At 40.6% G+C, this 72,089-nt stretch overlaps 1 long non-coding RNA gene across 1 annotated transcript; it reads left to right on the top strand.

The window, feature by feature from the left end:
* The first annotated feature begins 20,640 nt into the window (after positions 1-20,640).
* On the top strand, positions 20,641-50,623 carry LOC117062934. The gene is made up of 3 exons (XR_004428633.1): positions 20,641-20,714; positions 22,227-22,332; positions 50,080-50,623. It is a non-coding gene; the product is annotated as an uncharacterized LOC117062934 (long non-coding RNA).
* Positions 50,624-72,089: the final 21,466 nt, after the last annotated feature.

Genomic DNA, 72,089 nt, shown 5'->3' with positions numbered 1-72,089 from the left:
TTGTTTCTTTGGAGCTAGCTTCTGGAAACACTGTCTGTTGGTCTACGCTGATTCACAAGCCCCTACAGGAGCAAAGTTGGACTCAGCTTCTGCTAATGAGCAGAGGAATTGCTTGCGAATACAATGCTGGGATTATAAGGTGCTGGCAGCCATGCCAGAATAATAAGGTCAGATGGAAAATCATAGTAGTAAATATCTTCAGTGAATATCCTGTCCCACTCCAGTGCCCTCCAAATACCGTAGCCCAGATCTACAGTTCATGTGGTGGGATTGCAGCCTCTCCTTCCCAGAGTCATCATTTCTGTCTGTGGGGAGAATAATGAGGGTCTTGGGTACTACTCCAAATTTTTCTCTGTGTAGCTATTCAGCAGGAGCCCATATTTGTTCCAGCTTGTGACCGAAATCCTTGTTTGCTTGTGTTTTTTTTCCTCTAGCAGTTTCATCTGTAATCTCAAAGACGAACATTGCAATTTGCTGTGCAAATCTCATCCACCTTTGGCTCAGCAATACCCTGCACTGGAAGAGGCCTAGAGGGCACCAGGCACTTGTTGGCTCACTATGTCTTTACATTACAGGATCATCCTCTTGACCATTTGCCTGTAGGCCTTGTAGAGCTATACCCACTTTTGACATGATTTTAAGGCTAAATTTCAGGGAGAAATTTCAGAAAGATTCCTATAATCTTTGAACTGCCATCTCTTCAAAGAGGTAGTTAATCTTTCAGTGGTATCTTGGCACATTCCTAGGACCAGAATTATCAGGACAGATCTGAGGCAGCAGACCCAGGGAAGAGGAAAATTCTCTGCTGGTCTTCCTCTTATGGGTGGGTGGGTTTGGTGGTCGTGGGCCAGATCTGAGTATGTTTATCAAAGGCAGTTGCTGGTGCAATTTAAACTGAATTCAGAAATTAGGATGGCAACGCTGCCCACCGTTAGTGAGTTTTCAGTGGATTGTCTAAATGCTATGGTAAGTTTGATGGTCCGACTATATTCAGGGCTACATATTACTCACATAATCCTGTTTATCTCACATATCCCAAATTTGCTTGAAACCAGGATTGAGTAGGTAGGTGAAGTTGTCAGAGGAGGGAATAAGTAAAATGTCTTCTGTCTAATGACCCAAAAACAAATTTGCAAGATGGTTCTGGTAGAAGGGATTTTTTGCTCTTGGAATTACTTGTAGTTAAATACACAAAGAGTATAGCCAGAAGGAAGGGGTTTGAAAAGATAAAATACATCTTTCCTTTTGAAATCTTTTTTTTCCCCAACGTATGTGACCTTAACCCAAACCCTAGTCTTTAATTCCATTTTGCTGAGATTTAAATAAAACAAACTAAAAATTGCAGGGAAGCCTGCCATAGTGTGTGTGTAGTTTTTTTTTTTTTTTTAAACTTTCCCCCTTTTTTCAGGAGATTTGGGTAAATGAATAAATGTACTTAAGAAAAAAATCAACTCAGCTGGCACAAATCACTAATACCATGGGCTAAAGATCACTATTTTTTTTACAAGCCTTGATAGTTATATAACTGTCTAGACAGCACTACACAGTAGAAATATCATTTAATGTGTATGATGCATAAGTAATTTAAAATTTTTTAGCAGCCACATTAAAAAAGGTGAAATTGACTTTAATATATTTAATTTACCCCAATTTATCCCAAATACTATCATTTCAACATGTGGTCAATGTGAAAAATCAATGAGATATTTTACACATTTTTTTTAACAGAATATCCCAATTTGGACTAGCCACATTTTAGTGGCCAATAGCCACTCGTGACTGGTGATCCCTGTATAGGACAGAATAAGTCTAGAGGACAGAGATCGTATCTGATTTACTCTGTTCCCTTCCCAGTTTAACAAACCAGTGCCTAAATAACTGATTATTATTTTTTAAAGGACTGATTTTTGATCACGAGCGTTTAGAGTACTAATGTCTCATTAGACATTCTGGGAATAGAGCTGGTCAACTAGAAAAAGGAAAAGTTGCTCCCCAGAGTTGCTGGAGACCCAGGCTTTTTGAATAGAAGAAGAAATGTCCCTAGAAGAAATGTCAGGCTGTGGGTTCCATGTTTTCTGGAAGCAAGTTACCCCCTTACAAACAGGCAGGTTCAAGGCATCCATTTTTTTTCTACCTGTAGGGGGAGCTCTTGGCCCTTCACTCTTAATAAATTCTAAGTCTGGTTCTCAGAGGCCGGCAGTTTGGAGTTCTTTCACCTGGGTCTGTGGAGAGTTTGTTTTTGGCTTCAAACCAGCAGTGCTTTCGCAATCTCCACACGTTACGGCTGCTGAAATGCGAGGACACCAGCCGGGTGGCGGCTTGAGTCTTGTGATTCCCAGGCAGTCCGGCGAAATGATAAACAAAAGTCTTTTGTGCAATATTAATAAGCTTTAAGCACTCCCCAGCCGAGCCCCTTGTCATCCAAGTAAGTCATGTGTATCAAAAGCCCTTATATGTGAAAGTTTGTTTTCATATCTGGCCAGCGTTGAATGGAGCCCCCTTTGCCATGTTGTAAAACAAACATTTGTTTATTTTGTGAACAGCGCTGGCAGTATGATACAGGAACTGGGGGCTGAATGGAGAGACCCCTTTCCAAGGAGGCGCCTTTGAAAACCTTTCTGCTGGACCATTCCAACTGTCAACTGATCTTGAGTTCTGTTTACATTAAGACAATAACAGTGTTTCCTAAATAAATAAGTTAGGGACACCCGTGGGCCTTAATGAAACCCCATAAATGGGATGGAGGGGTGGGAGTGGGGGAAAGAGTTTTTTGTGCTGTGCAGAAACAATGGCTAGTTCATCTTACAGTGTCCCCAAGGCTTGTGTTTTTAAGACAGAAGGGGGCCTTTGTGTTAATTACACTGATAAAAACTCCCCTGGCAGGGCTTCCCCTGGACCGATGGCATAAAAGATGTGACATTTCGCCCGTGTGAATGCCACACTGCCAAACAGACATTTTCTTAAGCAGAGAAGGCCAGCCCCCACCCCTCCTTCCCCACCAGTTGATCAGCTAACCTCTCCTGGTGTGTAGAGAAAATAAATACAAACTGTAAGACTAAACCATCTGCTGCTGGGGGTGTCTGGCTTCTTTCTTGGTTGTGTTAGAGCTTCCAGGAATCCATCCATTTTGGTTTCTGAACGGTCCAAGTTGTCTTCAGGTAGGATGGACATAGAGGCAGGTGGTTTGTTGTGGAGGAGGAGATGCTGGTCTGGGAGTTTGGGTTTCAGTGGGTTTTCCCGGGAAGCAGGAATTTCACCTTGTTTCTGGAAGTTACATTTCTAAGCAAAAGATGTATGCTAAGTGAAGACTGAAGGCTGAAGATGAGGAACCAGCAGTGCTCACTGCTTGTAAATTAGAAAATAATTTTCTAAATACTATGTTTCTAAAACTTTCACATATAAGGACTTTTGATACACATGACTTACTTGGATGACAAGGGACTCGGCTGGGGAGTGCTTAAAGCTTATTAAAATCTCTAAAATAGAGACTGTCATACAAATATTTTCAATTATAAGGATTTCTTATTTGTTCCACAGAAACATATTTCATATACATTTAATGTTAACATTCATATAATTGAGACAAATCTGCAGGCTATGATTACTTATGGCTTTTTGACACATAATAGCATTATAGTTTCCCAGAAGGATTTTCAAATAAAGTAGTTTACTTTTCAGACTATGACGGTTACCTCCTTTTTACAGTGGTTTCTTCTCTACTTTCACTCCCCTCTAGCTCTTCTTTTTTGTTGAGGACAGTCCTTTCCCCTTCATGGCCCCCCCCCCCAAATATCCCCACACAAATATTACCTGTTCCTTCTTATAAGGCTGATTCTGGGATATATTCATATGTTAAATGCAATTTGAGGTCACCATTATAAAGTTTGTGTAATATGTTGAATAAATTCCTAATTGTCATGGTCTAGATATGGGTAAGATACACTTAGTTTTAGAGTAATTTCTCATTTATATACTATGTCCTCATCCTCCAGTAGCTTGAAATTGTTAATGTGGTCAGTATATTTTCAGAAGTCTGCTCAGTTCAATGGTCAGAACTTCTCAATCTGTGAGAGTAATGGCCATATTTGACCACATGACTATGACCCCACTCTCCAGCCCATGTCTGATGGGACTGTGTGTGGACACTTGGAACAGACTGAGCCATGTGTTGTCATGGAGATAGAGAGAGGGAGAGAGGTGGGAGAATGGGGAGGTGGAGAAGAGGAAGAGAGAGGGGGGAGAGAGAGGAAAGGAGAGAAAGAGAAAGGGAGAGAAGGAGACAAAAGATGGAGAGAGAGAGAAAAGGAGAGGCAAGAAAGAGAAATGAGAGAGAATGAAAGGGAGAGACAGAGGGAAAGAGGGAAAGGGAGGGAGGGAAAGAGAGAATGCAGCAGAAAAATTGTTTCCTGGATTTCTAATTATTTTCCTGCCCATAGTTTCCGTTATTCAGTCATTTCTCAATTCTGGCTGCATATTTTTGGCTTTGAATTTGGAGAGACACCCCACCCTAAAAGAATTCTTGTAATAAATTTCTCTCCCCTCTTTCTTTCTCTCCTTTCTCCTTTCCCTCCTTCCCTCCCTCCTTCCCTCCCCTCCCCTCCCCTTCCCTCCTTCTCGGTCTCTCTCATCTCTCTCATCTCTCTCAGTCTCTCTCAGTCTCTCTGAGCCTCTCTCAGTCTCTCTCAGTCTCCCTCCCTCCCTCCCTCTCTCTTTCTTTCTTTCTCTCTCTCTGTCTCTTTCTTTCTTTCTTTCCTTCCTTCTTTCTTTCTTTCTTTCTTCCTTCCTTCCTTCCTTCTTCCTTCCTTCCTTCCTTCCTTCCTTCCTTCCTTCCTTCTTTCTGTATATGCTAACTTGGTTACTAATACAGCCTACAACAAATGGAACTGGGAATAGATATCCCTTGGTGATGTGCAAATCCGTGTAGCTTAATAATAAAGTAATGAATTTGGATGTTGACAAAAGTTTTAGCTGTTCTCTCCTGCTGACATGTGGGGCTGTCAGGTTGAAACATGGTATAATTCCATTTATGATTCTGAAGCAATGGAATCTCTGTGAAAAACATTTTTTCCCCTTTAAATTATTGACACTGTAAAAAGTAGCTTATTGCAGCTGCTCCAAGTGCTGGACAGTTTGGATGATCTGACACGATGCTTTAATCTAAGACCTTGGGTGACCATATCCATCAATTGACCCAAAGGGCAAAATGAATAGAACGGCTCCTCCTGCAGCTCCAGATAAATATGTGTGGTTAACGGGAGGCAGAGTGTAAAAATTTCAGGGCTCTTTGGTCTTCTTTGACAACATTAAAACAGAAATCCAAGAAAATCTTAAAAGGCCCCACACCTTCTCACCTGTGTCCTGGGACTTTCCCTCTTAAGGTAGCATGAATGCTGAAGAGCTGAGGCAAACTAGAATCTCCTCCCTAAAACGGATGCTCTCCAGAGGATGTTTGGAAAACCTGGCTGGACACCATGGGCTATTAGTGGTCTTTTATTTTTCCTTTCTTTGCTTCTATTTGTTTATTTGCTTTTAAATCAGGGAATAGAAAGGGGAACATTGGAAGGTGAGAGTGGAATGTCCTCCTTAAAATCAGAGGAAGGCTTTCGTATTGGGAAACAAATGGCACAGACTTCACTATTTGGAATAAATTGTAAATCGTGCCCCCCTCAGCCTACTGGGTGGTATTGTCCTACTAAAAGACCTGACTCTGAAAAAACATACTTTCTCCAATGCCTCTCGCTTGGGAGCTTTGAAGAGTCTGTTAATGTGGGGGGGTACTGACATTTTGGAAACTCCAGACTGTTTCTGCCAATGGAGTGATTGTGTGTGCGTGTGTGCGTTTAAATTACAAACGATTGGACTAGCCTTTATGACTGTGATTATACAATAAGGAGCAATGGGCAAAGCTATCAAATCATTTTCAATTGGCCTCTCAGTATCTTTTCCCTTTGCTGACTAGCTGGAGTTTATCAGTGGACTGACATATTTCCTAGCATATGTGACCTCAGGCAGTCACTCTCCATTTTTTTTCCTGCCAGTGTTGTGTTCATTCATTTAATTAAAGTGTACCAAGTGCCCAGAAAATGCCTGGAATCGTGCTGGACATGACGATCGCTACTTAGAGCAGAACTGCGGCTGCTCCATGGAGCCCAGGCTGACCCAGCCAGTGTGAGCCAGGGAACCAAGTGGTCCGCACGTGAAGTACCCAATGCCCAGCCTCAGGCAACATGCAGTCTGCTTAGTGAGATGAAGGGCATGCCTATGAGGAGCTCCCTGAACAGTGCCATCTCCACAGAGGCAGCAAAAGGCAAACAAGGACTGCCCGCAGGCAGAACAGATCTTGCTGGAGTGGTCACCCAAATCTTCACTAAGGAGGGATTTTGGCTACATCTTGAAGGACAGGAAGGGCTGGGGAATGCACAAGTGGATGCTAGAGAAGGGAAAGGAGTCCGGGAAACAGTGTAACTGTGCTGGGGAGACCTGGGTTGGAGCTTGAAAGTTTGAGAGGATGAGACGTTGGTTTTGGACAGAGATTGAAGAGCGTTGAATACTGTCAGGTGCCCTCCCTTGATCCTAAAGGCAACAGGGTGCAACTCTGGAATATTTCCCACCCTTTCATAGGCCCCTTTTGACCCCATCAGTGAAGGCTGCAAACTTGGGCATTGTCTTCTTTCTTCTTCCAGGTGAAGATCTCCTCCCAACTCCCAGCAGACTCTCGTTTTTCTTCTAACTTTGTAGTGAAAAAAAAAAAAACAAAAAAAACCTTTGGATTAAAAGCTCAGTTAAGAAAGTGCCTGACAAGCCGACATAGAATGGTGTGGAACTGGTTGTTTGCCTGTGGTTTAAAGGTGGTTTCCCAGAAAAGCTCTCTCACAGAGGGCCTTGCAGAATGCAATGCACGCATGTGCAAGGGGTGTGTGTGTGTGTGTCTGTGTCTGTGGAGGGTGGGGGTGATATGGAGGAAAGGACATTTCTAAGACTATCTGGCAGGTTGGTAGTAAGTTTGCCAAGAAGGTTTATACTATCTTTGTGTGTGTGTGTGTGTGTTTGTTTTGAGATGGAGTCTCACTCTGTTGCCTAGGCTGGAGCTCAGTGGCATGATCTTGTCACTCTGCAACCTCTGGCTCCAGGGTTCAAGCGATTCTCCTGCTTCAGTCTCCCAAGCAGCTGGAATTTCAGGTATCTGCTACCACACCGAGCTGATTTTTGTATTTTTAGTAGAGATGGGGTTTCACCCTTTTGGCTGGGCTAGTCTCAAACTCCTGACTTCAAGTGATCTGCCTGCCTCAGCCTCCCAAAGTGCTGGGATTACCTGTGTGAGCCACCACACCCAGCCTATACTACCTTTCTTGCATGTGGAAATACAATGATAGTTCTTTTCCAACCAACCTAGGAAGTTTTCTAGGAGAATATATATGTATACACACATAAACCTACACATACACATACATATACACATACACATATACACAAACACAATATATACATACATATACATATGCATTTATATATACAAATATATTGAAATATATCCTAGATAAAAGGTTTTAAAGCAATCTTCATGAATGTATGTATTTTGGGTTTTAGGACAGATATTTGGTCGTCTTTCAGCATATACATCTGTTAAAGATTTTTCTTCTTGGATAATAGGTTTAGTCTGCAGAGCACTGTCTTTCTTTCCTTTGGATTATTTTGCTCTTCACCCAATGTATTTTTGACTTTGATGGCACCTGCCTTCTCCTTAGGGGTTGCATACTGTATTGTAGAAAGAAAGGAAGGGCTTTGCGGGGAGAGACTAGGGTGAGTAAATGAGACCAATCTGGGTAAATGTCTTCCTAATTTAATCCTCTTATTGGAAAAGAGTGTTATGAATGAGCCCCCAAAGATGTGCTTTTCACACGCACCAGCCCTAGAGGGACGAATCATGGCTGTAAATGCACCTGTGTAGGCACCAAGTTAAGTGGGATTTTATTTTTGGTCTCCAGAATAAAGGTAGGTAGTGGTTCTACCTGAAGGACTGGAGTTATGTGCAGGACATCCCAAGCTGTGACAGTTGGGCAGGCTGAGGGAGCGGTGTGAAGACCGCAGCCAGGCTGCAGAGGGCAGTGTGAGACCATGACGTTGCCAGCCCTGTGGCAGGGCCAGTGCTGTTCTTAATATAGGCCACCTGTGGTGTTTCAAGATAAATTATGTTAGATGGGGAAACTAGTCTATTGGATTTGCAGTAAATGTGTGCCAGTTTGCTTTACCCCAAAGAAAGTCTTTCTAGGATTTTCCTCTCTTCGCCAGTTTCAAGACATTAAGTACTAAGACTGGCTGAGTGGCAAGCTTGTACCCTTTTCACTTTCCAAGGACATGAATGTGTTGTGACAATTGAGATGATATTTAGTGCCTTATCATGCATTACAATTTAAATGCCTTGGGTGCTAATGCAGCTCTGGGTAGGGAGAGACACTTCTTTAATAATAATAACAACAACTTTGGCACCTTTTCTCTAGAATAGTAGGAACTGTAGCAAGTTTGCTGCAGGAGGTTTTGCTCTGGAGCCGGTTCTGGGTGTTCAGCATTCTGTGAAGGTGGGATTCCAGGAGGGGAGGAGGTTGGTGGCCCTCAGAGAGAGTGGCTGGTCTGGTGTAGAGGTTAAGTACATGCTTTAAATTCAAATGGATCTGGGTTCAAATCTGCCTATCTAATTTACTAGGTATAATACCTCTTCATTTTCCTCATCTGTAAAGTTTGGATGACTGTGGGAAAAGGATTTCCTGGAGTTGCTGGGTTAAGTGAGATAATATATGTGGAATGCTTAGCACAGTGGCCCATAGTAGGGAGCCTCTAGAATGTGGTATCATTACTGGCATTCAATTCCCAAATATTTATGAAACACCTGTTAGGGGATTTGATAGTGAACAATGTCAACAAGACCCTTACCCTCTGGTCTGGTGAGCAAGACATTGAGTACTTGCTGCATCGGGGCAGTTCTGAGGAAAGCATAGCACAGTGACAAGAAGCATGGACTCTGGTGCCACAGTGCCTGGGTTTGAATTCAGTCTGTTACTTCTAGCTGTGTGGCCCTTGGAAGGCCACAGACCCTACTGGTATCTACCTTCTGAGATCACTGCAAAGGTTAAATGAGTGAATACAAAATCTTAAAATGTTGCCTGGCAGGTAGCAAGTGTCAGCATTACATGACTGCTACTCATCACAGAGTGGGGTGAGCTTTAAAAGGAAGAGGATCAGGATGCAGGGGAAGTGGAAAAGAGAAAGATGTGAGTGAAATTCATCTAGCGAAGTTCTACTAAGGAGGGGAATGAGTCACAAAGTAAATTGGGGGGAGAAAAGGAGAGGTAGATTTACATATGTGCTCTTGTGACATAATCTCCAAGACACATTATTAGGGATAAAAAGCAATGGGACAGGCCAGTATGCACAGCATGCCCCCATTTAGGTAAAAATAAATTTGTCATCGTATCATCTGTGTACGCATATATGTATGCATGTATGTGTGTATCATCTCTCTCCATCTCTCATCTATGTATCTATTATCTATGTATCTATCTAGCGTCTATCCATCCATCTATTTAATCATGTACTATTTTAGGCAAGGTTCACTAAGGGATTGCTAATAGTATTACTTGGAGGTAAGGGGGTGATCTGGGGAATTGTAACAGAAAGAAGAAAAAATAAACTAGACAAAGGATCAAGTAAGAAGATAGACACCTTTATGACCTTCAGGCTAAAAGGCAAATAGCAAAACCAGGGCTAGCTTTAGGTTTCTGGTTAAAGAGTCCATGCCACTGGTTCCTGGTAGGAATGGGCCTACTAGTCTCACTAATTTATTTTATTTTGGTAAAGGTAGTTATTTTTATAAAAATGCTATATATGCTAATATGAATGGGTCTATTATTTTCAAATAAATACTTAAAATATTTCTTCCTATTCATTTCTAATATGGGAAAGATGATGGATATAACCTACATAAATAAAAGTTATGTGGGGATATTGGTTATTTTTTATTTTTTGAGACAGAGGCTCACCCTGTCACCCAGGCTGGAGTGCAGTGGTACGATCTCAGCTCACAGCAACCTTGGCCTCCCAGGTTCAAGAGATTCTCCTGCCTCAGCCTCCCCAGTAGCTGGGATTACAGGCACCCACCCCCATGCCTGGCTAATTTTTGTATTTTTAGTAGAGATGGGGTTTTGCCATGTTGTCCAGGTTGGTCTTGGGCTCCAAACCTCAAGTGATCCGCCTACCTTGGCTTCCCAAACTGCTGGAATTACAGGTGTGAGCCACCACCTCCAGCTGGGGAGTTCTGATTCTTAACTGGCTTCACATCAGACATAGGCCAGCACGGTACTTATCAGCTTTGACACTTGATGGAGCCTCAAATACCAAGTGATCGAGTTACAGATTTAGTAAGTCCTCTGCTGTCGATACTGTGTTTCCCAGGGATTGCAGCATTTCCTACCCATATTCTCATTGTTAATAGGGGCAGGCTGGAGGGCTCCAGGGAAGCTTAGCAGTTCAATGGCTCCTTACAAATACTACTCCTACTACTGTTACTACTGCTACATAATATTTATTGAGCACTTATGTTTTCCAAATACTGTACACGGGCCTACCCTATATTAGGCACCAGAGGCTATTAGCAGGTGGAGAAGAGCACCTGCCCTCAGAGCTGATTAGAGGTATACTGGTTGGGTGGTATGGGGTTGGGGATGGATGGACTGGAAAAATGCTTGCCTGTGATCTGGAGAGCTGAGCAGATGTGCTCACCTTTTCCTGCTCGCCCTTTCTTGATTTGAGAAAAGCCAAACAAAACAAAACTGAGCCCAGCCTGAAGCAGAAAGAATTTTCAGTGTGGAGATATCTGGTCTGAAAAGCCTTCTAGCTTAAAGGTTGCTGTGATGTCAATGTCTGTGTCTCTCTCAAATTCTTTTGTTGAAATCTTAACCCCCAATGTAATGGTATTAGGAGGTGAGGCTGTTGGGAGATAATTAGGTCCTGAAGGTAGAGCCCACATGAATGGGATTAGTCCCCTTACAAAAGAGACCCCAGAGTGCTAGCTCACTCCTTCTGCTGTGTGAGGGCACAGAGAGAACCAGGAAATGGGCCTCGTAGACACCAGAACTGCTGGCGCCTTGATCTTGGACTTCTAGCCTCCAAAGCTGTGATAAATTTCTGCTGTTCAGAAGCTGCTCAGTCTATGGCGTTTTGCTGTAGCAGCCTGAACAGACTGAAACAAAGGCCGACGTAAAACATCCCTCCTCTTCTGCTTGGAGAATGGTAGAGGACCACTTAATACATTTAAAAAAATCTCTCTTAGTTTCATTTCAGTAAAGGAGAGGGGAGGGAAGGAGGGTGTCGACCTGTAACAGCAGACCTTCTCTAGGACGTGCCCTGCTGAAAAATCACACCTATTTTGTTTTTTTCAGTTTCACTGGGACATGGGACAGACATTGTTTACTTGTTATTTGAAAGCTACAAAAAGGTCTGCGTGACCCCAAGTTTTTCCCTACAGGCCTTCTGTGGTGCCTGCCACGCCCACCATTAGCAGGACTCCTCAGGGACCTCTGGGAGCTGTGTTCACTTTAACTGACTGGACACATTTTCACGCTCATTTGCACAGCTTAGACTTAGGCATTGGTCTCTGTTCAGCACGCCAGCCCTCACCCAGTGGCTGGCACCCAGTGCTCTCCAGCTGCCCTGAGTCCCACGCCAAGTCCCTCACCACCTGACACACAAATGTTCCTGACCTTAATTCTCACATTAAGACTTATCTGTCCTGTGTCCCAGTTCCCCTGACTGCTTTCCTGGCCTCTAGGTTATTTGTAGGTAACAACTGGGTATTCATTAGATCTCGGGCTTTAAACTGTATTCTAAAGAACCCAAGAGAGCCCACAAAAATGCCTTTGGGGATACAGTAGAGTTGGAAGAGGAACCAGGATGAGTGGGCCCAGGCCTGCAATTGATTATACCAGCATAGCCCCACTTGTGTGTTTTATATACTGCTACCTCCTTCTAAGTGTCCCTTTGAAGGGTCTTGTTAATACTTGGGGGGCACTTCATGAGACTAACTTGTGCAAATGGGCATCAGAATGCCTTTCTTTGAGTTGTCTCTGTCACTGGGAACTTGACAGGGGAAATGATCAAATATGGTTTCATACAAGAGAAGGGGCTAGTGGCTGAGATACATCCTTCCATTTTTTTTAAATGGTATTTATTGTGAAATAAACTAACAAATGAAAAGGTGCACAAAACAAAATCTCATTATTCAAAAATGGACCACAAAATAAATGCTCACATAACTCCCACCCAGGTCAAGAAATAGAACATGACCTGTACTTCAAAGTTCTCTTTACCTTCTCATGCTTCTACCTGTCACTTTCTTCTCCAGCTCCCTGGAAAATTAACCCCTGTCCTAAGGTTTGTGGCAGTCACTTCCTGGTTTGTCACCTTAGCAGTCAGCCCTAAACATTACACTTTAGTCTTGCCTAGTTTTGAACTTGATATTAATGGAGTAATAAATTCTGGCTTTTTTTGTTGTTAAACATTATCATCTTTCTTTCTTCCTCATTACTCTCCTCTCCCAAGAAATGCATTCTACAAATATGAGGAAGGATTGCAGTAATGTTAATATTTCTACATTATAAGACTGAATAATGAGAAAAACTAGTCAAGTAACAATGATTCTTAACAAATATCTCCAGCTTGGAGGTAATTAGGGTGGGCAGGTATTAAAGTAAATACGGTGTCATCATAATTAGCATTTATGAAATAATGTTCACAGGAAGAACTTTCTATTTTAACTTCACAGATTCTTACAGTTCTTGAGAAGCAGGTATATGGCAAACAGAAATATTTGCAGCTTCTTCATCTTTCTTTTCCAAAATATCCTTGGTAAGGGCACAAAGGGACATGCCTTATTCTAGGGTGGTCCAGAAAGACAGGGGCAACTGGAAATGTGACTGTCCCCCTCTGACTTGGGTCTGGCCTTCTGCCCCTGTGGCCCCTGCCTCTTTCTGATGGTAAATGCAGAGAGATGGTGATGGATGGTTTGTCACAAATAGTTTTCAGTTTACCAAAGTGCACCTGGCTTTCTCTGAACTTCTTTGAAATGATTTTAGAGCAACATGGAGAATGGAATTCCACAATTCTCCACAGCTGCAGTCAGAATACAGTGACCCCAGGAGCAGCTGGGGGCAGTTATTTTCATGTTTTGTAGTTGCTATTTCCTTAAAAGCTTTTTCAGAATGTTCTGGAAGGTCCTGTGGTATCCATATTATAAGAGACGGTGTGTGGGGCAGACTCTTGGATTCCAGGCCCTCATCCAAAATTTGGCAAATATTTGTCTCCACTTCTCACCAGCAACATGTTGTCTCAGAAGTACTTGCCCTGTGCCCTCCCGTGTCAGCCCAATAGGCCCACATGCAGGAGTGACTCTCCTCTGGAAGCTCTGTTTAGTGAAGGAAACCCTCAAGTAGAAGCAAGGAACCCTGGGATCTGGCATCAGTCGAAGCTTAAATCACCTCTTTGACCTTTTGTCAGTATCTCTTTCTTCTAGCCTTAGTTTCCCACATCTGTAAAATGAGGATGTTGGACAGAAGATCTTAGAAGACTCTTTCTGTAGGGAATTGACAATGATGTTTTAAGGTAAGAAACTGATTGTAGGGGGTGGGCACGGTGGCTCATCCCTGTAATCCCAGCACTTTGGGAGGCCGAGGTGGGCAGATCAAGAGGTCAGGAGTTTGAGACCAGCCTGACCAACATGGTGAAACCCCGTCTCTACTAAAAATATAAAAATTAGCTGCACGTGATGGCATGTGCCTGTAATCCCAGCTACTCAGGAGGCTGAGGCAGGAGAATCGCTTGAACCTGGGAGGCAGAGGTTGCAGTGAGCTGAGATCACACCACTGCACTCCAGCCCAGGTGACAGAGCGAGACTCCATTTCAAAACAACAACAACAACAACAAAAAACCAAACAAACAAAAAAAGAAACTGATTATAGCAGAAATCCGAACTATTTCCTTGGGCAAGGCTGTTTTTACATAGAGACAGATTAGTAAGCAGAATAAGTAGCCTATCTTGAGGCTTTAATGGATGACAAAGGACTGTATTATTATTATTATTATTTTTAAATAAGGTCTCACTCTCTCATCCAGTCTGGAGTGCTGGCTTGCCATCTTGGCTCACTGCAATCTCTGCCTCCCAGGCTCAAGTGATCCTCCCACCTCAGCCTCCTGAGTAGCTGGGACCACAGGCATGCACCATCATGCCTGGCTAATTATTTGTAGTTTGGGTAGAGATGGGGTTTAGCCATGTTGTCCAGGCTGGCAAAGGACTGTATTTTAAAACAAAACATAACACCACCATAATCTTTTCCAAAACAAATGAACAGTTCTCACTTTTTTAACTACCCCATTAACAGTGCCTAAAATATCACCAATAGATCCTTCCCTTTTTGCGGATTTTGTGATTTTCTAGAGTTTATAAAAAAAGGTATAAATGGCTCTAAAAGGAGGAGTAGACAATACTATTATCAATGGGATTAGTGGCCTTGACAAGAGGCAGAGATTCTAGCACTGTTCCTGGTTCTATGCTTGTGAAGCAGCTCAGGCAGTTCCCAACTTGAAGGGACATATTCTAAACCAGCACTTTGCAAGCTTTGATGAATCTACAAATGACCCAGGGGAACTTCTAAAATGTAGTTTCTGAATCAGTAGGTTCTGCATGGGACCTGAGAATCTGCATTTCTAATAAGGTTTCAGGTGATGCGGATGCTGCTGGTCCACAAACACATCTGGAGTAGCAAGAGTTTATAGCACATGACTCTCTCTTTTGAACATAGCTAACTGGACTGCAGGGGCCGAGCCCATGACTCCAATCCAGTCAGTGTGTAAGCTGACCTCTGATCACAAAGGAATATTGGGTCGATCAGGAATTTAAACAGGAGAGGTGGGCAGTGGTTTAGGAGTAGAAGTTAAAAAATCTAAAGAAACACAGAGACACATACACAGAGAAGCTGCCTCATTTTAATGACAGAACATTAGAGAAGGACCCTGTGAAGACTGTCTTCTGCCGGTGTGAGTTATGTCTAGATCTTGAACACAGAGATCTTTGGCTCCTGTCTCCCCCATGCATGCCCGACCCTACTCCCTCTTTATCCATCAGGCCTGTGTGCTGAGATTATTTTCAAAGTTCCTGGGGGGCCAACCAGGTAACTGGGGCTTTAGTTGAATCCTGAAAACTCTATGTTGTGAAGGAAAAGCTGGAGTTTGGGTGGGGATGTACACATGGGTTGGGTCTCAAAGTAAAGGGGCTTTGGATTGCTTGAAAGCCTTGGATGCTTGATGGCAGAGGTTTGTGTGTGGGCTGAGAGTGGGTGCAGAAATAATGGAAGATGAGGAAGAGTCATATGTCACAATTTTTTCAGGGCTGCTCAAGAATTTTGCCAGTAGTGCCAATCTATTTGTAGGGATTTGGATGACTAGCTCACCTATCTTTCTAGAATGTTTTCCTTTCCCCTCGCATTCTCATGGTTGCCAAGAGAGTACATGGCATAATTCTAACTCCTTGCCATAGTTGATTGGTCCAGCAGTGGAGAGCTGACCCAAACTGGGCCAATGTCCTCTTTTCCCAGGAATTTGGAATTGGTCCTAAGAGTCAATTTTGACTCTTTCTTGGTATCAGGATTTGTATCATGCAGAACTCAGGAACCATTGAAAAAACGTTTTCTGCTATAAAAAATGTTTTCTGGCAAATAGGAAGAATGACTCTACAATATGGCAGAGGAAAATGGAGCAGATACACTGGAAAAAATCAAACAGATGCACAGAAAGAAGAAAAAACTGGTTCCCTGCATGATTCTAGTTTTTGTTCTAAATGGTTTCTGAGACTAAATTGCATCTATCCTTGTATTCCCTGAGATATTCCAATATCCTTTCAACAATTGTTGTTTGTGGCTTAAGCCATTACAAGTAGGGATCTGTCATTTGCAACTGAGAAAGCCCTAATGAAAACATGCTTTAGAGAAGGTCTCCTGGAGCTGAGGCAGACCTTTCTGGTTCAACTGCAATGATAGATGGAAGGTAGCGGTGGGCCCAGATCAATAATATGCCATGGAGAGTACCACTCCTTCTTGTTTATCAGTAGTCTCATGATCACTAGCTTGAAGGATATTCACAAGATCATCCATCCATCCATCCATCCATCCATCTAATCATCTATCCATCTATCCTCTATCCATCTCAGAAAGATTTCCTTATTTCCTCTGTTGGCTAGACTCTATGCTAATGGCTACTCTGTGACCTCTGGTTGCTTGTTTTCATGTTGTACACATATTTAGTATGTGATATTATATTAAGTCCTAAAATTACGGTAACACAGAACAGGCCCATTCCCCCACAGTTTGATCCCCCCCATAATATTTCTTTCCATGTTGTACAAATGTGAAATGTGTAATTATACTACCTCTTCTTGAGAAATGTCTTAAATCCAATATCCCAAATGCATTAAATACGTCATCTAGGGGTGTGTGTGTGTGTGTGTTTTGAGACGGAGTCTTGCTCTGTCACCTAGGCTGGAGTGCAGTGGCACAATCTCAGCTCACTGCGACCTCTGCCTCCTGGATTCAAGTGATTTTCATGCCTCAGACTCCTGAGTAGCTGGGACTACAGGCGCGCGCCGTCACGCCTGGCTAATTTTTGTATTTTTAGTACAGACAGGGTTTTACCACATTGGCCACGCTGGTCTCGAACTCCTGACCTCAAGTGATCTGCCCGCCTTGGCCTTCCAAAGTGCTCATTTAGGTGTTTTTATCTGAAACAGGGAAGAGGCCAGGTACAGTGGCTCACCCCTATAATCCGAGCATTTTGGGAGACAGGTAGGGGGATGGCTTGAGCCAAGAAGTTTGACACCAGCCTTGGCAGCATAGTAAGATCCCATCTCTACAAAAACGTTAAAAAATTATCTGAGCATGATGGTATGCATCTATACTCCCAGATGCTTGAGAGGCTGAGGTGGGAGGATCACTTGAGTCCTGGAGTTTGAGACCAGCCCAGGCAACAGTGAGACCCCATCTCTACCAAAAAAAACAACAACAAACAAAACCAAACCAAAATTAGCCTGGCATGGTGGCACACTCCTGTAATCCCAGCTACTTGGGAGGCTAAGGGTGAGAGGAGTGCTTGAGCCCAGCAGTTTAAGGCTGCAGTGAGCTATGATCACCCACTATACTCTAGCCTAGGCCACAGGTAGAGACCCTGCCTCTGAAAAATGAAATAAAAATAAAAAAAAAATAAAATAAAATAGAGAAGGGTGTCTCAGAGTCCCTGTCCAGAGACAAGGACATCATTCCTGACGGGTGTTATATTTGGGATCTACTGGCTCTTTGCCCAAATTCTTCATTTTCTTTTTGAAGGCTTAGGTGCTGGTTGAGAGGGTGATGTAGGTTAGCTTGGTTTTCAGCTGTCCTAACCCCTGTTTGGACCACAGATCTTTTCCAAGTATCCTGGGACCCCAGAATCATTCACTTTCATTTCATTTCTGCTGAAGACTCCTAAGAAGGGAAATTTTCATCTCTGAATTCAAGCCTAAGTCAGAGCTTCTCCCACAGACCACTTTCTCAGGAGTTCTTGCCAAGAGACCTGGACTAGCAAGAATAAAGCAAAAGAGAAGGAGGGCTGGACGTAGTGTGCCTTGTGTTAGCTGGTTGTAAATGATCTCAGAATCCTGAGACACCTACTGTGTTGAGAAGCTTCAGAGCTTCTCTCAACTCTGAGATTCACAGAGAGTCAGTTCACTGGAAATGTAAACATCTTAGCCTTTGAAAGAGAAAAAGAGAAACTGTCATTGTGTGTTGGAATATGATCTAGGTAGAGCAGTGGTTCTCAACATTGAATCACCGGGGGAGCTTTTAAAAAGCATGAATAGCTGGGCATGGTGGCTCATGCCTGTAATTCCAGCACTTTGGGAAGCCAAGGCAGGTGGATTACTTGAGGTCAGGAGTTCAAGACCAGCCTGACCAACATGGCGAAACCCCATCTCTATTAAAATACAACATTAACTGGGTGTGGTGGTGCATGCTTGTAATCCCAGCTACTTGGGAGGCTGAGGCAGAAGAATTGCTTGAACCCAGGAGGCGGAGGTTGGAGTGAGTCCAGATCGCACCATTGCTCCAGCCTGGGTAACAAGAGCAAAAATCCATCTCAAAGAAAAAATAAGAAAAAAAAAAAAAGCATGAATGCTGGGCCTCAACAGAGTAAATGAATCAGAGTGTCTGGGTAGAGTCTGGGCATGGTGCTTCTGAAAGCTTCCCAAGGTATTTTCATGTCAAGATCAAGGATCTTGGTCTAAGAGATAAGTGAGAGATGGCCATTTAATATGGTTTGGCTGTGTTCCCACCCAAATCTCATCTTGAATTGTAACTCCCACAATTCCCATGCGTCATGGGAGGAACCTGGTGGGAGGTAATTGAATCAAAGGGGCGTGTCTTTCCTGTGCTGTTCTTATGATAGTGGATAAGTCTCATGAGATCTGATAGTTTTAAAAATGGGAGTTTCCATGCAGAAGCTCTGCTTTTCTCTTTGCCTGCTGCCCTCCATGTAAGAAGTGACTTGCTCTTCCTTGCCTTCTGCCATGATTGTGAGGCCTCCACAGGCATGTGGAACTGTAAGTCCATTAAATTTCTTTCTTTTGTAAATTGCCTAGTCTTGGGTATGTCTTTATCAGCAGTGTGAAAATGGACTAATACAGCTATGTTCTAGCTCTCCTTTTTTGACATTCCTGGGATCCTGCAGAAGTGTTATATTTCAGGGGTGTTGTAGAGCTCTAGGCATTCAGGGCACATCTTTTTTAATTTTAATTTTTTTATATTTAAATTTATTTGTTATTTTTAAAATTTCAATAACTTTAAGGGCAAGAGTGGTTTTTAGTTACATGGATGAATATATAGTGTTAAATTCTGAGATTTTAGTGTAGTCAGGGCACATCATGTGGTCAAGTGTTTAACCAGTGGCTCTTGATAGAGAAAGAAAAGGAAGATCTGTTGGTGTTTAAGAATTTGATATTTTGTAACTAGGATGAGTGGGCTGTGCTCTCTGTTCCTGTCAGGTTCCATTATCGCTCGGGGCACTGCCGTCTCAGCATCCCAGAAAGAGCTGATAGTTTCTGGCCTGGCCCTCCTTGTTTGGTTTGGAAGGGCTTTTGGTTTGTCTGTTACTTTGTCCGTGCCCTGTAAGTGAGTGACTGGCCACTCAAAATGAGTGATGCTAAAGGGATAGGAACCAGAGAATGCAGATTCAAGACCAACCTCTTTATATTAAGGAAGACTGGGCTTTGGGGAAAGAGGAGATCCAAAAAAATCAAACAAGAGAGGGGACATGTGTGGCCATAATATTGTAGAGATATCAGGTATCATTCAAGCCATGTGGAGAGTTGAGAGTCTTCTTGTGGTAAACACACAAAAGTTAAGCTGTTCCTCACAAAAACTTGGGTGCTTGTAGAGAAGAACACATTATCTAGGTTATCATTTGTCTAGATTTTGCTACTCCCAGAGTGGCCAACTTTTGTGCTCGAATAAAGTCACTGCTGTGTGTTTGGAAGATGTCTTTACTTGCCAGAATGAATAGAACACCCTGAAAGTGCCTGGCTTCAGCATTTCAAAGTGAACTGGAACCTCAGGGTCCTTCATAACAAAACTGACCTTGGTCTTCTGGTCTTCACGAAATATTAGTGTTTCAGTGAATATTTCTCAATTTCATCCACCCCAGATAGTTCTTACTCAGCCATGCGCTAACAATTTTATTTGTAGTTGGTTCTTAAATGGAACTGGAAGTACAGCCTAGTCTATCAATTATTGATAAATCAACCAATAACATTTCCTTTGTTTCCTTGCCCGCAAAATCTCAGAAACAGAACCTTTGAAAATGGCCCCATAAGTCTTTGGGATGATCCACATTCTTTCTTGTTCTCATACGCCAGAGTGCATAGGAGCAAACCCCCACTTCTACTTTGTAAAACGTTTCGACATAAATGTCTGGTTCTTCTGAACACTCTCATTCCAAGCACAGAATAATTATTAGCTTGGAGAGGCTCTGTTATTTATTTTATTTTTTTATTTTAGTTTAAGATGTTAGGATCCCTGCCTATGTAAATGAAGTCAGGAAACACACTGAGATGTTAGGATATTTCTATTTTCTTCTTTCCTGGGTAGGTTCTCCTAAAAGATGTCAACGTTCAATTGTTGGCTAGCAACCTGTGGCATTTAATTATTCTTGACGTTTAATCCATCATGGTGTGAAAAAAAAGAAAATGTAGCCTGTCTACTCCTCCTACTCTTCCAAGAGAAACAATAGAATAATTAAATTGGTAACTAAAGTGCTAAGAATAATGAGAAACCACATAAGACTAGCATGATGTTACTCTTAGAACATTAACAGGAAACAAGTTCTGAGGCTATCTCCTCCTACTTCATTTTTTTCCCTCTTCCTGTCCAGATAATCATGAGTCATCATCCTGTATAAATGAATAATAGTTTAATTTAAAGAAGCCAATATTGTTTGGAGGTCGTTTATCACTTCACGGCTCTCATTCACAGTCAAGTCATGTGGAACTACACAACTTTCTTTTTGTGCACTGGAGCTGGAAATCTTGTTGAGTTTGTGAGGCCTTACTTCTGCATATTTGAATCTGGTGACCAAATTAAACATTGTTCTAAGTAAGCGGGTGGGTGGGGATGGTGATGGGCTGGGACTGAGGTGGGGAGACGGAGAGCTGCCTTGAGAGATTTTGGGCTTTCGCACTTGTGATTTCAGGGCATGGAAGCTGGATTTGGATTTGAATAGTAGTATGTTGATAGTGGTATGTGTGATAGAGAACTGATCCTAAAACTTAATATTTCAATAAGAACAATCGTAAAGGACAGAAAATGGGACACTTTTTAAAGGCTAACTAAAGAAATTGGATTCATACTGTTAGGACTAATGATTGAAAGCAAAGGAAAACTCAAGCAACGTTCCTCAGCCGGCACATTCAAATGATAAATTACATTTAAGCACTGAAAGAAACAACAGCTGCAGTTAATGAAAAGCCAGATTTATCTAAATTTCTCCAGTTGATCAGTCAAAATAATCAGTATGGCTCTCACTCCATAATCACTTTTTGGTGGGGGAGGGGGAGGAGCGGGGAGATGAGAGACGGGGAGGACAAAGAGAGAAGATAGGTTTTATTTTAAAAGGTATAGCTTCCAAAAAGGAACTGTAAAACTACTGAGTTGCAGAAAATTCATTTTCTTGTTATCAATGTCATCAATACTCTAGATTTGTTGTTTTATTTTTAACTCTCCTAAGGATAATGCAGTTGGCTTTTGTATGGAATGAAGCCTATAGACATGGGCTGGAGGCGGGAAATCCGGGTGCGGGTTGTGATAATGATACAAATCTGAAATGCTTTCCAAAACATCATATGTCCATTGAGCTGTTTCATTATTACAACACCTGTGAAATAGACAACAGGTATTGTTTGTGGCAGTTTTACACAGACAGGTACCAAAGGTTTGGGGGGGCCAAGTGACCTACCCAAAGTCAGCTAATAAGCTCGTCTACAAGCTGGGGACAGAAGAAGATGTCCACACTCGTCACCAAACGCTCTACTAGAAAACAGAAATAAATTCTCCATGCCTCATATCCTTACATGGTGAAAGCAGGAAAATCCTGTTGCAGAAACCACTTGGAGGAGCTGCCATCACAGGCTGCTTGGGGCCAGCTTCCTTCCAGCACAGAGCTCTGCGCAGAGCCTGCATGTGGTGTGGAATTCCATTAGAACTTACTCACCATATGTTTGTCTGCTGGTGTTCAATGGAACCTGAGGGAGGGCATAATGGATCTCCGTTACTAAACCGTGTGGAAGGCTTCCAGAGATTTAATAGTCTACCTCGAGGTGATGAATAGAGGCGCTCTTGTGTGCCTTGCATAATCAGGGAGGCTTGGTGCTCTGAATGCGCCACACTCTCCTCCGACACCCTTCTGGAAAAGTCTGTACAGCTGGCACTCCTGGAGTCATTTCAAAAGTGGAGATGGGCGGGGAGGGTGCCTTCCTCTCATCTTCCTTGAGAAAAGATTTGCGGGATGAGATTGCACTGATAGCTGGAGATTTTGAGTAGAAGGAAATAGGCTAGAAGATTGGAGAGGAGAGGGAAGGCATTCGGTGACCTGGATTTCCCTCCTTGCAGATGTAGTGGTCTGATCATTCTATCAAGGCCATGACTGTGAAGAGCACTGTGGGTGATGGCTGGTGGCTCGCGGGAGCTGGCTTGTGCATGGCGCCCAAAGCCAAAGGTGAGGGGCCGCTGGTAGCACAGAACCATGAGGCTGCCAAATGGCCATGAAATTTTATTCCTTCCAGTTAATTTTCTCGTTGATGTGCTTTTAATTCATATGGCGTAGGAGCAACAGAAATAGAACTATGGTAGAACTTTGCTGTTTTGTCTGCCAGGGAACTGAACACTTGGAAAGGTAGGAGCACAAGGAGACTGAGCCCGTGAACTCAGGAAGGGCAGAAACCAAGCTGCTTCTCCAGTGGATTCAAAGTCTAGATAGCTGTGAGAGTGGGGGACATGGAGAGTGCAGATTATTAGTTCTTTTTCTCATTCCTGTGGCTCTTTACCATGCCCTCTGGTCTTCCGCCATCTTGTAGGTAACATTTCTCATTGCTGCCTCTTCTCTTCTCTTCCTTTTTTTTTTTTTTTTTTTTTAATGGAATTTCGCTTTTGTTACCCAGGCTGGAGTACAATGGTGCAATCTCGGCTCACTGCAACCTCCGCTTCCTAGGTTCAAGCGATTCTCCTGCCTCAGCCTCCCGAGTAGCTGGGGTTACAGGCATGCACCACCACGCCCGGCTAATTTTGTATTTTTAGTAGATACGGGGTTTCTCCATGTTGGTGAGGCTGGTCTCGAACTCCCGACCTCAGGTGATCTGCCCTCGTTGGCCTCCCAAAGTGCTGGGATTACAGGCATGAGACACCACGCCTGGCCTTCCTTTCCTTTTTTGACAGTCTAACCCACATATTAAATCCTACCATGAAAACCAAAGCCCATCCCTCCAGTATGGACTCTGCATTGCACCAAAATATGAGGGCATTTTTGGTACCCGGAGCCATGTTTGAAGTGGATGGAATACTGAAAGCCAGACAGAGAGCTATCTTTTCATGGACTTGCCTTCAGGTCTGTGCATGAAGGAATCTTGTATAATTCTTCCAGTTTAAGCAAACTCTGAGGTATTCGTTTTTTCATTTATTCAGCATCTACCATGTAGCACGTACTTGTCAGACATGCAGAGTACAACAACAAACAAGGCTTGGTGCTTGCCCTCTAGAGGCTTTCTGGGAATGCATTAAAATAAATCAGAAGTTGGTGAAGTGTTAGATGTGTGGCAGAATTTCCTTTTCCTATCTCTTTGTTTACACATGGAACTCCAGGAATTGGGAGAGGATAATGGGGCTAATTGTAATGTCAAGGTAGAGAGAGAGTTTGTAATGTGACTTAAGGTTGGGAAGGGGCAAATTTTCTTTTAGGATTATAAAGTAAAATTATATCAGATGCTAGCCAAGGGTGCAGCTGGGCATGAATCACTTATCTAGACCTAATGGGCAGTTATTGGCAGGAGATTGTTCTCCCATGCCAGTGGGAGATGCATCTGAAATTGTTTTTAGATACTTGAGGAGAACAAAAGAAATAAAAGAGGAAGCTGAGCCAGAGAGTGGGCCACCTCCGCTCCCTCAACTCCTGGGGTCCAAAGCTCCCCTTGTCTTTCCTCTAGAAGCAAAAGAGGGAGAGAATAGCTTAGACTACAACACGTGGCAGGCTTTGAACCTTGCAAGATCAGGGATGCACCAAAGCTAAAGGAAGAGAATTAATTTCAGGAATGGAAAAGTCTGGGACTTCTGGAGCAAAGAAACTAGGAGAAAGAACGTCAGAAAATTTGGGGAGTTCAAGTAGCCTTTACTTGTTTATACTTGTAGTGCTGGTGATATTCTCAGGGTGTACTTGAAGATCAAAACAAGAAAGAGTTTCTAATCCAACTAGGGTAGGAGGGTTTAGGGGAGAGTGGAAGAAGTGTACCATCATCTGTAAATCCTGAAACATCGTAGACATTAGCACAGGACAGTCAAACAGAGGCCAGCAGATATTAGCTCTGTTCGTTATTCTTCACAAATTCCTGTGCTTTCTCTGTATACACCTCGTCTTTTCTCCTTTGCAACATTATCTTTATGAGGATTCTTTGTTCTTTTCTACCAGACTAGTGGTTGTGGATATACTTGGGACTCTTCCTTTTCCCAGTGCTAGACTCTCTAGTTAGGACGATCAGTAGGTCTCTGGGGATAGAGTAGGAAATTCAAAGGTCATAGAAAGATGAGGCATGGGACAGAGAGCTGCAGGGAGAATCATTACTCTTTCTTCTCAACCATAAAGTTTTCTGCAGTGTGACACCAAGTTGGCCTTCCAGGCCTATTTCTCAGTCCTGCTGTAGTCACCCTGGCTTCTGGGCCTTCCCTTGACGTTCCTTGGCTTCTTTGTCATGCTATTGTTTATGAAGTCTCTGGTTTCCTTTACCAGTCCTAAAGGGGATGCTATCCATTTCCTCTCAATCCTACCTGATGCAGCTTTGGGAAACGCACAAAAGACTCTTCTTACAAACGCCTTGAGCATTTATTGGCAGAATGTTGTTCCTTGGAGCTAGCTAATTTTTTTTTTTCTTTCTTCTAGATGCTTTTGGGATTTTTTTTCTGTGATTTGCTGTTCCAAAAATTCATGAGAATGTATCTGGATATGGATGTGATCCCTTTCAAAGTTAAAAACCCAAATTCTTCTCTCTCGGCCTTTTCCACTTTTTATCTGCAAAGTGGGAATAACTACTTACCTTCAGATTGTTGGGAGAGTTTAATAAGATGAAAGACATAAAAGCACAGTATCACCTGCAAGTTTACCCCCTCCCTACCTCAGCAAATCCATACCTGGCCAATTAGCAAGAGTAGAAGATTTCTAAAGGTTCCCCAGTAGCCTTACATAGGGAAAGGTGGTGCTTTCAGCTACAGAATATCTTCTCAGCATTTGTAAGCTTCTTTAATTGGTAACAGATCCAATGATCCAATCCAGCAGCTGCAGCAGATAGAAGAGTTGAAAGATTCTAGAAGCTGCCTACTCCTGCTGCATTAGACATTTACATTATAATCATTGGCCTCATTTTCCTGTTTATCTCCCTAAACTTTTTTTTAATAAGCGTTTTCCCCCAGGTGTGATTTACATACAGTTATATTCACCCTTTTAAGTGTTCAGTTCATTAAGTTTTGGCAAATATTTATCATCACTGCCTCATTATACTCACGATAAAGAATATTCCCATCACCCCAGAATCTACTGCATGCTTCTTTCCCTTTAATCACCTCTGCCTCCTTCCAGTCCCTGGCAATCACTGTTGGGCTTTCTATCATTTTAGTTTTGCCTTTCCCTGTATTTCTTATAAATTGAATCATACAGTTAGGTAGTTGTATGTCTTGGGTTTCTTTCACTTAGCAAACTGCTTTTAAGATTCATCCATGTTGTTTTATGTAGCATGAACTATTTCCTTTATATTGCTGAGTAGTATCCCAATGTATAGATATACCAGAATATGCTTGTTTATTCATAGTTGATAGACATTTGGGTTATTTGCAGTTGTTGACTATTATTAATAAAGTGACTATGAACATTTGTACACAAAACATTATGTAGAAATATGCTTCCATTTCTCGGGTAAATACTATGAGTAGAATTGCAGAGTGATATGATAAGCGTATGCCAAAATGGTTTCCAAAATGGCTGTATAATTGTATATTCCCACCAGCAATGTATGAGTTTCAGTTGCTCCATATTCTCATCAATCCTAGGTATTGTCAGTCTTTTTAATTCTAGCTATTTCAGAGAGAGTATAGTGGTATTTCATTGTGGTTTTAATTTGCATTTCTCTAATGACTAATGACGTTGAACATCTTTTTACGTGCTTATTTGCCATTCATATTTTCTTTGTTCAAATCTTTTGCTCATCTAAAAAATCGAGTTGTCTTATTATTGAATTGTGTTTTTTAATATGTTCTGGATTCAAGTCTTTCATCAGATACAAATTTTGCAGACATTTTCTCCCACCCATTTTGTGGCTTGTATTCTTATTAATAGTCAATTTTAAAGATCAAAAGTTTTAAATTTGACAAAGTCTAATTTGTCATGCTTTTCTTTGTATTTTCTGTGTCCTATTTTTGAAATATTTTCCTAAGCCAAGATCACAAATATTTTTTCTTATGGATTTTTTTGAAGTTTTATAGTTTTAGCTCTTATATTTAGACATGTGATGCTTCTTGAGTTAATTTTTATGTATTGTGAAAGGTTAGTGTCTAGGCTTGTTATTTCTCCAAATGGATATCCAATTGTTCCAGCACTATTTGTTGGAGAAAACTATCTTTCCCCATTGAATAACCTTGACATCTTTGAGTAGATCTATTATTGGACTCCTTTTTGTTCCACTGATCTGTATGTCTATCCTCATATAAATACTATACTGACTTAATTATTATAGCTTTACAGTAAGTCTTGAATCAGGTAGTGAACACTTTCTAACTTTTTCTTTTTCAAATTTATTTTAGCAATTTCAGGTCATTTCATTTCCCTATAAAATTTAGAATCAGCTTACCAGTTTCTACAAAAAGACTGCTGTGATTTTGATTGGGATTGTATTAAACCCTTAGATCAATATGGGAAAGTTGGTGCATTAATAATTTTGAGTCTTTCATTCATGAACATAGTATGTCTATTTATTCAGATCTTCTTTAATTTCTTTTAGCAATACTTTATTTTGTAGTTTTTAGTATGTCAGTATTACACATATTTAGACAAATCTCTAACTCTTCATATTTTTGACACAATTGTAAATGGTATATTTATATTTTAAAAGTAAACGTCCAATTATTTGTTGCTAGTATATATAAATGCAATTGATTTTTATATATTCATCTTGTATTCTGTGATCTTGCTAACCTCACTTTTTAGTTCTGGTAGCTATTTGTATATTCCTTAGGATTTTTCATGTGGACAATTGGGCCATCTGCAAATAGAGACAGTTTTACTTCATTATTTTAACTCTCTATGATTTTAATTTTTTTTCTTCCCTTATTGCACTGGTGGAATATCAGTACGATGTTAAATAGAAGTGGTGTGAGCAGAGATCCTGACCTTGTTCCTGATTTTAGGGAGAAAGCGTTCAGTCTTATCTCCACATATGTCAAAATTGCAGAATACCATTTTCTTATTTTTTTAGATAGTCAACTATCTTTTAAAGACATTAAAAAATCAGATTAAAGTCTTTTATACTTGCCATTTCCATTGCTCTTCATCCCTTTGTGAAGATCTAAATTTCCATCTGATATTTTCCTTCTGCCCGAGGAATTTTAACCTTTTTTTGTAATGCATGTTTGCTGACAAAGAATTATTTAGGCATTTGTTTTTCCCAAAACATCTTTATCTTGTCTTCAGTTTTGAAAGGTAAGTATGCTGAGTATAAAACTCTACATTGACAGTGTTTCCTTTTAGTATTTTAAACATGTCTCTCCATTGTCTTCTGTCATGCATATTTTTGGAGAAGTCTGCTGACATTCTTATTTTTGTTTATTTGTATTAAATGTGTCATTTTTTATTTGACTGCTTTTAAGATTTTCTTTTTTTGGCACTTTTATGGTAATTTGCCTTGGTGTGATTTTCTGTGTCTATATATTTTGCCTGAAGTTTGTTGAGTTTCTTGGATTTGTGGATTTACAGTTTTCATCAAATTTAAAGTTTTTTGGCCATCATTTCTTCAAATTTTTTTTCTTTCTGTCTCAATCCCTAGTCCTTTTTTCCTTTCAAAACTTTAATTAAATGTGTGTTAGACTGGCTGATATTTCCCCAAATTCACTGAAGTCTTGTTTTGCTCTGTTCATTTTTTAAATTCTTTTTTTTCTCTCTGTGCTTTACATAGAATTTTTTTATTGCTACGCTTTCAAATTCACTTTTTGTTTTTGCAATGTTTAATATGCTGTTAATCTTATCCAGTGTATTTATCAATACATATCCCTAGAAGTTCATATGGTTCTTTTTTATATCTTCCACTTTTTTTCTCGTCACATTTATGTTTTGAAAAATATCCTTGAATATATGGAATATATTTTTGATAGTGTTTTTAAGTCTTCTCTAATAATTTAATTATTTCTGTTGTTTCTGGGTCAGTTTCGACTGGTTGAATTTTCCCCTAGTTATAGATCATATTTTTCTGCTTTTTAAAACATGCTTATAACTTTTTATTGGACTCTAGTCATTATGAATTTTATGTTCATTAATGCTGGGTTTTGCTGTATTCTTTAAAGCATGTCGAATTTGTTCTGCATATAGTTATGTTACTTTCATGTCAGTCTTATCATTTCCAGGCATGCTTTTAAGTTTTGTTAGGGCATGTCCAGAGCAGCCTTTATTCTACTGATCATTTAGCTTCACTGTGAAACCACCCCCATTCTGAGGACTCTATTCAGTTTCCTGTGTATCATGAGATCCCTCGTCTGTGGTGGTTCGGAATTTGAACATAAACTCTTCCGAGCCATATAGGAACTATGAAAATTATTTGATCTATTACTTTCCAAAGTTTCACGCCATATTATGTACAGATTATTTCTCAGAGACTTGAGGGCATCCCTCTGTAGTTATTCGGAACCCTCTGTGCAGCCCTACTTACTCTTGTCTGCAAATTCTAGACACGTTGGCCTCCCTATCTTTGTTTCCTAAACTTAGTGAGAAAAAGTCAACTGAATTCCCTTCCTGTTTGAGTTCTCCCTTCTGTACTGAGGCCTGGAAACTCTCTCTAGGCAGTGATTTGGGTTAATTTTACTGCTCATCTCATTTGTTTCCTTTCTCTCACAGATCATAGTCCCATGCTATCTGCTGCACATGTCTGAATACTATTTCATACTTTTTGTCTGATTTTCAGTTGTTTACGGAGACATTTCCCATAGCAGTTAATTCTTCATTGGCAGAAGTGAAAGTCCTAGACTTTTAACAAAGGAAGCAATTGATGCACAAATACATTCCTTATATTTTTTAAAAAAGGGCAAATAATACTGGTTAAATGCAATTCCCTCTAGATTTCTTCACCTGTCCCCATCCAATGTCACCTCTACCCTACATCAGTCCTTTCTGTAGAGGTAACTACCATTACCAGTTTGGTGTTTATTTTTTCTATTTTTTTTTCTGAGCTCATTCAATACATTTACAAATTTATATTTGTTTAAATGGGAATATGCTATGGTTTTATATTTTTTGAGATTTGACCATTTTTGTATAAATGAAATTTGTGCAACTTGTCATTTTCACTTAGTGTACGTCTGTGATATATTGCCATGAGTTTAAATATACCTTATTCTTTTAAACTGCTGCATAGTATATTAATATGAATATGGACATATGGATATACTATATAGTATCTAGTTTATCCATATGAATATGTTTTAATTCATTTAACAACTTCCTGTCTTTAGACTTCTTACCTTTCTGACCAATAAGTAGTTATGGACTACTGAATATTTGATTAAAAAAAACAAATTGTAACCAATATTAATCATTCAGAGTGGTTGCTAATATGTCAACTGAAATAACATAATATTAAAGCAAATAATTCCTGCCCCCAGGTTATAAAATGGAACATTGCTAGTTTTTTTAGAAATTTTCTTTGTTTCTTTCTGACATAATTCCCTCTACCCTTCAAACATACTACACACTACTCTTCTGTGGTAATCATTTCTCTTGTTTACTTTATACTGTTACCACTAATGCACGTCAGTAAATTGCATTGCATTTCCTTTTCTTTTTGAACTTAATACAAATGGAATGACACTGTAAATATTGTTTTGTCACTTGCTTCTTTTCCTCATTTGTTTGTGAAATTCATTGACACGTATTATTGATGTGTACTTAATTTTATTGTGGTATATATTCTACTTTAAATATGCTACACTTTATTTTTTCCATTCTACTGTTGATGTACATTTGGGATGTGTCCAATTTTAGGCAATGTTCCTATGAACAACTGGTACAAACCTTCCAAGGCATGAGTTTCTCTGGTGTATATATCTAGAATTGCTTGGTCATAATGCATGCATGGGTGCTACATTTTTAGGCATGGTCAAATTTTTTCCAAAGGAGTTTTGCAAATATCTACCTCCACAAACAGTGTTTGAACTTTGACATTGCATCCACATCCTCACCAGCACTTGGTATTGTAAAACATAATTTTTTTTTTTTTTTTTTTTGAGACGGAGTCTCACTTTGTCATCCAGGCTGGAGTGCAGTGGAGCGATCTCGGCTCATTGCAAGTTCCACCTCCTGGATTCACACCATTCTCCTGCCTCAGCCTCCTGAGTAGCTGGGATTACAGGCATCCGCCACCATGCCCGGCTAATTTTTTGTATTTGTTTTAGTAGAGGCAGGGTTTCCCCATGTTGGCCAGGATGGTCTCGATCTCCTGACCTCGTGATCCGTCCGCCTTGGCCTCTCAAGTGCTGAGACCACAGGCGTGAGCCACCGCACCTGGCGAACATAATTTTTTCAAATCTCATGCCAGTGTAGTAATTGCTAATTGTTCTTTTAATTTGTATTTCTTTGATTATTAGTAAGGTCAAGAACCTTTTCATGTTTGTTGACTATTCAAATTTCCTTTTTATAATTAATTAATTAATTTTTATTTTTTGAGATGGAGTCTCGCTCTGTCGCCCAGGCTGGAGTGCTGGAGTGCAGTGGCGCTATCTTGGCTCACTGCAACCTCTGCCTCCCAGGTTCAAGTGATTATCCTGCCTCAGCCTCTCAAGTAGCTGGGACTACAGGTGCATGCCACCATGCCCAGCTAACTTTTGTATTTTTGGTAGAAATGGGATTTCACTTTGGTGGCCAGGCTGGTCTTGAACTCCTGACCTTGTGATCCACCTGCTCTTTGGCCTTCCAAAATTCTGGGATAGCAGGTGTGAGCCACCGTGCTGGGCCTCAAATTTTGTTTTTTAAAGTCGAGTCTTTTGTTCATTTGTTTTTCTTGCTTCTCCTTCTTCTTTCCTCCTCTTTTTTTTCTTCTTCATCTTCTTTTTTTTTTTTTTTTAGCAATTTGCATAAATTATACTATAATCTGGATTGTCATTCTTCTTTAATTACTTGAGTTGCAAATATTTTCTACCAGTTGGAGGTTATCTTCCCACTATCTTTATGGTGTCTTTTGATGAACAAAACTTAATTTTAGTATAGTCTAATTTTTCATTTTATTTATTACAAAGTTTACTTTTTGTGTCTTATTTAAAAACTCTTATATACCAAGAAGATATTACCTAAAATATTATATCTTTACTTTTCATATATAGATGTTTAGGATTAAATAACTGGATTGATTACCTGTATATGTATATGTAGATAAAGGTAAATTTTAATTTTTCTCTAAAGAATACCTGATTCTGACAGCACAATTTTCTTTTGAAATTTTGTTATTTTTCCACTGAACTACAATGCTAACTCAATTATATATCAGTTGTCCTGGTATGTATTGTTGAGGTTCTGGGTTCTCTGTTTTGTTTGATTTTTTCTGTTTCTACCTTTTAGCCTATACCAGGCTGTTTTAATAATAGTAGCTTTATAATAATTTTTAATAATTAGTAGAACAAAGTCCCCTGCCCCCAGTTTTCTTCTTCATGCTTATCTTGGTCAAGAATAGCCAACACTTTAATAGTTTCACATGAATTTTAGAATCAGCTTTCAATTTCAAAGCACTCCAATATACACGTACATGCACATTTCTTTCCTCACTTCTCTCTTCACCCTCCCTGTGCCATTCACACGCCACAAACTGTTGAGATTTTGGTATTTATTCTGTTGAATATGTAGATCAATTTAGGGAGAATGGACATCTTTGTTACTGGAGTCTTTTGATCCCGTATAGTCTACTTTGTATTTATTTACATTAAAAATCTTTAAAAGCAGTGTTATTTTTTCCGTAGAGTTTTTAAAATTATTTTATTAAATTTTTTCCTAGAAAATCCATATTTTATAAATGATGTTTTAAAAATGTCACCTTCTAGGTAACTGTTGCTAGTATATAAAAATGTAATAGTTTTTATATGTAATATTATATCAAATGTTCTTGGTAAACTTGATTCCTATTATGTATCTGAACAACAGTTTTATTTTTTCCAAATCTTTATCCTTTTTATTTCTTTGCAGTATTGTCTAGGATCTCCAGTATATTGTTGAATAAAATTAGTGATAGTGGATATTTTTGTCTTATTTGTAATCACAAAGGGAATACTTTTAATATTTTACTCTTAAAAATGGGTCTTAATATATATTATATATATATGAGTATGTATTTTTTTAAAAAAATATTTATTTATTTTCCCCATAAGTTATTGGGGTACAGGTAGTGTTTGGTTACATGAATAAATGCTTTGTGGTAATTTGTGAGATTTTGGTGCACCTATCACCTGAGCAGTACGCGCTACACTACATTTGTAGTCTTTTATCCCTCATCCCCCCTCACGGTTCCCCCCAAGTCCCCAAAGCCCATTGTATCATTCTTATGCCTTCGCATCCTCATAGCTTAGCTCCCACATATCAGTGAGAACATATGATATTTGGTTTTTCATTCGTGAGTTACTTCACTTAGAATAATAGTCTGCAGTTTCATCCAGGTCACTGCAAATGCTGTTAATACATTCCTTTTTATGGCCGCATAGTATTCCATTATGTATGTATGTGTGTGTGTATGTGTGTGTGTGTGTGTGTGTGTGTATATATATGTGTGTGTGTGTGTATATATATATGTGTGTATATATGTAAATCACAGTTTATCTACTTGTTGGGCATTTAGGTTGGTTCCAGGATTTTGCTTTTGTGAATTGTGCCACTATAAACATGAGTGTCCAAATATCTTTTTCGAATAATGACTTCTTTTCCTTTGGGTAGATACCAGGTAGTGGGATTACTGGATCAAATGGTAGTTCTACTTTTAATTCTTTAAGGAATCTCCACACTGTTTTCTATAGTGGCTGTACTAGTTTACATTCCCACCAGCAGTGTAGAAGTGTTCCCTGTTCACCACATTCATGCCAACATCTACTGTTTTTTAAAATTTTTTGATTATGGCCATTCTTACAGGAGTAAGGTGGTTTTGGTTTGCATTTCCCAGATCATTAGTGATGTTGGGCATTTTTTCATGTTTGTTGGGCATTTGTATATCCTCCTTTGAGAATTGTCTATTCACGTCCTTAGCCCACTTTTTGATGGGTTTGTTTGTGTTTTTTTTTTTTTTTGCTCATTTGTTTGAGTTTGTTGTAGATTCTGGGTATTAGTCCTTGGTCAGATGTGTAGATTGTGGAGATTTTCTCCCACTCTGTGGGTTGTCTGTTTACTCTGTTGACTGTTCCTTTTGCTGTTTAAAAGCTCTTTAGTTTAATTAGGTCCCAACTATTTTTCTTGGTTTTTGTTTCATTTGCTTTTGTGTTATTGGTCATGAAATCCTTGCCTAAAACAATATTTAGAAAGGTTTTTCCAATGTTATCTTCTAGAATTTTTATAGTTTCAGGTCTTAAGTTTAAGTACTTAATCCATCTGGAGCTGATTTTTGTATAAGATAAGAGACGAGGATCCAGTTTCATTCTCCTACATGTGGCTAGCCAATTATCCCAGCACTATCTGTGGAAAAGGGTGTCCTTTCCCCACTTTATGTTTTTGTTTGATTTATTGAAGATCAGTTGGCTTTGGTTTATTTGGTTTATTTCTGGGTTCTCTATTCTGTTTTCTTAGTCTATATGCCTATTTCTATACCAATACCATGCTGTTTTGGTGACTATGGCCTTATAGTATAGTTTGAAATCAGGTAGTGTGATGCCACCAGATTTGTTCTTTTTGCTTAGTCTTGCTTTGGCTATGCAGGCTCTTTTTTGGTTCCATATGAATTTTAGAATTGTTTTTTTCTAATTCTGTGAAGAATGATGATGGTATTTTGATGGGTATTGCCTTGAATTTGTAGATAGCTTTTGGCAGTATGGTCATTTTCACAGTATTGATTCTACCCATCCATGAGCATGGGATGTGTTTCCATTTGCTTGTGTTGTCTATAATTTCTTTCAGCTGTGTTTTATAGTTTTCCTTGTAGAGGTCTTTTGACTCCTTGGTTAGGTATATTCCTAAGTATTTTTGTTTGTTTGTTTTTTGCAGCTATTGTAAAAGGGGTTGAGTTCTTGATTTGATTCTCTGCTTGGTTGCTGCTGGTGTATAGAAGAGCTACTGAGTGTTAGACATTAATCTTGTATTGGAAATTTGCTGAATTGTTTTATCAGTTCTAGGAGCTTTCTGGAGGATTTCTTAGGGTTTTCAAGGTAAACGATCATATCATCAGCAAACAGTGACAGTTTGACTTCCTGTTTGCTGATTTGGATGCCTTTATTTCTTTTTCTTGTCTGATTGCTCTGGCTAGGACTTCTAGTACTATATTGAAGAGGAGTGGTGAGAAGGGGTATCCTTGTCTTGTCCCAATTCTCAGAGAGAATGCTTTCAACTTTTCCTCATTCAGTATTATGTTGGCTATGGGTTTGTCTTAGATGACTTTTATTACATTAAGGTATGTCCCTTGTATGCTGATTTTGCTGAGAGTTTTAATCATAAAAGGATGCTGTATTTTGTTGAATGTTTCTTCTGCATCTATTGAGATGATCATGTGATTTTTGTTTTTAATTGTGTTTATGTGGTGTATCACATTTTCTGACTTGTATATGTTAAACCATCCCTGTATCCCTGATATGAAACCTACTTGATCATGGTGGATTATCTTTTTGATATGTTGTTGGATTCAGTTGGCAAGTATTTTGTTAAGGATTTTAGCATCAATGTTCATCAAAAATATTGACCTATAGTTTTTTTATTTGGTTATGTTCTTTCTGGGTTTTGTTATTAGGGTGATGCTGGCTTCATAAAATGAATTAGAGAGGGTTCCTTCTTTCTTTATCTTATGGAATAGTGTCAAAAGGATTAGTACCAATTCTTCTTTGAATGTCTGGTAGAATTCTGCTGTGAATCTGTCTGGTCCTGGACTTTTTTTTGTTCGTAATTTTAAAATTACCATTTCAATCTCTCTGCTTGTTATTGGTCTGTGGGGGGTGTCTAATTCTTCCTGATTTAAGCTAGGAGGGTTGTATTTTTCCACCTCTTCTAGGTTTTCTAGTTTATGTGTGTAAAGGTGTTCATAGTAGCCATGAATGATCTTTTGTATTTCAGTGTTGTCAGTTGTAATAACTCCTGTTTCATTTCTTAGTGAGGTTATTTGGATTTTCTCTCTTCTTTTCTTGGTTATTCTTGCTAGTGGTCTATCAATTTTATTTATCTTTTCAAAGAACCAGCTTTTTGTTTCATTTATCTTTTTTAAAATACGTTTTTTTTTTGTTTTTATTTCATTTAGTTCTGCCCTGATCTTAGTAATTTCCTTCCTTCTGCTGGACTTGAGTTTGGTTTGTTCTTGTTTCTCTGGTTCCTTGAGGTGTGACCTTAGAATGTCAATTTGTGATGTCTTTTTGATGCAGGTACTTAGGGCTGTGAACTTTCCTCTTAGCATCACCTTTGCTGTATCAAAGAGGTTTTGATAGGTTGTGTCATCATCATTCAGTTTGAAGAATTTTTTAATTTCTATCTTGATTTTGTTTTTGATCCATTGCTAATTCAGGAGCAGGTTATTTAATTTCCATGTATTTGAAGAGCCTTTTTTTTTTTGTCATATTACTAGGCTTGGCTTCCTTCTCATTTGGGTAGGCTCCGTCAGAGGGAAGGTCTAGGGTGAAGGCTGCTGTTCAGATTCTTTTGTCCCACGGGGTATTCCCTTGATGTATTACTCTCCCCCCTTTCCTATGGATGTGGCTTCCTGTGAACCGAACTGTGGTGATTGTTGTCTTTCTTCTGGGTCTAACCACCTAGTGAGTCTACCCAGCTCTGGACTGGTACTGGGTGTTGTTTGCACAGAGTCCTGTGATGTGGACCGTCTATGGGTCTCTCAGCTGTGGATACTAGTGCCTGTTCTGGTGGAGGTGGCAGGGGGCGTGCAATGGACTCAATGAATGTTCTTAGCTTTGGTGGTTTAATGCTCTATTTTTATGCTGGTTGGCCTCCTGCCAGTAGGTGGAGCTTTCCAGAAAGCATCAGCTTTAGTAGTATAGAGAGGGATCCATGGTGGTTGGGGTCCTAGAACTCTGAAGATTATATGCCCTTTATCTTCTGCTACCAGGGTAGATAGGGAAGGACCATCAGGTTGGGGCAGGGCTAGGCATTGAACTCAGATTCTCCTTGGACTTTGGGTAGATCTTGCTGTGTCTGCTGTGGGGGATGGGAGTGATGTTCCCAGGTCACTGGAGTTGTGTACATAGGAGGGTTATGGCTGTCTGCTGAGTCAGGCAATTTGTCAGGAAAATGGGGGAAAGCTGGCAGTCACAGGCCTTACCCAGTTCACATGCAAAATGAAGGAGTGGTCTCACTCCCACTGTGCTTCCCCCAACAGCCCCGGTCTGTTTCCAGGCAGAGGGCATGATGGAGGGTGTGACGGGGTTGAAAACCTGCCCTAGGCTTTCCACCTCCCAGCTGCCAGAGAAAAGGGCTTGGTTCTTCCCCTGCCTGTGGAGTCTGCATGCCAGATTTGCACCCTCCCTTGAGTTTTGGCCATGAGGCTTCTTGCCCCATTCAAATTGTTAGAGAGTTCAGTTAGAGATTTCCTTCTCCCTGTGGAGTTGTAACCCCTGCTCCTCTTTCAATGGAACCCTGTGGTGTTAGGCAGGAATAGCCAGCTAGGTGACCCAGCGAGCGCCCAGGGCCTTTCTGCTGCTTCCTCTACCCCTGTATTTCACTCGACTATAAATTGGCTCAGCTTCAGGTAAGGTCGGAAACTTCTCCCACAAACAGACCTTCAACTTCTCCAGTGGGAGTGTGTGTTTGGGAGAGGAGGGTCTCCCTTTCCCACCTCTGCATTTGAGGCACTCACAGTATTTGGGGTGTTTCCTGGGTCCTGCAGGAGCCATCTGCTTCCTTCAGAGGGTCTGTGGGTCGTCTCAGGATTGCTGGTTTGTTCTTGCAGTCGATCTGGAGCTAAAATTCACACTGCGAGCTTCCGAAAGCTGTTCTGTCTGGAGCTGCAATGTAGTCCTGCCTCCCATCTGCCATAATGATCTCTCTCTCTGTTTATGTATTTTTGAAATTATTACTTTAAAAATTTGTTAAGAATGTTCCCTTTTCCTATTTTTCCTGATAGTTTTTACTTTAAATTATTAGAGGATTAAAATGCTATCAAATGCTTTTTAATGCAGTTACTGTGATAATCACATGATTTTTCTTTTACTCTCTTAATGTGTTGGATTATGTTAAGTAATATTTTTAGTGTTAAACCAAACTTAATCATGATGTATTATTCTTTTTATACACTGTTTTATTTTGTTTTCCAAAACTATGCTTAGTAATGCATGCAGTACTCTTTCCTTGAATGATCCTTTTATACTTTGATATCAAAGTTAAGTTAGACTCATGCTCAGGATGTAGAAAAAGTTAGGAAGCATATGAAAAAGCAAGAAAAAAAATACAGCTTCAAAGACAAAGCAATCATCAGATTAGAATAAAATATGGCACAAATGTTGGAATTACCTGACAGGGATTTAAAATAAGTATAACTAATACTTTAAAGGATCTAATGGAAAAAGCAAACAACATGCAAGAGCAGACAGATAATCTCAGTAGGGAAATGAAAACTATAAAAATCATCACATGGAAATACTAGAAATGAAAAACACAATAAAAGAGATGAAGAGGCCGGGCGCAGTGGCTCAAGCCTGTAATCCCAGCACTTTGGGAGGCCGAGACGGGCGGATCACGAGGTCAGGAGATCGAGACCATCCTGGCTAACACGGTGAAACCCCGTCTCTACTAAAAAATACAAAAAACTAGCCGGGCGAGGTGGTGGGCGCCTGTTGTCCCAGCTACTCGGGAGGCTGAGGCAGGAGAATGGCGTGAACCCGGGAGGCGGAGCTTGCAGTGAGCCGAGATCCGGCCACTGCACTCCAGCCTGGGCGACAGAGCAAGACTCTGTCTCAAAAAAAAAAAAAAAAAAAAAAAAAAGATGAAGAATGCCTTTGTCAGGCTCATCAATAGACTTGACACATCTGAGGAAAAAAAACAGTGAATTTAAAACTAGATCTATAGAAATTATTCAGACTAAAATACGAAGAGAGAAAAACGAAAAGAAAACAAAAGCATCAGAACAGACTATTCAATAATTCTGTGACAATATCAAACATTTAAACGTATGTATATCTGGAATTCTAGAATGGAGAGAGGAGGAGGAAAAAGAAGAAGAAGGAGGAGAAAGAGGAAAAAGAAGAACTGGAAGAGAAGGAAGAAGGAGGAGGAGGAAGAAGAAGAGAAGGAGGAGGAGGAAGAGGAGGAAGAGGAGAAGTGAAAAAAATGGGGAAGGGGAAGAATAAGAGAGGAGGAAGAAGGGGAAGAAGAAGGAAGAAGAAGAAGAAGGGGGAAGAGGAGGAGGAAAAAGAAGGAGGAGAAAAAGGATGAAGAAGGAAGAGGAGGAGAAGAAGAAGAAGGAAGAAGAAGGAGGAAGAAGAAGAAAGGGAAGAGGAGGAGGAAAAAAAAAAAAAAAAAAACCCAAAGCTGAATAACTTGAAGTCTGATGTTCGAGGGTAGGAAGCATCCAACATGGAAGAAAGATGTAGGTCAGAAGACCAAGCCAGTCTAGTCTTTCCATGTTCTTCTGTCTGCTTTTATTCTGACCATGCTGGCAGCTGATTAGATGGTGCCCACCCAGACTGAGGGTGGGTCTGTCTTTCCTGGTCCTGACTCAAATGTTAATCTCCTTTGGCAACACCTTCACAGACACACCCAGGAACAATGCTTTGCATCCTTCAATCCAATCAAATTGACACTCAGTATTCACCATCACATGGAAAGTCTTGATTTTTCAGAAAATTTTTGATGACTTGGACTTCCTTTTTATTCTTCCTATGTATAGTGTCATCTTGATTACACTTATTACATGCACAAACCTCTACAAACCCTAGTTTGTAGCTGGCTGGCACCTCTTGACTATTTCATCACTGTTATATAGGGCATAGGTTCCAAACCAAAATGTTTAAATGATGGGTCAGTGAATGTACATGATGGAAGCATGCAGTGAGTATAACAGACTTGATATTCTCTTGGTCTATATCCCCACTTTCCATAGTGACACAAATAGCAGAGGAATAGTTCTCTATTACAAGAAAAACAGCAGCAGAAGCATGATGGTAAATGGCAGCTGGCATTGGGTCTCAGTGTCAGGGAATCAATATGGAATGGTGGCAACTGGCAAACTGGAAAGCACATGGCTTGTCTAAAGGGAGCAATTGTTATTAGGCAAGCTGATTGTTGCCAGATGAATGGATAAGCCTAAGTTTAATAATCTAGTTTTCAGGAGATGTCTGGAAATCAGAGTATATATGTGAAATCTCTTATTTTGAATATGCTACCAACTAACCTATTTTTTTTTTTTGAAAGAACAGTTGAGGCAAGAGAACATAGGTAGACCAAATATGAACTTTGTGTTTGCTAGTTTTCCTGCAAGCAGAGTTATTCTCATGCAGACCTTTTGAAATGGAATCATATCATCAACATACAACTGAAAAGATCAAGGCTTAGTTTAGCAGAAAGTTGAATGATACTTTATTAATCATATGGTATTTGTTGTTTGAATTAAAAATGCTTACATGCTCTCCTCCCAGCATTTATTTCAATTAGTGACTGATTTGGTTCAGAAAGTTGAATTTCAGTTTCTTCTTCAGGAAAAAGTGAAAATTATTAGAAGTAATAGGTTTAGGGAAGAGATTAAGTCCCATTTGGACATCATAAGGTGGAAACAACCTTATTTTCATTTAGGTAAGCAAAACTTTGGTTTGCTTTAAGCAACATAACAAGAGAGGTTGTCATTTTCCAAGTGTGAAATGTTAACCTGACAGGGCTAGGGGACAAATATCAAAGTTAACATATGGGTTACATTTGCATGTTTTCTTTCATCACTGTCCTGAGAAACTGTAAGTGATTTTCAGCTATATGTTAAAGCCTGTCTGTTTATGTAAGAGCAAGACTTTAGCAAGTTTGTTAAGTGCCTCCTTCAGTTTTGTTCCAGAATAGTGGGAACTGTTTACAGAAGGTATGAAACCATGAGAACTCTCAATCCTTTCGTGTAAATGTCTTGATTAATACATTGTACAGGATCTAGTATATTGAGAATAGGAAGTAACTCATTCTTAGCTCTATAATTTTTTTTTTTTTTTAGATGGAGTCTTGCTCTGTTGCCCAAGCTGGAGTGCAGTGGTATGATCTTGGTCCACTGCAACCTCTGCCTCCTGGGTTCAAGTAATTCTCCTGCCTCAGCCTCCCGAGTAGCTGGGATTACAGGTGCATGCCACCACACCCAGCTAATTTTTATATTTTTAGTAGAGACAGGGTTTCACCATATTGGCCAGGCTGGTCTCGAAAACTTGACCTTGTGATCCACCTGCCTTGCCCTCCCAAAGTGCTGGGATTACAGGTGTGAGCCACTGCACTTAGCCAAAATTTTTTTTAACTAAAAGTGTGTGTGTGCGTGTGTGCACACACATGCATGCGCGCATGAGGGTAGAGATAGGAGAAAAGGAAGACTGCGATGTAGTATTTAATGTATTTTTATATTTAAAATGGGTTTTTGTAGATGACATATAGTTGTGTCTTATTGTGTATCCATCTGACAATCTCTGACTTTTCATTATGTTTAGATCATTTATATTTAAAGTGATTAGTGACACAATTGGATTAATATCTACTTTATTTATAACTTTTCATCACTTTTCCTTTTCCCCTATTTTTTGCTTTCTTTCATTTTAGTTGAGAATTTTATATAATTTTTTTCCTCCTTTTGCATACCAAGGATACTTTTAAAAGTGTGTTTTTACACTTGCCCTATATTTGCAATATAAACTTATTTACTAATTTAATTCCATTTTCAAATAACACTACCTCACTTCATGTGTAGTGCAGATATCTAATCATAACAGAGTATTTCCAGTTCCTGGGATGTAGACTTTTTTATTTCATTTGTTCAACAAAATTAATGTAGGATAGATTCTATGTCAGGCACTGTGCTAGTTTTGAAGAGTACGTTGGTACGTTGTAACACTGTCACAGTCTGCCCTCGTGGAAACTGTTTTTCAACAGGGAGACTGACATGAGTGAATCTATCACACAGGTACAGATTGATACATGCTGATCAGCTTTATTTAGTCCTAATGCAGGCTTGTGACTGAGGGCAGTTTAGAATCTCTTCTTCTGGGAAATTTCTCATTTCACTGGCCTCATGTCTCTGTAGCCATTGGTTTTCCTGAAGATGACAGAGAAAAGCTAGATGACTTCTTGATCAAGAATTCTGAGAATCCTTATTTCTGAACTGAATCAGTTTTTGAAGGGCACAGGGAAGTATAAACTGTCTTTTCTTTTTTTTTGAGATGGAGTCTTGCTCTGTTACCCAGGCTGGAGAGCAGTGGCGCCATCTTGGCTCACTGCAACCTCTGCCTCCAGGATTCAAGCGATTCTCCTGCCTCAGCCTCCTGAGTAGCTGGGACTACAGGCACCCGCCACCAAGCCCAGCTAATTTTTTGTATTTTTAGTAGAGATGGAGTTTCACCGTGTTAGCCAGAATGGTCTCGATCTCCTGACCTCATGATCCGTTCGCCTTGGCCTCCCAAAGTGCTGGGATTACAGTTGTGAGCCACCGCACCCGGTCTATAATCTGTCTTTTCTTTTGACAGCTTTATTCTCACTACCCGCCCCACTACTCCAATTCCCCCCATATTGGATTACTCTGGAACGGTTCTTTTTCTTCTCTTCTATCTCTTCCACTTTTTCTCAAATCTGTAATAACAAGTAGTGGCAGGAGGGTTGATGAGTTTCACAAGGGAAATGGGTACATGGTTTGGATCCTTCTTTTTTCCTTCCCCTAAAATGGGCTTAAAGCTCATTTCAAATGAAATAATTTGCATAATTTTTATTGGGCATTTCTGAATTGGTAGCATGATGGAATAACCAGTTTCATGCAAATGATAACTGTGAAACTGATTATTGCTGTGAAAAAAGTAATCTTTATTTTTCTATAACTCACTTTACCCTGACTTGGAGCTTCTATATATTACACCTGATGCAGAAAGCTTAATCTTGTTGCCTTTTTCCTTCATCACCGAACTTGGATTGTCATTCTTTTATTGCCTTCTTTCCTCAGCATATTGATGATAAGTTGTATGTGGGCAGCTGACACTCTGAGATTGTTAGAAAAAAAATGTTTTCCATCCTGGCTAACACAGTGAAACCCCGTGTCTACTAAAAAAATACAAAAAACTAGCTGGGCGAGGTGGCGGGTGCCTGTAGTCCCACCTACTCGGGAGGCTGAGGCAGGAGAATGGCGTGAACCCGGGAGGCGGAGCTTGCAGTGAGCTGAGATCCGGCCACTGCACTCCAGCCTGGGCGACAGAGCAAGACTCCGTCTCAATAAATAAATAAATAAATAAATAAAAATAAATTAAAAAAAGAAAAAAGTTTTTATTTATTTATTTATATATTTTTAACTCATCCATTTTGTTACTATTCTGTTACTTTTGAAATGTCACGTATCCCTTTTGACCCTTGGGCGTGTCATCCATCCACTCTGGCACATATCCCATCCAAGATGGCACTTTCTTGGATCTGGTCTTTGCTGTCTGTCACCACGATACCCATCAGAGGGGTCTCCTTTTTGTATCCATCACCATGTCTGCTGTTCGTTCTCCAGACTGAGAGGGAGAGGTGAAAGGAGTGCAGGGGAACCTAAACACCGTGACCAGCACTTCACAGGAGCATCATCAGGGTAACTTCTGGCTCATCCCTAATGGTCTATAGAGTTTTTCGAAAAAGGCATTGGCTTTATGGGTTAGGGCTATTTATGTTCAAATGATTTTTTTTGTTTGTTTGTTTGACCATGGTGAATTATTTATCTTCTTGAACATTAGTTTCTCCGTCTATAAAATGAGTGTAATAAGATCTACTTCAGTAAATAACTGTAAGTTTAAATGAGATGCTATTTGTAAATTACATGATATACTTCCTGGTCCATAATAGACCTATGTTCAACTTCTACCCTCTAACAATGATCTGTAGAGTCTCAAGCAACTTCTTTTCTCTGGTTTTGAATTTCTTCCTTGACAAAATAAGGTCCATGGTAAAGGTGGGAAGGAAGGGTGGGAGTGATGAAAAAGAGGAAGCCATTAAACCAAGTAATATTTGAGGTTCTTTCCATTTTTAAAGTTCTATGATTCTTAGTTGAGGGGACAGAGGGAGTCTGTTTTATTAAGAGAAGTAGCCAGCCCTCTGGAACATAGAACCAGCCTTGCCATGCACTTCTGTGTGATTCCCTGGCTCTGGGATTTCTGGCCATGTTCTGGAGCTACAGAGTTTCCCTGGCTGTAGCTGGTCACTCACAGCATTGGGTGCACAGAGAAATGATGACTCTGCAAATGAATAAAAACAAAGATGCTATTTTTTTTTTTAGAAGCTCCTAGGCTATCTTCCTTCTTACTTCCTCCCTCAAACAGAACTTTGAGAGCATCAGGCATTAAGACATTACTGCCAGCCAGGCATGGTGGCTCACACCTGTAATCCCAGCACATTGCGAGGACAATGCAGGATTGCTTGACGCCAAGAGTTCAAGGCCAGTCTGGGCAACATAATGAGACTCCATCTCTACAAAAAATTGAAAAAATTAGCCAGGCATGGTGGCCCATGCCTATAGTCTCAGCTACTTGGGATGCTGAGGCAGGAGGATTGCCTGAGCCCAGGAAGTGGAGGCTGCAGGGAGTCATGATCATGCCACTGCACTCTACCCTGGGGGACAGTGAAATCCTGTCTCAAAAAAAAAAAATTTACTGCTATTCAGCTACCACTTGCTGCTAATTTTCCGTGAGTCTCCTTTGTGTCACTTGTGTTCAACTTATGGCAATGTTTTCTGAGAAACACAACCCTGTGACTGAGCTGAGCATGGGGGCTTGCCAGGTAATAGTTAGCCTGACTTGGGTGGAATAGACCCAGGCAGAGCCTGAATCATGCCCCTGACATTTGCTGGCTCTGTGACTTTGGAAAAACTTCTTATCCTCCCTGATACTTAGTTTCCTCATCTACAAAATGGAGATATTGGGTACCATGTACGATCAAGCTCAATAGTAGCTCAGCGAGTTGTGGTGAGGACCAGTGAGATAATGCCTGGGGCATTGTAAACCTGATTCTCATCGGCGAGAAGACTGCCCTGGTGGCGGTTGCAGCTCTGTCACTTGTACATGGGCTCTGGAGCAGGGAACGGTTTCTGAGATGTGCCCCCTTTCCTGTGGTCCTCACCGCTGTCTTGAGGCTTGCTGTTCCTGGGTTGCACTGAAGGATACAGCTCTGGGTTCCCTTCTTCCTGACTCACAGGGCCTGGGCAGGCCCCTTCATTAGGTAATTTGTAGTCATCATGATCATCTTACTCGTGAAAAAGAAGCATGCTTTAAAATCATCTGGGGCCCTGTTGAATGGGTAAATACTTTCCTCACCAGGGATTTTTAACCTGGCATCCAAGGACTTTGGGCTGCAAGTCTGTGACTCCATGAAGTGGTCAGTCAAATTTTGATGTGAAAGACCATTTTTCTGAGGAGAGGTCAATGTTTCCCAGTTTCTCAAAGGCAGCTGTGTCTCAGAAAAGGCTGAGGGCCACTGTTTTCCCAGCACAGTACGCTTTGTTGATGGTAAAAGTGCATTTGACATGTTAAAAATCACACCTTGTGGGACGAGCAGAACTCTAAGAGGATCCTGGTGGTAAGGCCTAGAAACCAGGAGATGATGTGAGAGGAAGGCTATTCAATGGCCCAAGTGTGAGTGACTGGCCTCTGTCATCCTCCAGAGTGACCGGAAGGCCATTCTTTCACTGAAGATCAGTTGAAGTCTACATGCTCCAAATGCAAATTATTCGGTGGTGACCTCCTAGGACAGCATGGAAAAGATAATTATTTTTTGGACTTAAAACTACAAGGGAACTTAAAAATTACCTAGTGTATGACACAAAGGAGGCCTCAAGAGGTTAAGTGACTTGCCAGCAAGCCAATGGCAACCTATGGCTTGAGTTGGACTCTCCTGACCTCCCCTTTCCATCTTCCTTTCCTGAGAAAATTCTTGTAATTATTAGCTCCTACAGACTCACAGATCATAAGTAGTTGGCTATTAGGGAAAATGCACAGAAGTCTTCAAGAAACCATAGGAAAACTGTAGAGATCATCTGGTAGCAGAAGGCTGAAGCAGGAGGACCGCCTGAGCCCAGAATGGGGAGGCTGCAGTGGGCCATGTTTGTACCGCTGCACTCCAGTTTGGGTGACAGCGTGAGACCCTGTCTAAAAAACAACAACAACAACAACAACAACAACAACAAACACACAGAAAACTTATGGCAATTGAATTCTGGCAGTTGAAGCTGCCAGAATTTAGAATATCTCCTGTTTTCCCTATGATTAGACTTCCTAACCTGGTTTAAACAGTTAACAATTCTGTGACAAAAAATTTATTTTTTTCTGACTATAAAAACAAGCTGGGAATATATAATAACAGGAAAATGTAAAAAGATGAAAGAAATCATTTGTAACCTCATAACCTTCATAACTAAGGGGTAACCCCTCGTCGTGACTTGGAATGTTAACTTTTGATTTTCTCTTTATGTGTGTGTCTCTCTCTCTTCCTGTAGCTCTTTCTCTGATGTAGATTTTGATCATCCTGTGTCAAGTGCACTGCATCCTGCTTTTTTTCATTTATCATTGTATCATCAAATATCTTCCATGCCATTAAAGAAACTTTAAAAAATATCACATGTAATGGTCACTGGGAGGCCATTGCATGACTTGACTTTGACCCCAGTTTAATTTAAACTTGACCCTGTGCCTGGGCATGTGTCTCCATGGATATTGATATTCTAAATAGTGCTGTGATGAACATCTCCACCATAAATCCTTGTTCATACCTCTTATGAGTTCCTTGGGGGCAGATAACTGGAAGTTGAGCTACTTGGGCAAGAGGCATGACCTTTTCCAAATCTCTTGATATCTACTGTCAAATTCAGAGACACTTTAAATGTGGAGAAAAGGTCAATGGAAAATGCTCTCCTCACACTTCTTTTATGAGACCGATTTACTGAACTTGCTGACCCAAACCAAATTTTCTTTCCCTAACTTTAACATATCTGAAATTTGATAATTATTAAAAAGAATCCTATGTATATGGTAGATGTTCAATGAAGTGATTTCCTATACATTCAAAAGGTAATTACTGAGCACTTACTGTGCTGAACAATGAGGGCAGTTGAGGATAAACAGATGATGAGAAAAAGCAACTCCCTAAATGATGATGTGTTTGAATGCTATTGCTGACTGAGTGGAAACTTTGGTTTCCAGGCACCATCTATGCCTTAAGTGAGGTTTCAGAGGCTGTTAGGATTAGTTATTGTATTTATTTACACAGTTTATTTCTTTGAGTATTTTCCTGACCCTCCCTCAATTCTGAAGAAGTTATATATGATCTCTCTCTCTCCTTCCATATGCTTTTCCCTGCTTGCTGGGAACAGTATGGAAATAGTTTACTGAGCGGTATTGGGAAAAAAAAAAAAAAAAAAAAAATATATATATATATATAAAATAATTTGCCCTTTTTTCCAGAAAGACAAACTGCTTACCCTTTCTCCTGTCTCTGTCTGCTTTTACCAAGGGCACTGAAGTTTTAGAAGGGTGCAGTAATTCATTTGTTCCCTACAGTAAGTCAGGGAGCATTTAGGAAATAGTCCTTTCCTCCCATTATGCACTCTACTCTCTCCTTCCCATTTCGTTTTTCTTCCTGCCTGATGGTACTTATATTATTTGGATGGAAAGGGGGCAATTACCCACATAAACATGACCACTATAGCGATAAAGTCATCTGTAATGTGATAATGGGTGAACAACAAGCTAAACTTCTTTCCAGTAACACCAGCCACAATCTATGTTTAATAAGGTTAATGTCTTCATACTGCTATTGGCTGAGGCTAAGAATGCCAAGGACAAAAGAAAGAGCAGCCGGAACCATGATTTTCAGAAATGACTGAACCTGTTTAGCATGCAAGCCCAGGGAAATGGCAAAGCAGGTGATGTTTGGATGAAACCAACCTCATTTTTTGAGCTTAGGCCTCCAGTCCAATCTGGGAAACCCAATGTCTATTGAAGAAAGGTGTAGGTTTTTGTTTTTTATTTTTTTTGTATTTTTAGTTTGCTTGTCTAAGAAGAAAGCGAGCATGTGCCTTTAATTACTTTATCTTTATGTGTATCCCTTTGCTAGAATCCAGTTTTACTGAACATTTAGAATGCCTTTGCTCTAAAAGCAAAAACTTGTTTGAATAAGGACTAATTTTTCAACATGTAGACAAATATTTGAATAACTGGTGGAAATAATAAATTACTAGCAGAAAGTGACTTCATTGCTCTTTAAAGCAAAAAAGCACCCTTGGGAATTTCAAAGAAATGACTCCATTTTCATATCATTCCCTGTGGTAGCCATTTGATCTCGCTCCGGGATAGACTGGGATGCAAGTTTATTTTTAATAAGAGAGCACCTACACATTTTCTCTGGGAAAACAAGCAGAGGAATGGATATTGGGTGAAATCAACCAAGATCTCTAAAAGTAATGATTATGTTTTAGTTATTTTCTTCAAGCAAAACTTGCTTGTAGGCACTGCCTTGAAGCCGTGTTGTTCTTTCCAAGAAGTTTAACGAGTGCTCATTATTTTGGCCATTTGCACTTTCCTGTTTCTCAGATTCCAACTGCATAATCCAATTACAGTTTGTGGATCTGGTTGGAAACTGGGTCAACAGGGGAATTCAGATTTTGAGCCATGTCAGTTTTGGGGAGAGAGAACTATTGTTGGATCCAGAATGGTGTTAAGAAGCAAGCCTTTGACAGAGTCAGGCCATCTGGTTTAATCTTGGTCTAGTTCATCCCAGTTTCGGGTTCTAGGACAGCAACTTAGCCATTCTTTGCATAAGCTCTCTGGGTCTCAGCCCTTCATTTGTATGAGTGTCTGCCTCATAGGGTAAAGAAGGGATTTGAATGAAACCATGCACATGAGGTGCTTGGCATATGGCAACCGATGAATCTGTGTTACCTGATACTATTACACTGAAAACACAAAAATGGTAATTTTCTTGTTTCAGGATTGACAGAATAGCACTCAGTAGATAAAACCAATACATTTGCAATCCACGTGTGGATTTTTCTGTAACCTCACACACATGCAAACCACTCCTCACACATATCACTGAATTTTCTTTCTCTGGTGCACAGACGTTTTTACATGTTGCCTCTAGAGTAGGTTAAAAAGTTTATATTCTCTTTTAAGATGTTTTCCTTTTATCTGCCCAGTGATAATCATTTCCTGTACTCTATCTACGACATCATTTTCAAAATATGTTAGTGGCCGGATTTTCTGGCATCAAGCCGATGTTGCTGGCCTGAAGTTTCTGGAATCAAAACATGGATTTCATAAAGTCTTGCTAAAGGTTGGGCATGAGATGTGTACACAAAATATAATGTACACGAAGTTGAGCATCCTAAAATACATACCACCTTGCCACTTGGATGAAGTCCATGTTCTCTTGCATTTTCTGGCATTGAAGCCTTTTGGACTGGCGCCCAAACCCAGCATGTTTCTCTACCTGAGGTCTCTGGACATCATCCCCTTTAGGCTTCATGAGTTCTTCCACGTGCCAGAAATAGATGCAAACTTTTGCTTGTTTGGGCATTTTTCTATGAGGACTTGTTAGATTTCATTAGATTTTCAACATGGGCTTTGACCTAAAAAGGATAAACATCTTTGTCTTACCTGAACCTTCCTTCCACCCTTCTCATGCTGGCATCCCACTGCTGTCTGTAGCCACATGCTCATTTCTACCCCAGGGTCTTTTCTCACAATATTTAACATATTCTGCTTTCCGACATGCCCACCACTCCCTGCTGCATCAGCATTTGATACCATCATTTGTTCTGTGACCACATCCACAATTTTTGGTTCATCCTCTTATTACCTGAACAATTTTTTAATCTAATATTTTTTCCTTCAAATCAACTATTCACTTCAATATGTTTAAAAAAGAAACTAGTGGATAGGTAACAAAAGATAAGTATGAAAGTTGGAGAAGACTATGGCCTCAGAGAAAAAATACTTCTATTGAAGCAGAAATAAAAGCCAAAGACTGGTGACGTCAGAGGAGGGGAGAGGATGTCAGAGGAGGGGAGACCCGGAGAGGATTGCATGTGGCGCTGGTCATCTCTGTTCTAGGGGATGAGAACAAAAATCATCAAGAAAAAAGTAGGAACTGGGGATGGGCAGCAAATGAGGGAGTCTGGCTGACGTGTGGGAAAGGAGTTGGCACTTGTGTGGGAGAGAAAATGTATGTAGGGCAGGAGTGGGAAGGAGCGGAGCTGGGAGACAGGGTTCCAGAAATGGACACAAGGTGTTGGGTGAAAGATAGTGCCTAGGGTGAGGCTGTAAACGCAAAAGTTTTGGAAGCTGCGAAAAGATAGAGGCTGAAGAGGGCTAATGGGGGATGGGTGAATATGGAGGCAAAGGTGATACAGACTGGAGGCTAAGATTTTAAAAAGTGCATTTTATAGAGGAGGGTGTGGGGAGGGAGTGCAGAATGTCCCAGAATAGGGGTCTGGGGAGCTGGGAGAGACACTGTGAAATGGGCAGGGGCAGCGTGTGTGTATGGATGTGTGTGTGTGTGTGTGTGTATGCGTGTGTGTGATGTGGAGAGGGTATGAAGAAAAAATGGGAACCATTTTCTTAATGTTGAAAACTACTGCCTTACAGTCTGTTCTTGAATCTGGTACAGAAATCTGAAGACCCGACTTTACTATCGGCAAAGACAGACAAACACTCTACAAATAGTGCTTGAAAAATGCCACTGTTTGGTTCACATGGTGAAGAGGAACTCAGGAAGCCCTGGCAGTCTCTAGGAGGCTAGGGCAGTGGTTCTCAAATGATAGGGTGTACAGAAATTCCCTGGAGGACTTGTGACAAACAAGATTGCTAGGCCTACTCCCAGGGCTTCTGATTCAGCAGGTCTGGGGATGGAGCTCGAGTATCTGCATTTCTAACAAGTCCTCGGTGGTGCTGATGCTGCCGGCATGGACCAGTTTTGAGAACCATACTTGGAGAAACACTTGGTTAGGAAAACTATGTCTGTTACAGATTGATCAAAGGGCTCTTAAGTTCCTTTTGTACAATAAATCACTGCAATATAAAATGAGGTAAATGAACATGCTCTTTGAACTCTAAACTTCTAGACCAACATAAAACATTCTAAATGTGAAATGGAAACATTTACAGTTGTTATTGATTCTCATCAATGCAATGGTCAATAAAGATAAGAATCATGTTTGCAGTCTCCACTCTTGATTTTCTGCTTTGGTATGGATTTTTAGTTTGTTTTCTTCTGATATGCTGTGATTTCAGATTTCGTTTATGGTGGTGGCCCCTTTATGGCATGAAGGAAGGGGGAATGCAGGGGAAGGCCAGGGAGATTTATCTCCCTGAGCCTTGGATTCAGTACAATTTTATAAGGATGTGATATCCTTATATCTGTGATCCTCCCTTCTAGCCAGTCAAGGGCAGGATAGCCAGTGGTGAGGGAGAAGTCTGCAGATGTGAGCCAGGATGCTCTTTTGGCCTGATAGCCATACTGTGGGTGTCTGTAGAGCTCTCCTCTCTGCCTTCTGCTCACCATGGTGGCTCCGGTCCTTCCTCTTGGTCTAGGCCTGAGCTTGGTGTGCTGGGAAGACACTTTGGGGGAAGGATAGGGCCCATTCCCAGAGCTTAACCAGAACAGATTTGACTGTGTCAGAAACCACTGCATCTCCTTGTGCACGTCTCATGATAAATTCACACAATGTGCTTACCTTGATAGATGCTGGCAGGGTAAACAAGAAGCTTTCAAATATTAGCATATATTTCACATTTTTCCTTGTTTAGCCTAGACAGAGTTGTCCTTGCTCTTGATAAAGGATTCCAGGAATTGAGGCGATGATTAAGAGAGTTGTTTAATCATGAAAAGGGAAATGGTCCAATCAGTAACTAATAAAAATAAACAACAGACAGGATGATGGATATTGACTTCTTAGTGCTCCTTGTTTTCAGCCATCAGTGACCTGAGTATGTTGTTTGCTGTAGCTGTCTGTATTTGATGTATCTTCTGTAGAAAAGAGAAAAATACAGATAATTAGGGCACATCAGAATCAGAGATTGAGTGCTCCGGGGTAGAGCTGCCAGATAAAATACAGGATGCCCAGTTAAATTTGATTTTCAGATAATGAATAATTTGCTGTATGGGACATACTTATCCTTTTGAAATTCAAATTGAACTGGGCATCCTGTATTTTTTATTTGCTAAATTTGGCAGCTCGACTTAAGGGGGAACTTTTGTTTCGGAAGCAGCCTCGATCAACACTCAAGACTCAGTTACCACTTGTCCTGCTTTGCTCCATCCAGAATGGTGACAGTCTGTAAGTAGAAAGATGCAAATCTGCAGGTGATATTTATGAATTTAGGTTGACCTTAAGAATTCAGATTCACGATCTTAGAGGAGGAAAAAAAGTCAAGGCTGGTATTGACAGGAAGCCAAAAGTGACCCTTTCTGCCCTTTTTATGGCCGTCAGCTAATATCATCAGTTGGACACAAGCCGTAACCGTTGAGTAACAGACGGGCCACCTATGGATTAGCTGTGCTGCATTCAACACCTCTTTGAACAATAATTATAATCTGTTGGGTGGAAATATCAATTTAAAGGTCAAGTGCTTTCATAAAAAATGTGATTATTCAGTATTTTATACTTTGAACCAAAGCACAAACCAGAATTCACTGTATCACTGTCTTCTGTACAGCGCATATATGCTGAGAAATGGATTGCTTAATTATATGATTATCTGTCTTTAGGGAGGATATGTGAACGTGAATGGAAGCCGCCAGGAGAGGTACATTGCTTTACTTGTGATCCTTAATCTATATCTATAGCCATTACAGGTTACAAGTTGACTTTTAAAACAAATATCTAAAATATAAATTACTTTTACAATGCAAAGTAGGTGTTTTGGTGTAAAAGAGCTCCTTTAGCTGAAAAATGGACACATTACATGAGTGGGGCTCCAGGCTAACATCATTCCTTTCCCTTCCTCTGGTTTTTAGCAATAAGCCAGTCAAGAAGGGGGGATTAGGGGAAGACCCATTCTCCTAATTAACCAGGGCCAGGAAAAAGGCCATGCAGTTAACCTTTGCAAGTGAATCACCAAGTATAATAATAGAAAGACCGTCTTGTAGTGCGTAAGAATCCCAGGAAAATCGATGGATATCCCAGGAGTCATAAGAGCCAAAAGACTTGGAGACGTTAGGGATGTGCAGCAACCAAATGCCATTAGTCTCTGTGTGTTTCCCCCATCCTCTGGGGTTTATTGTTGAGAGGGGGTTCAGTGTGCAGGAGAAAATTAAGACTGTAATGTAGGTGTAAGCTAAAAATATAGCAGGGAAGCTGGGTCCAGCTACAGTGGCACATGAGGTAGGTGGTGAAGGAGCAACCAGGTGCCAACAGTTCTTCCTTCCCAAATCCAGCTCCACATGATACCTTTGGCAAACTATTCCAATGGCCTTCTGGTTTTTGGACTAGTTTGGCTTTAACTTTGTATTTCATAACAAGAAATAGGAAGTAGTTGCAAAGGGTAGAAAAAAAGAAACAAAACACTTGACAATTATGTTGCATTATGTCTCTTGACCAAAGGGTTCCACTGGCTGTTCAATCCTGAAGATAAATGCATTGTTTCTGCCCCCAAGGGCATCGAGTGACTTTGAACATCCTGTGTAGGGTCATTTCCTTATATGTGACATTGACTCCCCCTTACCCATCCTGTTCTTCATGGAATGCAAATAATATATACATTTGTATCTATAAATCAAATTCATCTAATTAATTCCTTATCTCCATGAACTTATTTACAAAATACAATTTGCCAAGGAGCAGGAAGATCTTCTCACAAAGCTGAAAATATTTTATGATCCAAAGATGAGCACCAGAGACACGAGAGTAATTCATTCTGTGAAGATTGCCAAGAAAAGCTTGTTTTGAAATCCCTGTGCCTGTGATGACATCATGCCAGGTGAGGCAGCCACCTTTGGAAACAATAGATAGACATTTGCTCTTCTTGAACTCTGCTACCTGGTTTCAAAGGGTTTTTTATTTTATTTTTTGCCTCTTTTGGCTCTGAGTGGCGGTAACACATGGTAAATCTTTAACTTCAAGTGTCCTTCTGTGGTGACCAACTAAAATATTAGCAAAATAAATGTTTTATGGGAAAATGTTGGCAGGAACCCCAACAGAAACAGGTGGTATTGGGTTATTTCAATATAATGTAATGATACAGCCAGGTTTCCATCTGGACAGCATGTGGTTGGGTCTGCTCAGAGAGTATCAAAGACTGTGAGTATGCACTGGGGAAGGCAGCGGTGCACAAGTGTGCAGCTAGATGGCTACTTTACAAAATAATAGTCTGGGTTTCGGGTCCTCTGGGTTAAATATTTTTACTGTCAAAATCTGAATTTCTTCATAAAATATTAAAGGCGAAGCAAACCTCTGACATGCAATACTGAGCGGCGTAATTATAAGGCAGTTCCTGGAAACCAAAAAGAGCGTGCATTAAAGTGAGGCGTTTATTATAAAAGAGTTCATTACCCTTGGAAGCAAAGACATGTTTTAGAGGGAGCCTCGGAACAGAGAAGCTTTTTTTTTTTTTTTTTAACAAGGCTTACTCTACTGTGAAAAAAGCTGAGCTGTGTTGGTAAGAATACAATTAGAAAATAAAGACAGAATGGGATTAGTTGACTGCTAAAGACCTGATCGTGATCCAGAGCTAAAAAGAAGTATCCTTAATTTACCACCAGGGAAGACTCTCCCTCTTCCATAAAATTCCTGCTTCAGGCACTTCAAAACACATGGAATTAGGAACACTTGGAACATTTGGTTTTGCACTCAGCTCTCCTCACTGTGTATTCATGCTAAGCTCGATAATAAACTCTTGGCTCAGTAACTCCCTGTATGAATCCCAGAGAGGGGAATCAAATTATGGCTATGTGCAGAGGTAGATCCTCTTCACAGGCATAGACCTTACTCCCTGGCGCTCTCAACTGTAGCCAGAGGAAGAAGAGTGGAATATTGCATACTGAGAGTAAACAATTTGGAAGTGGCTTGCAATATCCTTGATGCTGACTAGAAGACCCAAGAAGTCATGGGAGCAATCTGCCGAAATGAAGGAGCCACTTGGACCCCAGGGTATGTGGCCAGGAAGGCTTGGATTCTAGAGAATTCTTTGCAGCCATTAATTGATAGTGCGGCAGACATGGAGATACTGAAAGCAAGTGCCTAGGTATGAAATCTAAGGACTGATGGATACAAATAATGGAGCAGGGAAGGCTTAGGAAGAAGAGGTAATAAAGTCAAAGCACTTAATTATAGTGCCCTCATGCCACTGGGATCCAGAAGGGACATGCATTCATGAGACTCTGGCCTGCTACTCAAAGAGTCAGCTGCCCTATAGTATCTACTGCATTTTTCTAGATCAGTGGAGAGAAACAGAGGAGATGGCATGATGAGAGACCTGGAAGCCCCAGGTCTGATTCTTTCACTATTACTTTTATGGGGCTGGACTGAAACCAAGAAGGGAATGGTACCCTAGAGGATAAGGCAAGGTATAGCGTGGGCCCTGGTTTACTTGGGAAAACGATTTTCTCCATCTGGAGCATATTGATATGAAACAGTAACAGCATGTCTCAGTTCTTCCTTCCAAAATGTATTGGGACAGCTATTGAATGCATCATAGGACTTTGGCTCCTGGGTTTCTAAAAGGTGGTAGCAGACATAGTCTTCCTAATTGAGAAGCTTATGATACAGTGGGGAAGATTGGATACCAGAGAGGAAATGGAGTTTGAGCTATCCCAGTCAAGAGACTGCTTTATTGTACCCCTATCCTATGGCAAATAGTAACTGCTAAGATACAGACTGAACTGAACTAGGCTAGAAGACAGGGTTTTGCAGGTATCTGATGATGTATCTTAGAAGTTATGACTGACTCCAAATACTGAGTCCTTTCCATTATACATCAAACTGCCTTCTACCCCTATGCTAAAGAAATATTAGAGTGAATGTAATGATTTAAGAGAGAGGTGGAGAACTTGGTAATAAAGACCCAATTTATGCCTCCAATTTAACTGCTTGGCTTTTTACAACAATTGAAAACTCTCTGAGTATCTTACCCTGGAATTCTTTCCTCCACTGTCCTTTTCTCCTGAATCCCAAACTATTGGGACCTCCAAGTATAACAACACTAGTTCTTCCTTAAGGGAAAATAAATACCTGAAGCCATAGAGTGAAGTGAGTCATTTTCTGTGAGTTAGGGAGGAGGCTGGAGCAGAGTGAGTCTTCTGCATGTAGGGAAGGCAATGATGTTGACCTGTGGTTGTGGATTCCTCTCCCTCTGCTACTGGCTTGTGGTGGCTTATATTAATAGGCATGGGGTGAAAGGGAGGCTAGAAGCTTTGTGGAGAAAAGCAGTGATCTGATTCATTCCCCTTGAATTGTCAATGGGCTCTACATAGTCTGGTTGAAGGGAGGAAGGTTGCCTCATGAGCTAGCTTCAGGCTACTGAGGAAATTTTCCAGACTATTTCTTAATATTGCAGTGACAACAAATCAGGTGCAGATGTAGAGTTTGTGTGGTCATTCTGAGATCTAATTGAAAAGGTTGCTAATGTCTAATATTGATCAAGCACTTACTATATGTAAGACCCTTTGCTAAGTGCTTTGCAGGTGAGAGAATTGAAGCTTAACCAGGTTGAATAACTGGTCCAAGGTCACGAAGGTAGGAATGGTGAGTTCGAATCAAGTCTGTCTCTCAAACCAAAGCTCTTAACCACAATGCTAAAATTACAGACCAAATATAGTGCATAAGAATGTTGTGAATGTATACCATATCAATGGCGTAAGTTAGGGCTCAGACTTAACCATTTACAAAAAGTTGGAAGGTTCTTTCCTATTGCCATGGCAAAATAAATTTCAGATGGATTAAATGTGTAGGTTAGTGACAAAAGCAAAACACAAACCAATAGATGTAATGGAAGAAAATGTTGGATAAATGATAACTTGAGGCAGGGAAGGGCTTTATAAGAGGAATAAAAATATGGGAGAAGAGAGGGATAGATTTGGCTATGAAAACCTTCTAAAATTTCTATATGTCAGCGCTATGAGGGAAGTTAAAAGACAAACAGTTGAGAAAAACATATATAATCTATATGTCACCTAAAAGGCGCATATCCCTAATGCATGCAATATTCTTACTAACCAAATAGACAAATATCCTAATAGAAAAATGGATAAAGATTATGAATAAATAATTTAAAAGATGAAACACAAATGGATGATAAACAAATAAAAACAGGTTCAATCTCACCAGCAATAAGAGAAATTAAAATCAAATTGATATGCTTTTGTTTGGTCTTTTAAGTTGGCAAAGAGAAAAAAATCATACTAAAGTTAGTGAGGATGTAAGGAAACTGACCATACATTAGGACATTTACATATATTACTGGTAGAGTGTGATTGGTGCAATTTATTTGTAGGAAAATTTGCCAACGTGTATGAGCATTTAAAATTTGTTCACATCCATTGTCCCAACAATTCTATGTCTGGCAATTTGTCCTGGAAAATATGAATGTGAGCAATGACTTCTCTCTGAGGGCAGGCATTGAAGCAATGTTTTTTTTTTTTTTTTGTCACCCAGGCTGGAGTGCACTGGCATGAACATGGCTCTCTGCAGCTTTAACCTTCTGGGATCAAGTATTCCTTCCACCTCAACCTCCTGAGTAGCTGGGACCACGGGCATGCACAACCATGCCAGGCTAATATATTTTTAGTTTTTTTTAGAGACAGGGTCTTGCCATGTTACCCAGGCTGGCCTTGAACTCCTGGGCTCAAGCAATCCTCCTACCTCAATCTCCCAAAATTCTGGGATTATGGATATGAGCCACCATGGCCTGCTGAAGCAATGTTTTACTGGTAAAAAATTAGAAACAACCTGAATACTCAATAATAGAAGATTGGCTAGAGTAAACATATTTGATGGAATATTATTCAGTTACTCAAAATAAGTTTGTAGAAGAACATTTAGTGCCATGAAGAGTGTTCAGTATGTATTCCTTAGTGAAAAAACGAGCTATAGGCCGGGCGTAGTGGCTCATGCCTGTAATTCCAACACTTTGAGAGGCCAAGGTGGGTGGATTACCTGAGGTCAGGAGTTTGAGTCCAGCCTGGCCAACATAGTGAAACCCTGTCTTTAACAAAAATACAAAAATTAGCTGGGTGTGGTGGTGGGTGCCTGTAATCCCAGCTACTTGGGAAGCTGAGGCAGGAGAATCACTGGAATCCGGGAAGCGGAGGTTGCAGTGAGCTGAGATTGCACTCCAATCTGGGTGACAAGAGTGAAACTGTTTTGTTTTTGTTTTTGTTTTTTAAAGTGAGCTACAGAGCAGTATACCTTTTTCCTAAAAATTATATGTGTCCATACCATTTCTAATGTGACTGACAAAAGAAACACCAAAATGTTAATGGGGTCTGGGGTCTAGCTCTCTGTCAAGGGAATTGTGTGTGTGTGTTTTTTTCCTTTGTTGTATGTTTTTCTATAATTTTCATAAAATTTGAAAGTATATACATAAAATATTTAATCTAGAACAAAATGGTGTTAAAAGGTGGACTGCCTATTTTCTATGTAGTTTGGTAAGACATAGTATGCTTGTGTGTAGGGGCAGGGCTAAGAATCAAGTGCTAGAAAATATATCATTTTAAATTGTTGCTGTCATTTCTGTTTTTTTTTTTTTTTTTTTTTTGAGGCAGAGTTTCACTCTTATTGCCCAGGCTAGAGTGCAATGGCGCAATCTCTGCTCACCGTGATCTCAGCTCACTGCAACCTCTGCCTCCCGAGTTCAAGTGATTCTCCTGCCTCAGCCTTCCGAGTAGCTGGGATTACAGGCATGCGCCACCATGCCTGGCTAATTTTGTACTTTTAGTAGAGACTCCATGTTGGTCAGGGTGGTCTTGAACTCCCGACCTCAGGTGATCTGCCTGCCTCAGCCTCCCAAAGTGCTGGGATTACAGGCCTGAGCCACATACCCGGCTTTTGCTATCATTTCTGAGCTTATGATTGAGGACATAATTACAGTTTTGGAAAATCCAGTATTTCTAAGGCACACAAAGATGAATATAATAGAAGTCCTACTTTGTGATTTCTAAGTGAAGGCAGGGGGTTACTAATTTACTGATCCCATCAATATCAAGAACTAGACAACAAAGTGCTAAGCTGACCTGGAAACGGACTCCCCAGGAAGCACAGGTTGGCTGGGTTCTTTCCATCCTCTCCAGTGTGAACTGGACTGAGATAGCTTCTCCTAAATTCATGATTTCAGGTTCCAAATGTTTATTTAATCACATTTAGGAACAGGTTATCTATCTATCTATCTATCTATCTATCTATCTATCTATCTATCTATAATGAAGGTATGTGAGGAGGTGGGAATTGTAAGCCTTTTGGTTTGTACTTTTGAGCAGAAGTCTCTTGCTTTGATTAGTTAATGCTCCAATTTGGGTTGAATTTATCAGCTCTGTTGAAAATCACTTTTTCAAAAGAGCTTAATTAGCTATTTAATGAAGATATCTACTTTGTGGTGAAAATTCATGCCTCATTAAGTTCTGGCTGGAGACTATGGAAGGCTGGATTGAGATTCTTTGCTAGTGGTCTACTTAGTCCCACAAATTGCCTTTTGGTGTTCTACAGCTAGGAAATGGAGTTCTGCATTACTCACTCCCAGATTCGGAACCTTGAGCTTTCAGGGTGGGCTTTTGATATTAAATAGAATGATTAACCTGTCACCTTTGCTGGGGAAAGGATTGCTAGCTAGCTGGTGGAGTTCATTTACCATAATCTTATATTATCTTCAGAGAATTCAGAGAAGCTTGTAGTCCCCTTTCCTTCTCCCTCCAACCAAGTGTTTTTCTGTCAGTGTCTTTATTTTGTGTATTTCTTTGCACGTTCTCTGTTAAATACCAACCTGTGCTCAAATGAGCCATATTTACTAATTAAGTGAAGGCATTTACATTCTATTTATGCTTTTTTGATAGGAACAGTTCCAACCCATCTATTGCATCTGTACATGTACAATATCAGTTATTCATTTATTATTTTACAAAGATTTTAAATAACATGAGAACAGACTTCAGAAGTCTAGTCTGCTTACTATCTTGAGGGTTTTTGAACAATTAATTTCCACTTGTAAAGTGTTAGTCGATCCATGTTATGTCAGCAATGTAAGGTAAGCAAAGTTAAGACAGAAATGTTGTGTAGAATGGTATCAAATATCTCATTAAAGTTCAGATGAGGCCAGGCATGGTGGCTCACACTTGTAATCTTAGCATTTTGGGAGGCTGAGACAGGAGGATCACTTGAGGCCAGGAGTTTGAGACCAGTTTGGGTAAACCAGTGAGATTCCATCTCTATAAAAAAATAAACAAAAGCCAGGCATGGTGGTGCAAACCTATAGTCCTAGCTACTGGGGAGGCTCAGGTGGGAAGATTCTTTGAGCCCAGGAGGTCAATGCTGCAGTGAGCTATGATTGAACCGCTATACCCCAGCCTGCATGACAGAGCAAGACAGTGCCCCACAAAAAAAAGAAAAAAAAAAAAAATGCATTCTTTTTTTTTTTTTTTCCTCCATTCTAGGTGCCTAAAATGAGATATGGTGAGGGAAACTAGGAGTTGAATTTATCTTGATTAATACATTTCTCTATTGAAAAATGGTTATTTTCTCAGGTCAGCCCGTCTTAGTTGCCTCTTCATGGGAGCCAGAAATGGGACACTCTATTTCTATTTAATCTGGCAACCAAGAACCATCATACCTCACCAAAGGGATGACACAGTGGTATGGAAGCCCTTTGCTCTGGCTTGAAAAATGCAAGCACCTTCTGCTAGATAAATCAATGTGTGGGGGCCCCAAATCAAGTGCCTTCATTTCAAAGTGGCTGAACTTCGTTTTAGAGCTATGGGAAGGAGAGAAAGTCTAGAGGATTGGAGAAAATCCAAACCAGTTCATCAGCCCTTAATGTTTTCAAGTACGTTTTATTTTGCTACAGTGTCTAGTAAAGAGTTTAAAAAGAGTTTTAAGACTGTCGTGAGGGATGAAAAGCAGAACCATTTTAGGACTGATGACTTCATAAGCTTCAGAACGTGGACTCAATTAAGCTAGAGACCTTGTAGAAGGTATGCCTTTGGGGTATTTATTGCAAGTCCAGAATATTATAAAATTAAATAAATTATTCTCACTGGAAGGAATATCCACATTTTCAGTCACGTATGAGTAACATACTAGTGTATTTGGGGTAGATAAAGCTTTTGCATTTTTAGCACAGATCTGGAATACTGTTCTTCCAGGGTTCTTTGTGCATAGTGCAAGTCTGCTTGGGATGTGTATAAAAATCCAAAAAGTAGTTGCATTTGGCTACTAGTAACATAGATCAGTAATAACAGTGACTTACATAACTTACATTTTTCTTTTGCCCCCGCTGCAATAGAAGACCAGAGACAAGCAGTCTCGAGGCTAATTTGGTGTCATCAGGGTCCCAGGTTCTTTCCATCTTCCTGTCCCTTCATCCTCAGCCCACGGCTTTTATTCCCAGGGCTGCCTATGGTTCCATCTGACTGCTGGGGTTCTAATCATCACTTGCATACTCAGGAATGGAGTACGGGGAAGAGGAAAGGGTGAGAGGAGGAGATGCCAGCTGTCTGTGCCTCCCTCAAGGAGGTTTCCTGAAAATCTGCTTCAACAATTTCCATTTGTGTATTGTTGGCCATCTTGACCTGCAAAGACATATTTTAGCTGGGCATCTACAACTGGATTCTTTTGCCAAGGAATACAGGAGAATGCATGTTGACTGGGTAACTAGCTGTCTGCCACAGCAGGAGGAGTTCCAGGGGCCAGTGTGAAGTATTTCCTGAGTGCCGACCTGCCTGTCACAGCTCTCATCCTGAAAGCTTTAACTCCCTAAGAACTGGATCATCTATAAAACAGATGAACCTCAGAATGCTCACTGGTTTGCTGTGAGATACACAGCAATCTAAAGAGAAATTGGAAATTGGCCCTAAATGCTAGAAATAGACATCAAAGGCAAGAGCAAACTAAAAATCCAGTTTGAAATACTGTCACTGATGTCATCAGTTCATCAAAGACCATAGGATATAGACATGCTTAAGTTTTAGTTCTCCAATTTATCCCTAGAATAGGAATTTCCAAAGTAATAGCTACCTTTTAATAGCACTTAATATGGGCTAGGTGTTACTCATCCATAATGTCTAATCCTCATATGAACTGGCATGGGAGGCATCAATATCCCATGTTTTCAGCTGGGGAAATAAACAGGAAGTCAGAGGGGTTGGCTCACTTATTCAAGTCACACAGCTAGGAGGAGTGGGAATTTGGACTCACATTTCTGACACCAAATCTGTGACCTCTCTTCTGTTGCATGCTGGTGATTGAATGCTGGTCTAGGAAAGATGTTGAGATTATGGAGAAAAAAAGATTTGGTGGACTTGTTCTCATGCTGGGAAGCAGTACTAAGGATGATGTGAAGTTTCCCTGCCTTTTCTCAGTGGCAACTGTTCATTGACCATTATGCATGCATCATAGGCCCACAGCTGGGTGCTGAGAACAGTGTGAACACGTAGAACCTCTTTCTCCTCATTGGGTCACATTGTGTGCCACTTTCCTCCCCAAGCATCACTCTGGAGTGGGCACAGGCGTCATAAAAGCAGTCAGTATATTCTCATATTTTTTCTTGATGTAAAAAGATGAAGTCATGGCATATGGTCAGATTGCCAGCACTGTTAATAATAAACCTCACATAATTAAGCACTGATTTATTTCTTTATATAAGTGAAACAAATTGCTTTAACTGCCTCTGCTTGAGACCATCCAGTCAGATGGATTATGTATAGGAAGTTGAAACTAAAAATTATGGGCACTCATATTTCACTGTGGTGGAGGTTTATTGGAGGTACAATTAGAACCCTAACTAAATGTGTCCTGTATTCTCTTTGATGGAGAGATCAGATACTAATCTGGGGATATGACTAATTCTCAACAGAGCTGCTCTCTGAGCTCTAATATTCCCACTTTAGGTTCAAAACCTGGAAACATGTTTAAAAAATTGATCAGAGCTTATAATAGCAATAATCACCTTGAAATTGGTTGTTACTCCAGCTAATGAACTGAGTGGTAGGGCATGAGCCTCCCTCTGTGTCCCTCAGGCCTTTAACTAACAAGCTAGTTTTTAACCACTGGGTTTATTAAAAAGGAAAAAATCTTTAGGAGATTGAATTGGGGAAAAGAAAGGGGCTGGATGTGTTCACTCAGGATCCTCTAAGAGCACCAGCCATTTCCAGCAGTCACACCCTTTCCCTCAAGGCCCTACCCTTCCCATCAGAACCAAAGCAGGGGTGACGCATAGGAGGTGGCATCTTCTCCTCCAGGAGTCAGGGCCTTGCTGCTCAAAGAGTGGTCCAGGAACTTGTTAGAAATGAAGAATCTCAAGCCCAATTCCAGATGTGTAGAATGAGAGTCAGCATTTTAATATGATCCGCCATTAAAGAAGTCCTGATCAGGGTGAGTCCTCTTGCTCTGAGCCCCAACTTGGAAAATTGGGACCTCCCATTTAGAGGCTTCTATGCAGCCTCTTGTAAGGGCTCAGCAAATTCTCTGCTTCTGCCTGTAAGTAGATCCCTGTGGAATAGGGCAATGGACACCAAAGCATTGCACATGATACTTGGTGAGGAATAGACTCTTGATAAATATCTGTCTAAAGAGTTAGTATGCTAAAGTGTATCTCCTTTCAAGGAAGAATTTCTTGGAGAAAGGGAAAGGCAAGCTGGATAAGGTCCTGGGACTGGAAAGCAGCCTCAAGTGAGGAAGTCAGTCCCTGGGGTTTGGACTGTTATCAGGTAAGGAGGGGCTCACATCCCTAGAACAATTTTGTTCTGTCCTAAAGTCCATATCCTAGGGCTTGGATTAAACCACTAAATGCCACCGACAAGTTTCCCTGCTCAGTGTCTGAAGAGCAACATTCCTTTTATAGAGCCTGCAGACTTCTAAGACCCCCTAGTCAACCCTTTCCAAGTGAGTAGAGTTTGGTTCTATGCTCTGCTTCGGTTCTGTGCTCTGCTTCAGCTCTAATGAGCTGGTGCTTTACTTCTTTGTTCTGTTTCCTTTACTGTCTGTCCACCGCAAAAGATTCTCCTGAAAAGCTTAATGAAACCCAAATAACAGAACCGCTGGGTTTTATTGATGTGCCGCTGTTCTGGAACGGTGGGGTTAGCAGATGACAGGAGTGGCTTTAGGAAGCCACAGAAGGCTGTGGGAATGATTTCGTGGGTTAGCAAGGCTGTCGAGCAGTGGGAGAGAAGAGATTCTCCTAGAGTTTGGCATCTGCAGAAAAGCCTGGGAGTGAAGAAAAAATGACAGACTCTGGGTTAAGCAGCGCATCAGAGATTCATGAACTATTAGGAGCCAGCTGGGATCAATCCGCTTCCTTGCTCAGCCCTCCAGAGTCACTTAGGTTGTGAATCGGGCTTGGTGGGAAGATGATGGGGGCTCTGTGCACAGCAAACCTACCAAGACCTCACACCCCCACTGCTCTGAAGGAAAACTGTTGTCTGCTCTCATTTCCTTTGTGGTTTTTGTAGGTGTTGGGATCACTCCGTGGACATGTTGCTCTCCTTTCAGATTTACTGGAAATTAATTTTAACTCGAGGGCTGGTGGTCCCTGAATGACCCTTTATTTCTCTCTAGAAAAGGAGACAGACATTTTATAATTTGTTAGCTTGTGAACAGACTAATCATGAGATTCTATGGTACTTTTCATCCATAAAAGTTCTTTTAAAATTTTAAGTTACAAACAAGAAGTCTCATTTTGTACTTTGCAGTGTAATTGTTTAGGAATTCAAGCCAAACAATCTGTCTTTTAATCTGTTTTATGTTGTATCCTTTATAAAATTCCATTCCATTTACATGCATAATTTTCCTCTTTTTCAAACATGGAGATTTGCAGACAATCACATAGTATGGGAACTGGGAAGACTCTGAGGACAATCTCGCCCAGGTCTCACTAGCAGAAGTGGAACCGTAGCTTCAGAGAGGTTGCTGTTTGCCATCATCACAAAGCTAGTCAGTGGCAGAGTTGAAATCTTGTTTCCCTTTTCTTTTTCTTTCTTTCTTTTTTTTTTATTTTTGAGACAGAGTCTCACTCTGTTGCCTAGGCTAGATGTGTAATCATGGCTCACTGCAGCCTCGACCTCCTGGACACAAGTGATCCTCCTGTCAGCCTCCTGAGCAGCTGGGACTACAGGTGTGCACCACCATCCTGACTAATATTTTAATTTTTTTGTAGAGATGGGGGTCTTGCTCTGTTGCCCAGGCTGGTCTTGAACTCCTGGCCACAAGTGTTACTCCCGCCTAGGCTTCCCAAAGTGCTGGGATTACAGGCACAAGCTCCCGTGCCTGGCCTTATTTCTTGTTTCTGAGCTGGATTTTGAAAATTGTAAAACTACCATGTACTTATAAGGAAATTAGCTATTTGTCATAAATGTTGCCACCCCCACCCTTCATTGTTATTTATCTATTGATTTTTTTTTCATTCAGAAATGTAAAAATATAAATGAAGTTAAATTTAGTAGCTCTTTTCTTTATGGCATATGTCCATTTTTATCATACTTAGGAATGTCTATTGTATTCCAAGATTCTTTTGAAAAATGTTTTCTTTAAGTTATTTATGTCCCATAGAAAGGACTTAAAAAAATAGCAATTTTTTAAAAGACAGAGTCTCCCTCTGTCACCTAGGCTGGAGTGCAGTGGCACAATCTTGGCTCTCTGCAACTTCTGCCTCCCAGGTTCAATCAATTCTCCTGCCTCAGCCTCCCAAGTACCTGGGATTACAGGCACACACCACCGCACCCAGCTAATTTTCGTATTTTTATTAGAGACGGCTTCCACCATGTTGACCAAGTTGGTCTCAAACTCCCAACCTCAAGTGATCCACCTGCCTCAGCCTCCCAAAGTGCTGGGATTACAGGTGCGAGTCACCGTGCCCTGCAAAAATAGCAAATTCTTTTCATTCTATATCTCCTTTGCTTGTGATTGTTTAGTTTTGTTTTGTTTTTCCAAATGGACAGCATGTACTTACAAAACTTTTAGACCACAGCCACTCTCCAAATACAAGTTCAGTGAGTGTTCTGAAGATCATAAAAGTGAAAACACTGGCCCAAAATACAAGAAATCTTCTCTGCCAAATAATTTAATCATGTATGGCTTCTGTTGCTTCACATATAATGCCAACTTGCTATGCTAGGTATTTTATCTTTGCATCATTTTCAATACTGAAGGTATATTTGGATCTTCTCTTTTTTTTCTTAGTTTGACTAAAGATTTGTCAGCTTTGTTTAACTTTTCAAAAAACCAACTTCTTGTTTCAATGATCTTTTTTTTTTTTGAGACAGAGTCTAGCTGTCACTCAGGCTGGAGTGCAGTGGCATGATCTCGGCTCACTGCAACCTCTGCCTCCCAGGTTCAAGCAATTCTCCTGCCTCAGCCTCCCAAGTAGCTGGGATTACAAGCATGTGCCACCACACCTAGGTAAGTTTTTGTATTTTTAGTAGAGACGGGGTGTTGCCATGTTGGCCAGGCTGGTCTCGAACTCCTGAGCTCAGGCAATCCCCCAGCCTCGGACTCCCGAAGTGCTGGGATTACAGGGATGAGCCACTGTGCCCAGCCTGATCTTTTGTATTATTTTCATTTCATGTATTTCTGTTCTGATGTTTATTATTTCTTTTCTTCTAATTTTGAGTTTGGTTCGCTCTTGCTTTTCTGATTCTTTAAGATACATCATTAGATTGTTTCTTTGGAGTTTTTCCTCTTTTTTGATGTGGGCACTTTTAGCTATAAGTTCCCTCTTAGTACTGCTTTTGCTGTATCCCATAGGTTTTGGTATGTTGTGTTTCCATTATCACTTGTTTCAATGCTTTTTTCAATTTCCTTCTTAATGTCTTCATTCACCCATTGGTCATGCAGGAGCATATTGTTTAATTTTCATGTATTTATGTAGTTTCCAAAATTTATCTGGTTAATTTGTTTTCCACTGTTAATTTTATTCCATTGTGGTCAGAGAAGATGCTTGATATTATTTCAGTTTTTAAAATGTTTTAAGACTTGTTTTGTGACCTAACATAATAGTCTATCCTTGAAAATGATCCATATGCTGAGGAAAAGAATGTGTATTCCATAGCCATTGGAAGACATATTCTGTAAATATCTGTTAGATCCATTTGGCCTGTAGTGCAGATTAAGTCAATGTTTCTTTGCTGAATTTCGTCTTTCCAGACAATCTTCCGATCTGTCCAATGCTGCAAGTGGAGTATTGAAGTCTCCAGCTATTATTGTATTGGGGCTCTACAGTCAACTGGTGGCAAAGCCATCCAGGCTTGTGAACTTCCCTCCAGGGTGGTGAGGTTGTCCGGGCTCCAGGTGGGTCCAGAGGAGCCGCCTGAGAATCAGGGACTCAAGTAAAAAACCTTAGAAATCTACCTACTGTTCTACTGTGCTGTGGCTGAGCTGGCACTCACACCACAGGATGCAGTTTTTCCCACTCTTTCCTCCCCTTTCCAAAGTCAGAGGAGCCCCGCTCCATAGGCCCTGCCCCCTACGCCACAAAGAACACTGCCAGACTACTGCTGATGTTCCCGGAAGGCCCAAGGGCCCTTCGGTAAGCTTGTGCTGAATGCTGCCTGGCCTGGACTCATCCTTCATGGCAGTGGGCTCTTCTCTGGCCCAGGGAGGTCCAAAACTACCATCTAAGAGTAAAGTCCTGGAACTGGGGACCCCAAGAACCTGGTTAGTGCTCTACCCGCCTGTGGCTGTGCTGGTACTTAAGGTGCAAGACCAAGTTCCCTTTACTTTTTTTCCCTCTGCACCTGAAATGGATTTTGCTGTAAGGAGTAAGGTAGTTCTTCAACTCTAAGCGCCCTCCCCACCCCCTTTAATTTGCTGCCTTTTGTTGTACAACAATTTATTTATTGGTAGGTCCATTCTTTCACCAAGGATTTAAAATGGCATTTTTATCACCTAATGCATACTTAAATTTATTTTGAACTATTCTTTTTCAGAAGTGTTTTTCATAAAATGAGTTTTTGTTATTATAGTCATTGTTATTTTATCATGCCCCCAGCCTGCACCTGTGGTTGTTTTGATCAGGATTGGATCCCAGTCCTTCTGCTTCAGAGTCCAGTAGTCCTAGACCAAATTAGTTTGAAATTTAAAGAGGGCATCTGAAGAAGAAGTAAAATTATGATTATGAGCAAGATTGGATGTCTGAACCCAGAAACAACCAAATGATTTACATTTATTGAAAATATACTATCATATTTTAGTGAACTTAAGATCCAATTAATTATAAAACATATTGTATGTATTATTCAAAAATTATAAAATGCCAATTAACTATATCCCCTCATTGTCAGATACATCCAACTTCAGAGATGCTAAAATGTCAAAAAATCTGTGTCTTAGAATCAATGAAATATCATAGTAGTAGGATGTGTTATAAAAAAGAAACATAATAGGAAATTTGCTTATGTAGTGATTTCTTCACTCTTTTGAACTTGTTTTTGAAACATCTCATTCTGTTTTGCCCTTATTACTTCTCTGTAGTATAGGAAGGACCAATGTTTTCATTCTCATTTCACTGATAACAACAATAGTAACACGTATATAGCAGTTATCTATGAACCAGGCACTGGTCTATGTCCAGTGTCACAAAGTAAAAAATCAAGATGTGAACCTAAGAAATTGGGCTGCAAAATTTGTGTTGTTAATCATGCATACTCCCCGTGTGATAAAGAACCTGAAACCGGAGAGCTTGGGAGACTTGCCATGATCCTTCAGTGGATTGTGACTCCTACACCAGGACATTTTATACACCACCATTTGAAAGCCATAGTTGCAAGCACTATGTGCCTGAATGTTTCTAAATTTTTGGTTTTGGCTCAGAAGAGCTTACAACCTGGGTCTATGGTGTTACTGGGAAGTCCTGAAGGATAGAAATGGGGGACATCTCACTCTGTAGACCACATGATCTGAACCTCAAAGCCCCAGCATCTTCCAACTTTTCCTTTCTTAGCAGTATGGTGTCAGAAGCTCAAAAACTTTGTACACAGATGAGAAGCTAGTTATTGGCTAAAAGCACATATCCTTTAGTTTTTGTGGTGTTTAAAAAGTTTCATCCTGCTTAGAATAAGACATTGCCAGTTAAGCATGAGTTCATTGCAGTGACTTTGGGTTTCTCTTCTGGGGCTCTCACTTTGCCTGACACCAGGCAGAATCACTGATGGTGGCAGCTCTCTGAGACAGACCCTTGTACAGAGTCATGCAACAGAACTGAGTTCTGTTGACCATAAGAGGATAGTCCTTACAGGTGAGAGATACAGCTTCTTTCCTTGGAGTTAACCATGGTGATTATCTTCATGTCGGAACCTTTTGTGTGGGGTAATTTGCATTTATCTGGAACAAATGGCTTTCTGAAGTATCAGCAGATCTAATCTTTTGAAGTCATTTCCTTCCGCAGAGCACCCAAGGGCATGTATATGAGTAATTTGTGAGTCTTCCCGATGCTTTTTTGGGGTAAAGAACATTCCAGATGGTGTGAGGCGGCAGAAATTGCTTTTGGATCTCTTCCTGGAATTATGGCACCAACCTGGTTAAATGAGAATCAGGCAGCCTTTCTCCTCGTCCAGGCCACAGGGACGTATTTCCTTTGTTCTATGACAAGTGCAGATCAACAATTTTCTCTAATGCTTTTACAGCAGTAGGTGTCAAGGAGTACCAGGCTACTGTACTCTCATCACTGGAAGCCCAAGATGTAAGTAGTGAAAAGAGAGTTTAAGTCCCAGACAGTTCAGCCAAAACCAGCCCCTACCTAGATTGATGCATTAAACCCTGTTGCAAGGGCTTTTACTCCCCATTTTGTCTCAGTGTCTCATCGGCTGAGAATTTGGAAACATATTGCTAAAGTGAGCATTGAGTACGGCACTTCGTAAGCACACTGTGAGGGCTTCTGATTGGCCATCAATGAGAAGGGAAATCTGCCGACTCCTATGAATGAGAATTTTCTGCAGTCCCATGTGTTAAACTGTTATGCCCAGACCGTTTATTCCCCGAAGAAGACCACCAGAGTCCAGAGTCAAAGCCAAGCGGCAAGGATCTTTAATGCAAGTTCGAACTTGGTCCCTCCGTTCTACAACATACAAGAGGGCCTCGAATGATGCATGTGCCCGCTTTTTATAGTTCGATGTATACAGGACATGTAGGGTTACAGAGGTACAAAGGAATTCTTTTGGTTGCAGCATCACAACTGGTAATTGGTTAATATTTTAAGTCATACAATTAACAGTTTTCTATTTGTTCCCGCGCATTTAGTAAAACTACAAACGGTTGTGACCTTATCAGGGGCTCTCTAGGTGGTGTTTCTGAGATGTGTGTGTGGGGGAATGTGTTTGTGTTGGGTTCAGGAAGTTGGGACGAATAGAGGAATGTGTTTGTACTGGGCCCAGGACTAAGATGTGTGGCAGACACCGGTAATTAGAACAGAACAGAGCAGGACAGAGACGTTCACAACGTTGGTCCTTACAATGTCTGGAGTCTATAGATAACCTAATCGGTTAGGTCCGGGGTCGATCTCTAACTAGGCTCAGGGCGCAGCCCGGGCTGTCAGGGCGCCGCCCGGGCTGTTTGCCTGTGGACTTCATTTCTGCCTCTTAGTCTTTTCATTTGATCTCTTTCAAAACCTTAACTAATCATCCCTAAGAAGAGCTGCTCCCCAAACTCATTAACTAATTAAACAATTCCAAATAGAGAGTTACCCATGTTGCATTATATTGCTGAAATCACTGGTGTTCTTCCCCAGGTCTATAGTGATTTCTTAACAAAACCCAAGGATCCCTGGATCCTGGATCATTGATCACTGACCTGCCTATGAGCCATGCCACTGGTGTGGCTACTGACTCATGCCAGTGGTTTGATGTGCCCCCAGAGTTTGCCCTCTGGAAGCTGACAGCCAGGCCTCTAGGGCTCCCTGAGGGTTTCCCTAGCGTCCTCTTTTTCAGCAGGATCATGAAAAAGGAAACTGGGTTGGCCTCTTTCAGCATGAGGGAGACTTTGCTCTCAGCTGTGATTAAGAAAGCCGGATTTGCTTCTCCGGATGGGGAATTTTCCTTTGTTTCGCTTTTATTGAGGATCCTGTACCCTGAGGTGTTTTAAATTAAATAGCTAGGTTCTGAAAATGTTAATTACTGCAATGTATTGGAGAACTTGATACTGGGATTCAGTTTCCTTTGAAATATCACAAATACTAAACCCACATTGCCTCCACTTGTGCTGGACAGATGGTGACTCTAATTCAGTCAGTTTTGGTTGTGGTTATAGGGCTTGGTTAGGGTCCCGAGGTACTCTCTGGAATGTATAGTTTTTACCCTAATTCCAGATTTGGTGGCTTGGCCTTTGCTATACATTTGTAGCAGAGCCACACTGGTTGCATTTGTAGCTGAGACAGGCAGTGTTAACTAGTGGTTAAGGACTGGGCTTTGGGCATAGACTGGGTTAGAATCCCTGCTTCTCCCTTACTGTCTCTGTGAATTGGGGCAAATACCTTCACTTCTCTGAGTTTTGTATTTTCATTTGTAAAATAAGAAAATAAAAATACAGGTCCAAAATTGCTTTCTGAACACTTAGGGCAAAATGTATTTTAGAATTGAGATTCTTTCAGATTTTAGAAAAACAAAATAGCACATATGCCCTATTTTACGTTAAACCGCCAGCAAGGGTGGGGTCTGGGTGGTATCCTGTAAGCTATTAATATTTCTCCAGCAAAATGACAATTCATGCTAAACAAAGATTAGGAATAGGCTCACAGCAATTCAAATTCGGGTCAGATTTTACTGCCAAGTGAGTTTGTGGCAAAACTTATTTAAAAAGTAAATGGTTTTCAGGGCTTTTTGGATTTTGGAATTGGTAGCTAAGGGATAGTGGATCTGTATTTATTTACATTATTTTTAAATAAGGTATGTGTAAAGTACTTATTACAGGGGTTTTTACACACTAACTGCCCAATAAAAGCTAGCTAGCATTGAGATTCTTACTCCCTTGCTAGAACCCACTTCCTTAGTGCTTGTCTCTCAGTCTTCTGGCTGGTCATTTTGTCTCTGAGTTAGCTGTAAAAATGTATCATCTACACATGTAAGCAGATGAGAGGAGTTTTACTAGCTCTGCCTTGGAAAGTGGTTCTTCTGTTCTACTAATTCTAGAAACCAGCACAGTCCAGTAGAACATTTTGCAGTGATGGAAATGGGCTGCCCAATATGGCAGCCATTAGCCATCTCTGGCTGTTAAGCACTTAAAATGTGACCAATGTAACTGAGAAATTAAATTTTAAATTTCATTTAATTTTAGTTAATTAATTTAAATTTAAATTTAAATAGCCCCATGGGGATAGTGACCACTGTGTATTAGGCAATGCAGGTCTAGACCTGAACATAGCATCAAATGCTGAGATGACCTTGTCCTCTTTAGATGCAAAATTCTTTATCCTTAAGCTGCTGAAGCTGGTGAAGAATTGCTCTTTCACTTGTTTATTTACCAAGTATTCTGTGAGTTTCTACTCTGTGTTAGGCAC

Source organism: Trachypithecus francoisi, unplaced genomic scaffold (genome assembly GCF_009764315.1).
Source record: "Trachypithecus francoisi isolate TF-2019V2 unplaced genomic scaffold, Tfra_2.0 Lachesis_group17, whole genome shotgun sequence".
Taxonomy (NCBI): domain Eukaryota; kingdom Metazoa; phylum Chordata; class Mammalia; order Primates; family Cercopithecidae; genus Trachypithecus; species Trachypithecus francoisi.
Note: the sequence above shows the minus strand (reverse complement) of the source record. Positions and strands in the feature narration are given on the sequence as shown.